Source organism: Maniola jurtina, chromosome 11 (genome assembly GCF_905333055.1).
Source record: "Maniola jurtina chromosome 11, ilManJurt1.1, whole genome shotgun sequence".
Classification (NCBI taxonomy): domain Eukaryota; kingdom Metazoa; phylum Arthropoda; class Insecta; order Lepidoptera; family Nymphalidae; genus Maniola; species Maniola jurtina.
Genome location: NC_060039.1, coordinates 14,011,323 through 14,083,411, shown reverse-complemented (window position 1 = coordinate 14,083,411; position 72,089 = coordinate 14,011,323). Strand labels below are relative to the sequence as shown.

The 72,089-nt window shown below is 37.8% G+C and overlaps 3 protein-coding genes across 4 annotated transcripts; all 3 read left to right on the top strand.

The window, feature by feature from the left end:
- The first annotated feature begins 3,230 nt into the window (after positions 1-3,230).
- Positions 3,231-9,621, top strand: LOC123869368 (ELAV-like protein 1). The gene has a single exon (XM_045912252.1). It carries the CDS (start codon positions 3,614-3,616, stop codon positions 4,697-4,699), a length of 1,086 nt encoding a protein of 361 aa, XP_045768208.1. The 5' UTR covers positions 3,231-3,613; the 3' UTR covers positions 4,700-9,621.
- Positions 9,622-11,766: 2,145 nt separating this feature from the next.
- On the top strand, positions 11,767-20,710 carry LOC123869470 (GRIP and coiled-coil domain-containing protein 1). 2 transcript variants are annotated; one of them, XM_045912393.1, is made up of 12 exons: positions 11,767-12,056; positions 12,908-13,000; positions 13,967-14,076; positions 14,501-14,646; positions 15,273-15,355; positions 15,975-16,147; positions 16,352-16,568; positions 17,087-17,475; positions 17,930-18,136; positions 18,468-18,577; positions 19,338-19,415; positions 20,336-20,710. In XM_045912393.1, exons 1-12 carry the CDS (start codon positions 11,972-11,974, stop codon positions 20,505-20,507), a joined length of 1,863 nt encoding a protein of 620 aa, XP_045768349.1. In that variant the 5' UTR covers positions 11,767-11,971; the 3' UTR covers positions 20,508-20,710. The 2 variants fall into 2 exon arrangements, with proteins under 2 accessions (XP_045768349.1, XP_045768348.1); XM_045912392.1 differs by having other exon boundaries at positions 17,084-17,475.
- Positions 20,711-30,126: 9,416 nt separating this feature from the next.
- Positions 30,127-49,108, top strand: LOC123869744. Its single transcript, XM_045912743.1, has 9 exons — positions 30,127-30,216; positions 30,697-32,003; positions 32,640-32,796; positions 37,483-37,626; positions 38,749-40,055; positions 40,692-40,848; positions 45,731-45,874; positions 46,997-48,303; positions 48,940-49,108. Exons 1-9 carry the CDS (start codon positions 30,127-30,129, stop codon positions 49,106-49,108), a joined length of 4,782 nt encoding a protein of 1,593 aa, XP_045768699.1.
- The last annotated feature ends 22,981 nt before the right edge of the window (positions 49,109-72,089 follow it).

Here is a 72,089-nt window from a genome sequence, read left to right as displayed (position 1 = left end):
AATGTTGATAACAAAGGATTTCGGTACATTTTGAGTGCATTGAGAACGCAAATTAAAGCATGTGATAGGTACACTATATGTCCGAAATGTTAGAAATGTGTGCCTGGGATTGTAGTACCTAACTGCTTAATTAACTACCTACCCTGGACCCCTCGGTAAAGTAACAATAATTAGTGATAATTTATATTTATAAGAAAAACATACGACTGCCCTAGCAAAATACGAAATAAAAATCATTCGGAAATGATGGCATACAATCGCCATACTGATTTTTTTTCTAGCGTTACTCGTGATGATGTAAGGATTCTAATTTCTAACGACAAGACGTTCCATACATTCTTGTTCAGGCATTTAGGAGTTATGCTGGAATAAAGAAACTCATACATACACAGTTCATGTATAGGTACTAGGTACTAGGTAGAGCTTGTCTATTTTGAAATGACGCACCCCACCACCGCAATTTACACTCACTACTACACAAAATTATGTAGTGGGGCGCGTCATTTCAAAATAGACAAGCTCTCTAATACAGGGTTTCCCAAACTATGGGTCGCGACCCACTGGTGGGTCGCGAGCGAATATTGAGTGGGCCCTGCCTATAGTACCAACCATCCGAGCCAGCGGCCGGGCGGCGGGCGACTGACGACTGACTTGACTGACGACGCGCGATCGGCGCGCGTGCTGAGGTTGAAGTTGATATCAAAACTGTAATGGCGAAACATAGGAAACAATTTCATTTTTCCCATTAAATTTATACAATTAAGTAATAAAAGATTGTATTAAAACAGTTTGTTATTCAAAAATTCCTTTATTAATATTGCTAACGCTTTAATTTCTTAGAGGTGGGTCCCGAGTTTGTAAACTTAAATCAGATGAGTCGTAGCCCAGTCAACTTTGGGAACCACTGCTCTAATAATATAAACCCTGAAAACAATACAATCCTTTTTGGACAGTCGTGTAAAAACAGTCAGTAACCAATCCAGCCACTCTGCCTGCTGCCACTCACGGCCGCATTGAGCCGTTGAGTGTCGTTGTAGTTGTAAGTACGCAAGTACACGAGCACCGAGAACGCACCGAAATCGACCCGCCCGTACCGTACAAAGCGAGGCGTATGCCACAAGACAAAGGCGAATGAAGTTCTTTTAAAACTTTATCATTCACTAGCCCTAGGCTCGCAAAGTCCGTGTGAACTGCACTCATTCTCAACTCACTCAAGAAACTCGGCGATTGCTCTTTTAAAAGATTTGTTATACAATATTACGCTATATATAAAGTAATTGAAGTCCCGCGCATTGCTGGAGCGAGCTGCACGTCAAATCCACACTCCTTTATCATTTACATAACCTTCAATTGTATAATATGCTTTTTTCAGCAGCATATTTTTAATAGATTTAGTGAACTTGTGTAAAGACAAATCCAAAATTGAATACCCGATAAAGGACCTGTACCATAAAAGATACGCTAAGAGTTTATAACTCGGACTCCGATCAAAAGCAGTGAGTCAGCTTCATTGTAAAGTAGAGAGTGCGACATCCGCTATGACACCGCTTAATATTTTGCGTCTCCGTCATCGTGGTTTCTAATATCTACGTAAGATAACTAGGTATAATATTATATTATTAATTACTATCTGATGCCCGCGATTTCGTTCCCGTGGATATAGGTTTTTAAAAATACCGTTGGAACTCATTGATTTTCCGAGATGAAAAATAGTCTATGTGTTAAACCAGGGTATGATCTATCTATCTCCTTTCAAAATTTCAGCCAAATCCAGCCAGTAGTTTTTGCGTGAAAAGTAACAAACATCCATACATACAATACAAACTTTCGCGTTTAATTAGGTAGTTATCATTAATACATACCTACCTACTGTGTGTGGGTTCACAGCCTCCTAAAGCGAACCACGAGGACTGATCAAATGGAAGAGGGCACCGTTGGATACCCTTGGGTGCCGTTGAATTTCGCCATCTTGGATTTCCTAACGGCAAATAAAAATTCTTTCAATCAGAATAAATCTTGCAAAAAAAATTCTGCTCATCAAGTAAACTTTGCTTCTCAAGTCCTCACCCTCCGAAATCCTCAATCTTCAGCTGTCACATATTTTCCTTTGAATGAATTTTTGTGTGTCAAATCAGTAAAAAATTGGACTAGAGACAGACAGACAGAGGGTCAGACAGACAACAAAGTGATCCTATGCGGGTTCCTTTTTTGTTTTTGACGTACGGAACCCCAAAAACTGACGGGAAGCGGCTGAGTGAAAAACGGTGAGGATAGTGTGATGGCGCTTAGGGAACGCTTATATGTACTCTAACAGTGGAAGTCTCAAATGCTGATGATATGTAGGTTCTGTTCATGATGAGCATAATGAACTTCATTACAGTCGGAAAAAAACACACAAGCAACGAGTTTTCTTACTAAAGGTATAATTTATTAATAAATTTATTTATACAATGTTCTCGTGGAAGTTAATTTGTGTGGGTAAAGTAATGTTGATCTTGTTTTGACTTCTGTAGACTTTTGACCATTTGACCTTTTTGAAAATGTTTAAATTCTCCCGCTTATTTTTGTACGAAACATTCATAATTTTATCACGACTGTTATAAAAATAAGTTTTTAATTATTATTTTCATGATACTTAAGACTTTAAAACTGATGGAAATTAATATTTTATATCAATGTTAAAGTTTTAACAAATTATTTTATATTAATATTCCAATACAACTCTTTCGTAAAAATTATAGTAGCTGTCTTTCTAAATGCATCATATATTTTTTGTTATATTGGCAAAATCAAAGTTGGTCAAGTTGTTACAACTGCTTAAGTGTTGCAACACGTATTACATTTACCAAAATAAAGGGACTTATATTCCTTTATTCCAATTCAAAATAAATCTAAGCAAACAATCTTAATCAAAGTGTACAATAATGTATCATCTAAGTCTAGCAAAGGAATTGCTGCAACTTTATGAAAATGAAGTACATTTTTTTTAATAAATATGCAAAAGGTCAAGAAAGATAAATATAACAATGATATATTTTAGAAATGATGATATAAATTATTATGATGATAATGATATGATTAATTGATAATATTAATACTCTGCCGGGTATTGTTTTATCATTCTAAAAGATTTTAATACTCAATTCTTCTATATATTTCATCACTTAAGTTTCGGTATAAAATTAACTTTTTAATCTTTTAAAACTTCTTGGGGGTTTGAACATTGTATTTGTGGCAACATTTAAAAAAAGAAAGTGAAGTGAAAGAAATGAATTTACGAGAATAGGTCGCAAGTCGCATAGATTTTTGGTTGATTTCCTTTTCACTTTACTTTAGTATTTTCTATTATATCTAATAAACTAACGTTTAATTGTGTTTCTGCTTGCGTTTTGATTCATCGGACTTGGCAAAGTACCACATACAACGGGATAAGTACGAGAGTGAACAGCATCTTATTGATTTTCTTTCCTCGCATATGCTTTCAACCAACGCGAGCTGAAGTTCGTATTACGTGTGACGGGTCTATGATCTTATTAAAGATTTAACTGTTTTGATACTCTAAAGTTAACTTCAGTGAAATTTTCCCGTAATTGGTGAAAACTAATCAGTAAAAATGATGGCCAATTCACTCGATGCCGTGAACGCAAATCAGCCTACGCAAAATGGTAGTAAGGTTCAACCATGCAATAATGAATCTAAGACTAATTTAATAGTCAACTACTTGCCTCAAACTATGACCCAGGAGGAGATACGATCGTTATTTTCCAGCGTGGGTGAAGTCGAGAGTTGCAAGTTAATAAGGGACAAGGTGACGGTGTTTCCAGATCACATCCTCAACGGCCAGAGCTTGGGGTACGCATTTGTGAACTATCACAAGACAGAGGACGCCGAAAAGGCAGTGAACACACTGAATGGCCTCCGATTACAGAATAAAATCATTAAAGTATCTTACGCCCGTCCCAGCTCTGACGCTATCAAAGGCGCCAATCTCTACGTATCCGGCCTCCCGAAGCACATGACACAGCAAGATTTGGAGAAGCTATTCAGTCCGTATGGCTCAATAATCAGTTCGCGCATCTTACATGAGAACATGAATGTTGGGCACCTCCTGCAAGGCGGGATGGAAGAGCAGGGACTTCAGGGCCCATCCAGAGGTGTTGCTTTCATTCGATACGACCAGAGAATCGAGGCGGAGACGGCAATACGTGAGTTGAACGGCACAATACCTCCGGGCGGCACAGGACCTATGACTGTCAAGTGTGCAAACAATCCAAGCAACCAAAACAAGGCTCTTCCGTCACTAGCAACCTACCTGGCAGCTCCACCTACAGTCCGACGGTTCTTAGGGCCCGCTGGTAAGGCACTTCTTGCTATTAACAAGGGTCTCCAGAGATACTCTCCGTTGGCCGATCCCATGGTACAAGGTGCTGCCCTTGGTGGCTCAGGTTGGTGTATCTTTGTTTACAATATTGGGGCTGACACAGAAGAGAGCGTTCTTTGGCAACTCTTCGGCCCATTTGGAGCCGTCCAGAGTGTTAAAATAATAAGAGATCCCACCACCAATAAATGTAAAGGCTACGGCTTTGTTACCATGACAAATTATGATGAGGCTGTGGTAGCTATCCAATCATTAAACGGCTACCAACTCAATGGACAAGTGCTGCAGGTCAGCTTCAAAACTAATAAGAGTAAATCCTAAACTCTGAAAGATTCTAGTCAATAAATTGTAGTTAATGCAAAATGTTGATCATTACTCTGTCATGGTTTGGCATCAGGTTGAATAATCATTGCATTGATAAGGTATAGTGATGCAAATCATGACATGACACCAATTTTTACCCAGTGTTCATAATAAAAGTACAAACCATTTCATCACAGATAAATTAACATCAAAACAAAACTAAAGGTATTATTTAAAGGACCCACAATACAAAATAATTATGAAATTCAAATACTTTGTTTCTTAACTTTCGTCTCCATGTCTAAAGTAATAAGCTAGATGTACTCAGACAATTTAATTGTAAGTCCATTGAAATAAAAGGGCTGTTTCCATTGAATTTAAATGGGTGTGTAAAAATATTTTGTACAAATAATGCAGTTGAATGGTCATATTGTGTGCCAGCATTTATAATATTAACAACATAAAAAGGTGTCAATATTAGTCCCATACTAATAATAATCCATGTTAATGTCCTGTAAAATTAAATATAGGTAAAAAAAAATTAAATAGTTTAAAAATAAGATCGATTTTGTACTAATAATAACTGTTTGGTACAGGCGACTTAGAAAATCATAATTACTAATTTAAAAAAATGTTATGTGAACCATTCAGTAATTTAATAAAGTATAATCCAAGATAATATAATATAGCTAAATGTATTTATCTAATTTGTAATCGTAATGATGTTTACAATTTGTAAGCATTGATTTTGTAATTCAAATCCTCTTTAAATATGACTTTTTCTTACACATTGACAACATTTTACTATTAAATAATACTAAATATTGCCAATCATGTAATCATAGAAAATAGAAATGAAAGTGGATCATTTCTTTCCATTACACAAGATTATTGTCCCTTTAAAATACTGATGATAGATCATTATCATGGAATAAAATAATAATATAATTCTATTTATTTTTACAATGACTTTCAGTGCAATATTAAAATTTTACTATAAGTAAAAAATATAAAAAGATATATTAAAAAGAACAGTGCAATTAATACATCTATTTATTCATGAGAAATGGTATTTCAAAAATAATACTTAAATATATAATATATATGTTATATCAAAATATTTTCTAAATGTACACCGAATGTGTTTGTAGTCTACCAAAGATGTCGAAAATGTGACTGATTTAACTTAATCACTCGTAAATTTTCTAAATAATTACATTATAACTTCCATAGTAACCTCTACATAACTTAAAAATACAATAAGGATCTATCATTATTAATTAACGACTAGTAATGATAAACAGGAGCTTGACTCGTGCACAAAATCATAATTAAGGTTTATATGAAAATTATTTATCTTAGAGCCATGTAATATAATATTCTTTGTAATCTAAAGTTAAATCACATTTTTTTTTTTACAAAAATAACCATCAATGGTTAGAATTATATTAGACAAAGCAATTTGACTTATCGAAAATTTCAAATCAAAATCATTAAGTTTAAGGACCATGACGTAAAGTTTTTATTGATCAACATTTTATAAAATAAAAAAAAAGTTTTATAATCTAATATGACGCACTCTATTGGCGGTTACATTAAATTTTGTAAGTTTGTGTTAGAAGTCAAGTTAAAAAAAATATTAGGAGGAGAACATCTCGAATTTTTGCTTGAAGCAATTATCTGTTATTCCTTCTAACTTGGGATGACTTCTAGATATTAGGAATCCCTGAATTAAAAACAGCTATTTCTAATGTTTATCAGTACATCGTAAGGCTTTTGTAGTGCATTGATGCAGAGCATAAAGGTCATCACACATTACACACACTCGATGCTGACTCCACTTGACTCAAGTCACAGAAAAGCATTTAAATGTGAGCTTTATATTGTGTCCTTTATGGTGGAATTTTCAATACTGACGTGTGTAATTGAATGGTCCACGTATCATACATTTCTTTCAATTAAATATTGAAAATTCAACTGTAAGAGACACTGTATAAAGCTTACATTCCCTTACTTTATTGTGAGTTGAGTCACAGTAGAGTCTGCATTGGATTTGTGTAATGTGCGATGACGTTAGGTCAGTAAATGACTGATGAAATGCAAAATTGACATGCGAATATTTATTATGTATATTTAACAATTTGACTTTAATGATATTGTCTCTCTAATTCATTTTGATTGTATAATCACTATTTATTACTACATTTAAGTAATGTATAATTAATAATTTATTATCGTATTAGTGAATAGTACTATTATAGATTTCTTTTGATGTTATAATAATTAATATATTGTATTAGTGTAAGTTCAAAATTAGTTCGGTATACAATCTGTATGTAACACCACCATTATGCTAGGTCCCCACGTGCGTACATGTGCGTTGGTTGCAAGTTTATTCAAGCTTTGAATTTGTGGGTGCAAATTGCAACACCATGCATTGCGATGTTCTATATGTAGCTTGCTCATCGAGAATGTATCTGCTTGGGGACTCTGCTTTAAACCTTTTCTTAGAGGACTTCTCTAAGCCTTACTCATTTATATTTAACACAAACTATTCATGTTTAGTAGTTGTTCTACATAGCTAAATTATTTCTAGATAAATGATAAACGCATATCATTGAAACGAACTCTTGAGGTCTGGAACTCTCATAATAAATGAATGGGGCTTGTATAATGCATTTCGTATTAAGTATTTTAATTTTTAAAGGTTAGCACACATCACTCATGTTGCTTATGCTGAGTTGTTGATCTCAGATATGTCTGGGAACAATTTACTGATGACTTGAGTAATATTATACTTATGGTGAATCTATTATGCAAGAAATAAACTAGCAAATGGCAATGTAACTGATGTGTGCAATTTAAAATATTATACTGATAAGGATAAATGTTTCATTAAGATAAAATAATAATAATTTATTTAAAGTACTTAACTTCATTGAACTAGTCAGTTATAATTTGCGCAACGTTAAATCTTTAAGTACCTTAAGTATTTAAATTTAAAAAAAGAACTGTGTTCTGTAATTTAAATGTAGTTTAGGATTTGGTTTAAAATTACGTTGGTGTGGTGTTTTAACATAAGTTAAAAAAATCTACGAGCACGCAGAAAGTAACAGTAACATATTATGGTGTGTACATAACTAGTCACAGATATACATATAAAATGATATATGTATCTCGCAATAGTATATGTTCGTTATATTTTGGGCGGTAGTTTCATATGAACCGGGTCCATAATTTTGCTTTTACAATTCATAAACCCATATTTAATTAAATTATTGTAACACAGATACTGACAGACAACGCATAGCTTAAACTGGTAAGTCTAGGAGCATGACATATTGTACAAGAGTTCATTATATAACGGTTACCTATGTAACTTCTATACAAAATTTCATGCTTCTAGACCTCACCAGTAAAGGCTGTGCATTGTCAGTCAGTCAGTCAGTTGTTTACCTCGCCTCAGAACGCGCGGGCAGAGCAGTTAGCAAAAAACTTAACATATTATGAGAAAAGGCACAGGCTAATTATTTAAATTTTTAATGCAGAATTAATTCATTATAAATAATGTAATTTTTTAAATGTAATAATGTAATGTAATGTAAAAATTCATTATAAGAATTAAGCGTTATATAAGTGTCATTACTTAATTTTAGCACGATTTTAAATCAAGAGGCATGAATCTCTTTAAAGTCGTATTTCCATCATCGTGATCATTATTAACTGATATACGCCCACTGCTGGACATAGGTCTCTGGTAGAGACTTGTACATGCTTCGGTCTTGTGCCGCTGGAACTGAGTGGTTCCCTGCGACTCGTTTGATGTCATCTGTCCACCTAGTGGCGGGGTCTTCCAACGCTACGTTTTCCGGTGCGAGGTCGCCATTCTAAACCCCCTATTGGGACCCCAACGTCTATACGTTTTTCAAACTATGTGCCCTGCTCATTGCCACTTCAACTTCGCAACCTATTGAGTTGTCTCATTGACTTTGGTTCTAATAAAAATCTGCTCATTTCTGACTTGATCACGTAGAAGAACTCTCCCCTTCGCCCGCTGAGCGACTGAGATTTTTATGAGGCCCATAGTTAGCGAGCAACTCTCTGATCCATCGAAACTGTATTAATTCAACTTTTGATTCAATGTTTCAATTATTCAGACACGTAATAGAACTTGTCGGAAGTACTTATTGGGATATTTATTAATAAATATTTACTTAAATTTCACAGCCCCAATTTTATTTAAATTTATTTAAATTATGTTGATACTTGCATATTTTATTATTACTCAGACGGTCTACCGTTCTGATTTCTAGGACCGAACTAAAAAGGTGTGCTAAAATAAATAAAAATTACCGCCCAAAATATGTTGAGCAACGAATTCAAAATAAGATAGCATAGTTAAGTGTTGTGTTGTCCCTGACTTGAAATCTACATGCTTTCAATTGAATGATCAAGCACAGTTACAGAAAGTTCACGCCAATGTTATCGCAGTCATCGACATTCCTACTAAACTAGTGGCCATTTTTGTGAAAGTGGTAACCATTTCTGTAAAAGTGGTGACCATTTCTGTGAAAATGGCCACGTTTTAGTGGCGAATACGTTGCAAACACACCTGTCCTATTTATTGTTTTGTTCTTAGTTTTTGTGCTATTTATTTGTGTTTAGTATAATTATCAGTTTACGACTAACATTATTGAATTTTAAGTGTTTATTTATCACTAACATTTATTAGCTTTTGTTTAATTTTTTTTTCCGGGCAGGTTTGGGTATTGTAAGGTTTGGCCTAGGACGTAGGTAGAATTGTAAGACAGAGTACAAAAACGCCGACAAAATGTTTTGAATGTTTGGCTTACATACATTAATCTTGAAAATGTCAACGAATGTAATCTGAGTAGGGCATAATGATATAGACATTAAATATCGACATTAGCAATAATGTACTAAAATAATCTTTTATTTAAAACCTCCGTATCTCAAGATTCTTAAGTCTACATTTCTTTTAGGCAAAGTAGTAAAATTATAACCGAACGACTCGCGCAATTTCAGCCCAATTTTTTTACCAAAAATCGATACTTATTCATTTTAGACAGCGTGAATCATAATCATCAGTATTATATTAAGCACGCAATCAGACAATCGGTGATCGATGTATGGAGTAACTTGGCGGCAGCTACGACTTTACAGGTCGAACTAACCGCGCTAAGATTAACATTCATTACAACTACAATCCAGTTCTGATCAAATCCTGGATCATTTTGTAAATAAATCCTACCAGGAATCGTCCTTGAAATATCCAATTGGGTGCGCTAGATGGACCAAAAGTCTTCCGTAGCAGTCGAGTGTCGCGGTTTTGGTGATTTTATCGATTGATCACAATTCACACGTCTTTGCTCTTAGATTATGTGAATGGACGTGTACCTACCTATAAAATTTTGATAAATAATAATCTACAGAGAAGCTAACTTTGTAACAGTCTCGATATACCTAATTACTCGTACCTTACCTAGTTACACAAAGAAAAGTTCCCTCAAAAGACTGTTTCGTCAACGCCCAGCCCAAACTAGAAAGCTAAAATTTTCAATAGAGATGCCCTTTGTTACGTAGACAAGTAGGTTCCTACCTAATAAGGTCGGATTTTTCGGAATTCCCACGGGATTAAGGAATAAAGAGGATTTATATTTTTGTCGAGTGACGCCCTCAGTGAAAACCCCTTCAAGTTTTGTGAAATTCAAAGGGTGTAAGTAAGTAGCAACTGAAATGCATAGCGCTGTATAGTTAACCACTGGTTAAGAGGTCCAATCACCGTCAACCCAATGCCGGCCCAACTGAACACTCCTCTCGAAATGAGAAAGGTATAGAATTCGGGCTATAGTAGGTACCTACACCACGCTGGTCAAGTGCGGATTACCTACCTACCGTACCGTACATGGGTAGGTAGTTAGATTGTAAACATAAGTCAAATAGGAAAGTGAATAAGTATGTTCGGTGGACCATTTTTACTAGGGACAAGTGTTGCGAAGGGTGAATGTAGCCGTCACCCTAATTTAAGGTCAATGAACCCAGCCTATGCTGCAATAGATAGAGGGTTGTCCAAATTGTGGATTTGAGTTTTTTGACCCACCCTACTCCCTAGCATTTAAAGAAAAGTAGGTCACATTTTGCATTAAAATATTTTCACCCGACTGCGATGATGCTCACAGGGAGAATCATGTGTATGACCTGTATGTGTGTTGATGTATGTCCGTTCGGATGTACCTACTCAACCAATGGCTCAACTGATTTTGATAAATGATATTATATGTAGTAACTAGGTACGTCATATTCATTTTGATGGTGCGAGTGTTACTGGGTAGGTGCCTAGTATATTTAATAAATTTAAGTTCATAAAAAGTCTAAATGGTGGACTTTATGCGCTATGTACGAGCTCAAAAAGATGCAGTGTAAAACGTAGTTAGGGTTTTTTGAATTTTTTTTACCTAATTACTTGTGTAGTATAGGTAGGTATAACCTAGGTATATTATTTCTGCAAAAAAAAAAAATCAATTAAGTGTGAGTCGGACTCGCACACAAAGGGTGCCATACTATCGTGGAAGAAATTTAAAAAAAAAACTAAATTTTCATGGCAGCCATTTCGAAATTTTTACTAGGTAAGTACTAGTTACCTAGTTAACTAATTGTTGTTTTAGCGGATATAGAAAAAGGTACACATTCTGTGAAAATTTCAACTCTCTATACCTATTAGGTACGGTTGATGAGCTACAGATACTAGGACGGACGGACAGACAGCAGAGGCGTAGTAATAGGGGATCGCTGGCACCATTCAGGTATAATATAAGGTCCTAAAAGGACAAAATATGACCACCGCTCGATAAAGTGTTAGAGCCAGATTTTAAATCAGTGATTAGCGCAATCGTTAAATTCATCATGTCATCCAATTTTTTTAATTTTATCAATAGATTGTCTATGGTATGCACCAGGCGCTGCATGAATTTCATTCTTGAAAAAAAAAACACTGCTCTATGGCATAGCATTAGTTGACACTGACAATGACAGCAAGGCTGTGGTCGTCAACGTCAAGTGTCAACTGTCAGATTATTTTAGCTATTTTGGACGTGTTTGTTGTTTTTGTGTTACAAAAAAATGTTTCGCCAGTAATTTCAGGAGAAAATAAACATGTGTTTTGTGTTTGAGGATACGACTTGTTAAATCATAAAACCTGCTTTAATAGTTATATACGTTTGTGTTATATAAAAGCTGTAAAAGTAGACCGTAATAATTGATCAAGTGAAGATGGAGTCTCTATCGAAACAAGAGCTAATTTCTACAATAACTAAACAAGCAGATCAAATCAAGCGTTACGAAGGACGCTTACGAGGTAAAGTAGTTATAGAAGTACTAAGTACATTAACTTGAATTCAGTAGGTATTACGAAATATTTGATGCCATATTGAGTGTCGTCTCAACTGAGCTCTTTCACTTCTGGACGTTAGTTATTATTCAAGGATCGCCATAGAACACTATCTATTGTCCAGTGGCTACCAGTGACTTGCTTAAGATCGTTCGTCCACCTACTGGGGGTCTTCCAATGCTGTGCTTTCTGGTGCAAGGTTGCCTGTAAGCGACTTGTGACCCTAACATATTCGACGACTTCAATGGTGTAATGGTACCTAGTTTGGGGATTTATAATTTCTAAATTGTCTCTGGTCTGGTCTGGTAGAAGGTTTCGGCCGTGACTACCACCATTTAGCGTTCCAGTACAATGCCGCGTATGAACAAATCAGGGATATGAGGTTTAATGCATTTGTCAAACCCCTTCTAAATTAGCCCGCTTAGACTGCACAATCACTAACTATCAGATAGTAGTCAAGGTCTAACTTGTATTTGAATTTAACAAAAATGGTGTGCCCTGCCTATTGCCATTTCAGCCTTGAAACTCTTTGAGCTGGTCACTCTGATTCTTTTATGGATGTCAGATCTTTATGAGAATGCTATATGAGGATGCAACTTTGTTTGCGTGGATATAGGTTTTTAAAAATCATATTGGAACTCTTTTGTGAAATAAAACATAGCCTATGTGTGCATCGGTATGCAAGCTGTCACTATTTCAAATTGCAGCCAAATCAGTTTAGTCATTGTGGTGTAAAAGAGTAACAAACATACACACATATAAACTTTTGTCTTTATAATATTATAGTAGTAACATTTTATTTGTTTGTTTATTTTCAGATGTTGTTGCAGCATATAAAGGCCTAGTCAAAGAAAAGGAGGCTTTAGAGATCAGTTTGAAGGCTTTAAATAAAACTGAGACTTCTGAAGATGGTAGGTAAACTTGTATTATAGCAAAATATTGCTTTATTATACAAGAGATGACTCTCACAACTTCATCTGTATGGATTTAGGGTTTTAAGTTCTCTCTTTCATTTTTCTGGAATGAAAAGTAGCCTGTGGCACTCTCCAGCTTTCAACTACATATATACATCCATGCAAAAAAATCATGTTGCCAGCAGCATGATTGAAAAACAAACATAGACACTTTTGCATTTATTATATTGTACAACACAACATAAAACAGCAATTTAGAAATCACTGTAGAATGATATGAAATTTAATGTGCCACTGGTTTGACTATACTCATTTGGAAGGCACTTAAAAAACAGTTATATTCAAAAGTTGGTATAAGTAATAGAAAATAGAGCAATTCAGATCAATATACAGAATGGTTTCAGAGAAAGTTCATATAAAATGATGTAGAAATTTATATAATGTATTCAATAAGAAAGTCACTTCAAAGTTTATAAATCAGTTCAGATATTAACACATTGGAATTGAATTAACATTTTAATGGCATTCTTTAAAATTAACTGGTTTTTTGTATAGAGACTTATGTAACTATTCTAAAGCCCAACAACTAACATGAAAGTTGGATCAATCTTTTAAAAATCAAATTTTTGTGATTGGCTGAATTTAATGCATCACTTGCTTTAACAGTGAAGGTTATCATCTTGAGAAAAAGTGTGTGTATGTGAGTTCTCCATAATGTTCTCAAAGGTGTGTGAAGTCTGTGTGAACAGTTGGTCAGCGTGGTAGACTATGGCCAAACCCTCATTCTAAGAGACCTGTGCTCAGTAGTGAGCCAGTGATGAATGATGATACATGGCTTATGCACTTTTTTGTCATACATTGGACATGTACACAAGCACTGTTTTCTTATGTAATCCTTTTACAATAAGGGCCTAGAAAGTTGAAATGTATGCTCTTAATTTTTAACTTTGATAAAAATTTCAGCCTCTCAAGATTCTGTAGCAGCTCTCACACTGTCACTGTCCACTTTGTCCGAGGAAAAGGCACGCATGGAAGAAGCTTTTCAGGCTGATAAGAAAGTTACAAGAGAAAAGGTGACAATAGTTTTTAGTAGGATAATTCTTTGATATAATTCCAAAATTCATTTCTTATGGCTCCTCAACACATTGGCCCTCAAATAAATCGTAAATTGCGCTCACGTCCTTCGAAGTTTGTACAAAAGTACATACAAAAGTTTGCCTTTAAAATTTGGGATACGCATGAATTTCTATAACAATAACTTGGGAGTGGAACATCCCCTGTCCGTTCGTCCGTCCGTCTGTCTGTCTGTCAGCGGGCTGTATAACGGTTTACGAGACACAGGCAGATGGTACAGGGTTAAAATTTTCACGGAATTTGTATTTTATTGCCACAAATAATAAAAAAATTCAAAATGCCTGCCATAAAAATGAAAAAAAATACCTGGGAACGGAATAGTCACCTTGTATAAAGTAATTCAGTATATTATAATATTTTCAGTATGAATCCATTCTGGCGCAAATGCGTGAAGAGACCAAGACACTAGTACAACAGCATCTTGCGGAGGTGAGCAACCTCAAGGCCAAGATATCCTACGAGATACAGGAGCGAGAGAACGAGAGGGCCAATCACGCTGCTATGTTGAAGTGAGATGCGTATATTTATGTCACTTTTCTTTTTATTGACATTACAGTCTTAAAGCGAAGCTTCTACAGCGAAGTTACACGCTCGGCCGCCTGGGAGGTAGAGAGGTGTGTTGTTATAGAAAAACTACTTATTACAGTTTATGAGATACTAGCTGACGCCTGCGACTTCGTCCGCGTGGATTTAGGTTTTTCGAAATCCCGTGGGAACTCTTTGGTTTTCCGGGATAAAAAGTAGCCTATGTGCTAATCCAGGATATTATCTATCTCCATTCCGAATTTCAGCCAAGTCCGTCTAGTAGTTTTTGCGTGAAGGAGTAACAAACATACACACACACACACACACACACACACACACACACACACACACACACACACACACACACACACACACACACACACACACATACAAACTTTCGCCTTTATAATATTAGTGTGATAGCCCACTGACAGACAGACAAACGTTCGGACAGCGTAGGCGTAGTAATAGGGTACCATTGAAACCTTAAAAGAATTAACAAAAGTTGTTCATATACTCGTATATGTAAGAAGGACTGTTTGGTGCTTAAAATAAATATATAATAAAGAAAAGTGCTGAATTTCGCATAATGATATAATTTATTTTTCAGAGAATTGCATATGAAGTTGAATTCAGAAAGGAAAAGCAAGGAAAAACTAGAAGACAAAGCAGTGCACAGCAGTGAGGCTCAGGGTGAGACTTATAATAATCTTAACAGACCAAAGGTTAATAATCTACAATAAAGTGAAATTATAATCATCATCATCATCAGCAGCAGCCTGTGGACGTCCACTGTTGGACAAAGGCCTTCCCTATAGAGCGCCACCACACCCAGTCCTCAGCCTTCCTCATCCAGCCACTTCCCGCCAGCCGCTTTATATCGTTGGTCGAAATTATAATAAACCCCACAAATTCACAGATAATTTATTATATGTAATACATTTAACTTAACTAATATATTTTTAATTACAACACTAATATTAATTTATAGATGTAACTATGTAGTAAATATGTGGTTGACCTAGTGGGTAGCACGTATAGTATTACTGTATTTATATAGTGAAATGTTATTTCTTTTATTTTACATTCGCTTTGGCTATTGTAGCCTAGTATAAGGCAATAACAACAAAAAGAAAAATTGATCAATATTCAAAACTAATTATCCTTTCTTTTAGTAACAATTTGCAAGTTATTGATGTGATTTAGCAAACTTATTATTTGGGAACACAAATCTTTAATTTGTTTGAATTTTCAAATTCACGCTTTTCAGATAGCACTAGTCTATAAATTAAAAAAAAAAGTTTATTTGCAGCATCTCAAACGGAATTAGAAAAACGAGTACGTGATCTCAACAGTTCTCTAGAAGCTTCTCAGAGAAGGTTACAGAGGGCTGAGGCGAGAACCGTCGAGACTCCCGCCTTACTCGTGCGATTGCAACAGAAGCTGGCCTTGTTGGAGCAATCGCACTCCATTGCTATACGAGAGGTAGGTTTGTTACTAACTAATATAATTTAATTTTTTTTTAGACGAAATCCTTGTTCCAAGAAAATCGTCAATCTTAACACTCTACATGATACTCTATCTCTTAATAAAGTCAAGATTAGTTCACGGCCTGAACCTTCAAAAGTTATCAGAAAGAGAGACACTTTGTATTTATAGTATTAATTATTATTGTGGATATATTTACAGGAACAAATAAAAGCGAAACGCGCGGAGGAATCAGCGCGTAAAATATGCGCGCGGCAAGAGGAGAGAGTCGCTTTACTAGAGGGCAGACTGGCAGAACTATCGCAGACTATTGGAGAGTACGATCTGAGGCGGCGTCGCGACCAGACGCTCATACAACAATTGCGTGACTCACTCAACGGACGTCTGATGGACAAGATTGCCAGCACTAGCAGCAATGGTGAGTGAACTTTGAAGTCTTATGTCCATAGACAAATACAAGTATGACAAAGTGTGATGACTGTCAAAACACATGCGACAAACACGGTACTGTAGTGTCCAGTGTTGTAGCATACAACAATTAAAACAAGACATTCGGGACATAATATGGTGAATAGTGTTGTATTGCTATAACAATTGGCGAAGAAATTGACCTAGTACAATCGGGGTGCTAACTTAGAGGCTGGACCTTGTTGTGTGGGCATAATCTCACAGATTACCTTGATTCCTGGATCCTTCTCTTTTGACATGAGATGTCGACACCACGCTGTTGTGTAGGGATCAAATCGTACGGCGTCGTTCAGGACAAATCTGATGGTGCGGTCAATACCTTGCATAGTTCTGTTTGTTACCATTGATGCCTACTTTGGAATTGTGAACTAAAAATAAATTGGTGAAGATATAGTTTCACCAGTAAAACTTCATATTATTCGAGATGCCCCTTCAAAAGAATAAGCAACTCTTATTTAATTTCAGAAGATGCTCAAAAAAGTGAGACTGACAACGAAAAGCTAGCTGACAGCGAATACCTACACACACTCATAGACAAAATACATATTCTGAAGAAAGAGTTAATCGCCGAAAATGACAAACTCGGCAACCCCATAGACATATCAACAGTTTTCAAACTAGATGGTTATGAAAACGTACATTCGAAATGTAGACAGGAGTTGGAAAATTTGAGAATAGAGTTTGAGAGTTATAAAGTACAAAATGCGAGAGTGAGAGAGAGTGGGGCGGAGGTGGAGAGTGAAATGGGGGATCTGAAGAGCGAGATAGCGATGCTGAAGGAGAAAATGGAGACCTACGTGCTTCTGTTGGAAGAGGAGAAACAGGATAAGGCTGACTCCTTGAGACTCCATGAAGAGGTGAGTTATTTACACCAGTCTAGTGTTTTTGAGGTTGACGTAGTAAAACAAGCACAAAATCTTTTAGGGTACTTCCTGGACATGAAAATTGAGGCTCAATACGCATTTTAAAATCATTATAAGGTTGATTAAGTAATTTTTCGAAAAAAATTACTGATTTCCAAGTATAACGAGCCCCATAATTGAAATTTTACGTGAGTTGAATGTCCTATGTTCCCAAATCCCAACTCCTAAACTAATGTATTCAAAAATCTTGAAATTACTATTCAAAACCACTTGTAAAGTTTATTTCAGTAAAAAATCTTTCAATTGCTATTGTAGAAACTGTATGGTGAGAGAAAAAGACACACACAACAATATTTCGTTTCTGATCTTATACGCATGTTCGGATTTTTAACGCGCACTTGACCAGATTTTTTCCCAAACTTTCAAGAAATTAAACCTTTTTTTGCAGAAACTGAGAACCGAAAAGGAGTACCACAAAGAGATAGTATCGGATCTGAAGACTCGGATACTGAGCTTGGAGAAGCAAGTGCAGACTCAGCGCGACAGATACGCGACTCTGCTGGAAGAGACGGACAACTATATCCGCGCCAGAAACGATCGCTCGCGGAAAATCAGCACTGAAGACGGTCGGCCAGAGGGCCATGGGATGTTGAACGTGAGTAGTTTTGCCGAACCATGACCTTATGCGCAGTGGCTGATGAATTGACCTCTTTGGTTGCACGATGCGTGGTGTCTACATATGCGCACTTTTCGAAAATCGACCTTTCGCTTCGCGTGAAACGGTCTAGACGTTGAACTTGAGTAGTTTTTACCTAAGAACTCTACAGCTGCGGCTTTCGGTGAAAATTTCAAACCTCTACCTATTACGGTTTATGAGATACCGCCCGCTGACAGACACAGAGGGACGGATAGCAGGGGCTTAGTAATAGCATCCCGTTGGTATCTTACGGGTACGGAACCCTGAAAAGTAAAAATTTATTTTTTAGGATGGTTCAGCTCCGCCGCATATGCTACACTATGCGCACGAATTGGCCAGGAAAGATCTAGACATCACACAGCTGAGACGAGAAAAGCATATTCTAGAAGGACACTATAGGTACAATTATACTTCTTTTTCGTCTGACTTCTGAACTATACTTTTCTTCTTGCTTTTTACGTGCACTATAGCATAGCACCAGTAATTTTAGACCTGCCATTTTATTTTAGTTCTAAATTCTATTGATAAAGGCTAATTTTTAGGTTCTGTAAAGGAAAAAAAGAACCCTTATAGGATCATTTTGCTGTCTGCCTATCTGTCTGTCTGTCTGTCTGTCCGTCTGTCCGTCCGTCCGTCTGTCTGTCGTGGCTGTCAAGAAAACCTACAGAGTACTTAAATTTGGCAGGTAGGTAGGTCTTATAGCACAAGAAAAGGGACAAAACCGAAATCCGTGAACTTGTGGTTATATCACAAATAAAAAAAATGAAAATGTATTCATGAAATTATGTGTATTTTACTGAAAAAATAAAAGTAACGCTCTGACAATCATAGTTTTTTTTAAATATTAGCAATAAACTTCTACAAACAAAGTTAGTTTTGCGATTCGTTAACAAACGTGATTCTTGCCGTTTCACTTCTTCTGTAATACGGAACCCATGGTGCGCGAGTCCGACTCGCGCTTGGCATGTTTTATTGCTTTCCACCCGACTTTTGAATTATTGAAAAAAACATTTTATATTTGTCTTAAGCTCCAAAAAATCACTTCGATCCTTTGCTCCGTTGCGGCTTGCAAGACAAACGAATAAACAAATACAATACATATACAAACAATACTTTTGCAAATTTTGCTATATTAATAGAATTTTACTTTTCGTTTCAGAGACTGTCAACGTGAGGCGACGATAGAAAAGGAACGCTTCAAAGAAGTTATAAGAACTCTCAAGGAAGAGATTGACAGGTAATTACTTGTTACTCACTTTTGCCTGCGACTTCACCTGTATGGATTTAGGTTCTTAAAACATGTGGCAACTCTGGATTTCCAGTATAAATACAATCTATGTCTGTTTCCTGGATGCAAGCTATACCAAGTAGAATATCCCCACAACTTTGTTCCCATGGATTTAGATGTTAAATCCCGTGGAAACTCTTGGATTTTCCGGGATAAAAAACAGGCTCTCCTTTTCCGGGATGTTAGCTATCTCGGAATTTAGATATATCAAATTTCATCAAAATCGGTTAAAACTACGGGCCATGATAAAAAAATAGACAGACAGACACATTTTCGCTTTTAGTATAACTTTATCATAAGTCTCCTCGGGAAAGTACGTTTGCGTAAAAAGCATACCTTACCGCTGACTAAAACCGAATGTACAACAATGAATTACAGACCTTATTGCTTGATGTTAACATTTTGAACACAAGTGACAAGAAAGACAAAGACTCGTGCTATCTCGCTCATAATTCGCGCGTACAAAACATGGCGCGTAGGCAACAACCAATAACGGACGGACGCGTGCTATGATTGGCTGAAACATTTTCGCGCCATCCAAAATTAAGATTTCTGCGGGACTTCGTCTGTGTTGGTGTTGGCTGGCGGGCGTGCTCTGCCTTTTTGGAGTGTTTTTTTTTTGTTAAAACTGACTGGAAAGCGCTCTAAGGGGGTGCCGTGCGTGTGTCGGCGAGCGCCGGCACAGACGGGGTCCATACTTGTATAGTTTAACTAACTTGTTACAAATAACTACAAACTTGACATTGGCTAATCTTTGTAAAGCCAGACGAGAGAGAAAAAAAAAGATTTCTGCGCAGGTATACTGGCGTAACTTATAAAAATGGTATACTGTAAAATGCATTTAATATTTTTTTTTATTTAAATTCCAGATTAAGAAGAATACAGTCTCGTGAAGGTGCCAATTTGGAATATCTCAAAAATGTCGTGATGGCGTATCTCATGTCTACGGACTATTCGGGAAGAAAACACATGCTCAACGCTATAGCTGCCGTGTTGCACTTCACCAATAATGAAAGGAAAATGGTCTTTAACACGCTGTGAATAAAGATCTTAATAGCTTGAATGTTTTCTCTTACAAATTGTTCTACTTTAGATCAATAATTAGAAGAAAATGATCTTTAATATGCTAGAATTAGAGAACATATTTGCCTGAACGTTTTATGCTACATGAAACGTTTGGAAGCGTTCATGGAACATATGCACAGATTATTATGTATATCTAATAACAAAAATAAAGTGAATATAGCCTAATTTAAAATGGTTGATTCACACATTCCTTTTGTAAATATTTATTATAATTAAATTGTTTTACATATTAAATTCTGTATTTCATTTTATATTAATTCCAATCAAAAAGTGCATAATATTCTTTCAAGATTTTGATGGTTACAGGGATATCTTGCATTCTGCGGACGGAAAATAGGTATATTATGCTACTTTTTGTCCCAGAAAATGAGAAAGTTTCCACGGAATTAAAAAAAAATCTAATTCCATGCCGACGAAGTCATGGGTATCATCGGTTTGTTTCAAAGATAGCTTGTATCCTGCAATGGATATAGGCCACTTTTTATCCCGGAAAATTTGCGAGTTTTATAATTGGGATTTTAAAAAACCGGCCAAGTGCAGGGTTCCGTACTCGGGTATTTTTTCCAACATTTTGCACTATAAATCAAAAACTATTATGCATAAAAATAAATAAAAATCTGTTTTAGAATGTATAGGTAAAGCCCTTTCATATGATACCCCACTTGGTATATTTATCTTACGTTGAAAATTGAAACATATCTTATTTGTTTTTTAAATGATGTGACTACAAATTCGCGGTTTTCAGATTTATTCCTGTACTTGTGCTATAAGACCTACCTACCTGCCAAATTTCATGATAAGTAACCCACAGGTTTTCTTGACAGATACGACAAACGGAGAGACAGACAGACAGACAACAGAGTTCCGTTTTTCCTTTTGAGGTACGGAACCCATAAAATAGAGTAAGCCTTCTTCTCAGACAAAATGTAGGTACAAAATATCACTTAGTAAGCAAGGAAGGTTGTAAGTAATATTAAATTTAAGTTCAGAATTGATACTGTCGCCCCGACCGCGACTGAGGCATGGAAAATGGCTCATCTATCATTGCCGACTTCGAAGGTGACTTACATGTAGGGTGACCAGCTACAATACAATAGAGGGAAATGACCGTCTTTACATAGGAAGTCGGTTTGCGGTCTTAACCGCTCATTCAGATGACTGTACCTACGCTAAACCGATTAACTGACATCAGTCAAAAAAAAAAAGAAAAGTAAAACGGTATACGATAGGTACAGAACTTTGTCTTATTATACGACTGCCCAAAACAGAGTAATGTTTCAGGGTTTATGTATGTGAATGCTTGAACAGATTTAGACGTAGGTGCCTGTAATCGCCTAGCTAGTAATTAGTTTTTTTATAAGGCACTTTTGTCCCAGTGGCAGCGCCAAAAATGCATGCAGGCCTACACAGAGGACTGTCATGACACCAATAACGACAAGTGTAAATTAATTTGTAACACCCCCGACAAGTGAAGGTTACAGTAACTAGAAAAGAGCTGATAACTTTCAAACGGCTGAACTGATTTTCTTGTATTATAGCTAAGAACACTCTCGATCAAGCCACCTTTCGTACAAAAAAAACTAAATTAAAATCGGTTCATTAGTTTAGGAGCTACGATGCCACAGACAGATACACAGATACACACGTCAAACTTATAACACCCCTCTTTTTGGGTCGGGGGTTAAAAAGGTGGTTGTTTAGTGCATTGTTATAGCGTTGTCACCCCACACGAAGTGTAGGTATGTCGTGGTACGCGATCGTATTGATTGTCTCAACTCTTTAGTCGCCAGTCGCGCTAATGGAGTCGCTTGATTGATGTCGCTGTACACATTGTTGCGGGCGTTCACTTCATTACAAACTGGCTTTGTTAGCTAAATTCAGTTTAGAACTGACTTATGTACCTACTAGCTGATGCCCGCGACTTCATTCCCGTGGATAAAGGTTTTTGAAAATTCCGTGAGAACTCATTGATTTTCCGCTATGAAAAGTAGCCTATGTAATCCAGGGATATAATCTATCTCAATTCCAAATTTCAGCCAAATCTTTCCAGTAGTTTTTGCGTGAAAGAATGACAAACATCCATACATATTACACCATTATTATTATCCATAGGTACACACGAACTTTCGCGTTTATAATATTAACTAGAGGATGCTCGCGACTTCGTCTGCGTGGATCTAGATTTTTATAGATCCCGTGGGGACTGTTTCATTTTCCGGGATAAAAAGTTGCCTATTTCGATAACAGGGACGCAACATATCTACTTCGGTACCAAATTTTATACAAATCGGTCAAGGGGATGGGACTTTAGAAATCCCGTGGAAACTCTTTGATTTTCCGGGATGAAAAGTAGCCTATGTCCGTCCCTGGGATATAAGCTAGCCCTGTACCAAATTTCGTCAGAATCGGTTTTACTGTTGGGCCATGAAAAGGTAGCAGACAGACAGACAGACAGACAGACAGACAAACAGACAGACAGACAGATAGACAGACAGACAGAAAGACACACTTTCGCATTTATAATATTAAAAGTATGGATTAGGTAGGAAGTAGGATCTATCTAAAACAAAATATGATAAAGGGAAACAACGTGATTCGTGAGGTAAGCTGCGTGTCTGAGAGTTTTTCATAATGGTCTCAAACATGTGTGAAGTCTGGTAATCCGCACTTGGCCAGCGTGGTCGACAGGTCTTTTGGAGGCTACAATACCTAAATCAATCAAAAAGCTTCACAGTATTGTATGATGTTTTTTTGAGAGTAGTAATAAGAAAATATTAGAAGCCTCAAAGTAAATAGTTAATAAGCAACTCCTAGGTAAGCGCGCCCTATCTTAGGCTACCTACATCATCACCTTTTTGGTGGGATTGCAAGAAGAAAGCTTACAAAATTTAATATTATCATAGACGGTGTGTAGACGTTTCTTTGAGATAGTTAACATAAGTCATAGTATTAAGCAATAAAGATGATTAACTAAATCCATACTAATAATATTATAAATGCGAAAGTGTGTCTATCTGTCTCTCTGTCTGTATGTCTGCTACCTTTTCACGGTCCAACAGTGTAACCGATTCTGACGAAATTTGGTAAAGGGACTTATATCCCGGGGAGGGGCATAGGCTACTTTTTATCCCGGAAAATCAAAGAGTTCCCGCGGGATTCCTAAAAACCCAACCGCTTAACCGATTTGTATGAAATTTGGTACCGAGGTAGCTTGCATCCCTGTGATTGACATAGGTATTTTATCCCGGAAAATCAAACAGTTCCCACGGAACTGCTAAATCCACGCGGACGAAGTCGCGGACATCCTCTAGTAATAAAATAAATGAATTAGTATATCCAAAAGAAGATGAATAGGCATATTCTAGGTAGGCATCTATTTGGCGTGATTGTGATAAAGCACAAGCAAAAAAAAACTTACAAAGTTTAGTATGGCCGGGCGGCGGCCGGTGTGTTAGACGTTTTTTGGAGAGTAGCGAATCGATACCGCAACACGTGTCGCGGAATCTTGGCAAGCGACGATTTAATTACAGCCGTCTGGCGGACCGCAAACATCCTGCGGGCGTTTGGCACACGAGCCTCGTTACGAAAAAACCTATCAAATTGTCCCCTGTAATTGGAAACTAGAATTTGCTGGCTATGTGTTTATTACAATTGCGGGCTCGCAGCTTTTTCTAGCTTTCCCTTATTGCAAGTTACAACTAAGTTAGTACTAAGTAGGTAATACCTACTTACTCAATAAAGCCTACGAATTACAACTAAGTTAGTACTAAGCAGATATACTTAATCATTCCTAGCCTACGAATTGTAGGTAGTGCCTTGGATACTACAGATAATAATTCGTCGCAAAACTGTGATATTTCTTTTCTCTGGTGATTCAAAAAAATGTTTATTAATAACACACTTAATGAAATGTGAACATTTTACACCAAACTTTTGACCGGACTTTTTGGTTCGTGTTATTATCATCATCATCATTATCAACCGATAGATATGTCTGATTATCTGCTAGACATATTATGAAGGTCTCTTGTAGTTGATGTCTGCCCATCCAGTGGAGGGCACTCGAGTTCATATTCATAGTCCATATACTAATATTATTAGATTAAGCTTTATGAAAGTCTAATAATAGCTGCACCCAAATCTTCACGAATTAATTTATGATTGGGGCAAACAATTCTAGTTTCTAGAACCAGATCTATAAATGTCTTTTTTAAAAATCTTGGCAAGATCTCAGCATTTTAAGCAACTTATACCTATCTAGATTTAGACTAAGAACATTTGCATGCTATGCTATGCCACTTTCAATAGTTTATGAAAACCAGACTATCCAAGCAGGCGCTCTGAATGCAAACTGCTCGTCCAGCTTCCGTATTAAGACGTTTTCCGTAGACACGTCCGTATCGTTTCTTTAAGTTTTCATTTCAATTCGGCAGGTTTTTCCTTCGTTGCCCCAGCGGTAAGCGACGAATATTTCTTTTCTACTAAATTGGCGAGCATAGAGTTATGTTTACGTACCTACTTAACCCGGCAGGCGGCGCTACCTGGTAAAAAAAACCGGCCAAGTGCGAGTCAGACTCGCGCACCGAGGGTCCCGGACTCGGGCATTTTTTCCAATATTTTGCACGATAAATCAAAAACTATTATGCATAAAAATAAATAAAAATATGTTTTGAAATGTACAGGTAAAGCCCTTTCATATTATGACACCCCGCTTGGTATAGTTATCTTACTTTGAAAATTGAAACACATTTAAATTCTTTATAAAAAATGTAACCACAAATTCACGGTTTTCAGAATTATTCCTTTAGGTACTTGTGTTATAAGACCTACCTACCTACCAAATTTCGGTCGGTCAACGGGAAGTACCCTATAGGTTTTCTTGACAGACACGAAGGACGGACGGACAGACAGACAGACAGACAACAAAGTGATCCTAAAAGGATTCCATTATTCCTTTTGAGGTACGGAACCCTAAAAAAGTAATTAGGACCTTATGTTCAAGAATTGTCGTGGTCGCCACCACGAGGTGGCGACCACGACATTCTTGAACATAACGCCACATCAAAGGCGTCGGATCTCTATAATATTATAATACCTCTCTTTAGGTATATGGTACCTTGAGTGCAAACTTAAAACCGCGTTGGCTAGACGCCGACCGCCGACGTCGCCGGCGTGAAATGGCAGAACATTTTTCACCGGCCGTGTACTGATGACAGTACATTCATCCTGCCATTGTCCCAATGTGTTCTGGCACGGCGGAGGAATATCAAATTTGGATAACCTGAGTATTGCATGTTTTATTTTATCCGACCATGATAAAACACTTCTGTGTTACTTTCGGCAAGTAACTTTTGTGAAAGAAATTCAAAATTATTTTGTCCGTATTATGGTAGACCAGGACTTGTACATATCCTTGTAGCGCTTGTAGATAAGCGCTATAGTCTTATTAGGTGAGTGGGAGGTCCCGGGTTCAATTTCCAACAGGGGTTAGGGATTTTATAATTTCTAAATATCTGGTCTGGTGTGGTTGAAGGCTTCGGCCGTGGCTAGTTACCACTCTACCGGCAAAGCCGTGCCGTTCAGTGGTTTAGAGTTCCGATACGATGCCGTGTAGAGACCAAAGGTGTATGGGTTTAATGAAAACTAACATACCCTTTCCAGGTTAGCTCGCTTCCATCTTAAGATGCATCATGTTTTACTACCGTGAAAACGTGGACACTGACAGTTGGCCTCGTCCACAAACTAAACTCGCTATGGAGCGAACTATGTTGGGTACCCCTCAGGGATAAAATCCGGAACGAGGAAATTCGCAGAAGAACAAAAAGGAACCGACATAGGAGAAAGGATTAGCAAGCTGAAGTGGCTATGGGCAAGTCATTTCTGTCATAGAACCGCCGGCCGATGGGGGATGTGTTTTGGAGTGGAGACCGCGTACCTTCAAGCACAGTGTGGGACGACCTCCAGCCCACTGGACTGATGGCCTAAAGAAGGTGACGGGGAGCGGGTGGATGAGGAAGGCGGAGGACCGTGTTTGGTGGCGCTCTCTTGGAAAGGCCTATGTCCAGCAATGGACGCATACAGGCTTATGGATTGGATTGGATGGATTAGAAGAATGTTCAAGGTAACATATTAAGTATCTATAGTAGGTATATTGTGTCGCAGATGAATTGTTTAATTAGCTGTTTTATAAAACCGTCCGTCGGTAGGTAGGTACCTAAGTATTATTTAACGTAAAGTAATAACAATTTAGCGGAACTTTGTTAGCTCTTATAGCTGTTTTACATAACAGAGCTGTTTTTTTAATACGTGGTGGTTTTCTAAAACAACTGATTATACAATCCAACTACGACATTAGTAAAAAACCGGCCAAGTGCGAGTCGGACGTCGCGTCGCTCTTTTAGAGTTCCGTACATAATTATGTTTTAGGTCACAGCTTACTACTTACTTCAGGGTTATAACTCATTTCGTCTATGAGCTAGATACCTGTGACACGCGGACAGAAAGACAGATAGCAGAGTGACATTGATAGAGCTCCGTTTAGCCCTTTGGCTACGGAACCCTAAAAATAAGTAGATTCGTAAATTACACGTGTAAAATAAATAACCTTTTAAAACTTATTAATCAGCAAAGAACGGATTTTTTACGCTACGTTATATTTGAACGCTACATAATAAGTTATTATTTATCAATAGCTTGGTAAATAGTTAATATACAGTGAAATACATTGACATGCTTAGTCTATAGATTATTTTTAGGGTTCCCTACCTCAAAACTAAAAAAGGAACCTTTATAGGATCGCTTTGTTGTCTGTGTGTCTGCCAAGAAAACCTATAGGGTACAAATTTTTTTTTTTAAACCAGTTCACGAAAAATTAATCATAGATGCCGCAGTCCGTCATTAACAGCGCCTCAGACCTTTTTCATCGAAAACTAGATGATTCAGGGTTTTTTCAAGGACAATATCGTAGCGATGTGAGCAGATAATTTCAAGGAAATTACGGTTCTAGGTAGGCAAAGTGTTTATTGTATGTGTGGTGCGTTTAAAATACATATTTATAACTTTTACAAAAGGTTTTAAATCAAGTGATTGCTCCCCTCAGCGTTTTACGAAAATAGACATCAGAGTTATCTTTCAGGCATGATTCAACCATTATAAAGTACCAAAATATTTTATTTTAAAGTTGTTTTCAACTGAGTTCACAGTCTTCTTGTGTGCAACCCGACCTATATTTAGGTATTATGAAAACAAGTGTAAATTAAAAATTTATAACACCCCCGACAAGTGAAGGTTACAAGAACCTAGAAAAGAGCTGATAACTATTTTAAACGGCTGAACCATTTTTTTCGGATTATAGCTGAGAACACTCTCGATCAAGCCACCTTTCAAACAAAAAAAACTAAATTAAAATCGGTTCATTCGTTTAGGCGCTACGATGCCACAGACAGATACACAGATACACACGTCAAACTTATAACACCCCTCTTTTTGGGTCGGGGGTTTAATAATCTATACTTACAATAGAATTGTAACTGGAAGATTTCTGTAGGTAATTACAATAAATATTTTTAAAAATTCAATTAAAATTTATTTGTTTTATATCTAGGACAGAATGTTATGTTACGTCTAATCTTATCTTACGTTATTGACTCTAACACCGGTTCGGAATGAAGATTCTAGTGAGAAGAGCCGACAAGAAATATGTTCTTTAGTCCATTAATTAGAATAAACCCACCTGTACAAAGCCGGGGTGGGCCAGCTAGTCATACATCCGTATTATAAATGCGAAAGTGTGCCTGTCCGTCCGTCCGTCCGTCCGTCTGTCTGTCTGCTAGATTTTCACAGTCCAACAGTTTAACCTAGTTTGATTAAATTTGGTACAGAGTTAGCTTATATCCCGGGGAAGGACATAGGCTACTTTTTATCCCGGTCAATCAAAGACCCTTAAACACGCAATTCTTAAATGCTCATATTTTGTTTATCCGATTTACTTGAAAGGTAGCTTGCATTCTGGAATCTGACATAGGTAATTTTTATCCCAGAAAATCAGAGTTCCTACGGGATTTTTAAAAAACCTAAATCCAGGCGGACGAAGTCGCGGGCATCACCTAGTCATTAATATATTAATACACTTATAGCAACAGCTATTAGGTTTTTTTAGGTATAATTTTATTATGACAGCTGAAGAATTACCGGTAACAAAGTAGGTATAAAAGGAATGAAAAAGCGACCTTCGCTATCCACTCGTTTTTGTACAGACGTGCGAAAATGTATTCGCACGCAGTTTTATTTATATTAACATTATTTGGAGTCGTCTGGGTAAATACTTATCGTAATTTCAATTGTTTTCATCATCTTGATCAACCCATCGTTGCCGTCTCACTACAGAGCACGGGTCACCTCTCAGAATGAGGGGTTTGGGCAAAGTCTACGACGCTGGTCAAGTGCGGATTGGTAGACTTTCCACATCTTTGAGAATTTTAACTCAGATAACTCACTCTCTCAGGCATGCAGGTTTCTTCACGATGTTTTCCTTCACTCTTAAGAGGGCTCTCTCCGTCACTCGCTTCATACAAACGTAGTTCCAATTTCATTTGAATATTAAGCAACCAAAGTCCATGAAATTTTGTAGACATATTCTAGATTCTAGCGCGTTTCAACCACTAGCATATCACCTACCATCGCTTTTATTCTAAAGTTTTTTTTTCAATGGTTTTACAGAAAATGAATTTGATTTTGAATCTAAAACAATAATTAAAAAAACCGGCCAAGTGCGAGTCAGACACGCGCATTGAGGGCTCCGTCCGGAAAAAATACCCGAGTACGGAACCCTCGGTGCGCGAGCCCGACTCGCATTTGGCCAGTTTTTCTTTTGAGGTACGGAACCTTGTAAATATAAAATTAATTATTAAAACAATATTCCAGAACAATGTATCCAGTATTATAGTGCCTGTGGAACAGGGATTGTTGGAAGGAGAACAAAAATGGACAGTTACGGGAGATACATCGTTTTATTCTTTTAAAGGCATCCCGTACGCAGCGCCGCCTACTGGAGAAAAGAGGTTCAAGGTATAATTATTATTCAAACCAGAATAATTTTGATGATTTAGGAGTAATCTCGAGACCGGAAATGTCTGGATCGTCCACAAGTTTATTATTAGCTTTTAAAATTAGTTCTTTAAAGCCAATTAAGGTGACGCATTCCGGTGCTTTCTTCATACAAACGTAGGAGGGTGATCACTAAATTATTTGGTATAATCCGCTCAAAGCTAAGTAGTATATATCTCGTCTATTTGTATCATCATTATCTAGGTTTATTGATATATAAAACATTGAAAAAAACATTTGTAAGTTGATTTGGTAAACTTAAAAGGGACTAGGGATCCAAACGCGCCTTTCTTTGTAAAGAGCGCACAGACACACAGAGAGACCGATACACAAAAATTAGGGAAAACGATGATGTTGAGTGTTAACTTAGCCATAGATTAGAAAGAGAAACGCAAACGCCGCGTCGAAACTAGGCAATTTTGATAACAGTTTTCTTTCTTTTTTCGTATAAGTAGTAGATACATCAGGAATGCGAGGACGCTCAGATATTGCTAATATAGGGGGGGCCTGTAACGCGAAACGGAACGTGCGTCGTCGCGTCATGTCACCGCTCTCAGGTGTATGTCCGTCAACAACTATCTATGGCTAAGTTAACACTCAACATCATCGTTTTCCCTAATTTTTGTGTATCGGGCCAGACCCAAAAAGACGGGTGTTAAAAGTTTGACGTGTGTATCTGTGCATCTGTCTATGGCATCGTACCGCCTAAACTAATGAACCGATTTTAATTTTTTTTGTTATAAATTTGACGTGTGTATCAGTGTACCTGATTATCTGTGTATCTGTCTTAAACTAATGAACCGATTTTAATTTAGTTTTTTTTGTTTGAAGGGTGGCTTGATCGAGAGTGTTCTTAGCTATAATCCAAGAAAATCGGTTCAGCCATTTGAAAGTTACTAACCTTCACTTGTCGGGGTGTTATAAATTTTTAATTTACTCTTGTTATTATAATCAAACGACCATTATTGTGGCCGTCTAGATACTTCATAAAACATACCTACAAATTATACAATTCTCATGTCGGAAAAACTATTTGCAGGCTCCTGAACCTCCACTGCCGTGGGATGGTGTACGTAATGCTACGGTACATGGAAACGTTTGTCCTCAATTTAGCATTCTCCTTAATACATACATACCTGGTAGCGAAGATTGTCTGTTCCTAAATGTTTACACACCATTATTACCGCCGACCTCTCTGTTACCGGTCATGTTTTTTATTCACGGAGGCGGTTACGCATTCGGTTCTGGCGATGATGATTACAGCGGACCAGATTTTCTAATGCCATACGGTGTGGTTCTGGTGACGATAAATTATAGACTTGACTATCTCGGGTTCATGTGCTTAGATAGTGAAGAAGTGCCCGGAAATGCGGGTATGAAAGATCAAGTGGCCGCGCTAAGATGGGTACAAAGGAATATAGAAAACTTTGGTGGAGATCCGAACAAGGTGACCATCTTTGGGGAAAGCGCGGGATCTTCTTCAGTGACTCTACAAGCACTGTCACCGATGTCGAAGGGGCTGTTCCATAGAGTCATAGGAACGAGTGGAGTGCCAATAACCGATTTCACGATTGCGTTTGAACAAAGACGAAGGGCCTTTGCACTCGGTAAAAAGCTTGGCTGCGAGACCACGGATCCTTCAGAGCTCTTAAAATGTCTGCAAACCGTGTCCGTCGAACAACTGATCAAAACCGAAGTTACTATTTTAGCAGCGGAAGAGTACATTCAGACTTCGAACAGAGTTCGCTTCACTGTGCCAGTCGTGGAAAAAGATTTTGGTCAAGAAAGATTTTTGACAGAACCACCCCTTACTTCAGTTAAGAAAGGACGGAATGAAGTGGACATGTTACTAGGGTTCAATTCTAACGAGGGAATAGTAATAACGCTTTTTGAAAACACGTCTTTTATCGCAGATTATGATAAATTCCCAGAAGTTTTAGCGCCAAGAGATATGCTCTATCTAACAACGCATGAAGTCCAATTGGAAATAGCAGATGCTATAAGACAATACTACACTGGATCACCTTCGAAGTCTCTAAATACCATACCGTTGTTTGCAAAATATACTACGGATCTTTTTATTATACCCGTCCTTAGATACACAATGCATTTAACCAAGGCGAAAGGGAACGGTGACGTGTATTTGTTCCAATTTTCAAGTGTGTCTGAACGGAATGTTATAAGTCAAGGAGGCGCGAAATATGGATTAACAGGAGTGGCACACAGTGATGACCTCATGTATATGTTTTACTCAAATGCTATCAACCTACCCATCGATAAGAATTCCACTTCCTACAAAATGATACAACAGCTGTGTTCCTTGCTCACTAACTTCGCGAAATTCGGGTAATTATGTTTTGTTTTATAGCAATACTGAGTTAGTAAAATCACTCCGATGACCTGATTTATGAAGATTAGCTCATAAACATCTGCACTTCTAGAACTTATATTTTCACGCAACAAATAATAGGTTCTGTGATGGTGGACGATGTTACTCTATTTCCGTCAAATATGAACCGATTTCGTCAATTTTACTTCGACGCAGACTATACTTGTCTATGTTCAATCCTTCTTTGTGTTAAAAATTGATTGGTGTCGGTACATATCTACTTAGAATTTTGTGGGCTGTTGTTCTGATGTCGTTGGTTGAGAACATTGATGTTAGAAGCGCCATGGAGTGTTCTGTGGCTGAGAATGATGATGCTGACAATTTCTGTTGTAAGTTTATCCTAACATCCTAATCCTACTAATATTATAAATGTGAAAGTGTGGATGTTTGGATGTTGGATCATTGTTACTCAATCACGCAAAAACTACTGGACGGATTTGGCTGGGAATGGAGATAGATTATACCCTGGATTAACACATAGGCTACTTTTTATCCCGAAAAATCAAAGCGTTCCCGCGGGATTTTGAAAAACCTTAATCCACGCGGACGAAATCGCGGGCATCAACTAGTATTTCAATAAATTATATTTTCAGGAATCCTACCCCAGCTGATTCATCGCTCGGCGTGACCTGGCCGCCATACGATCACAGTTCCAAAGCATACTTGGACGTCGGAGAGGGTTTGACACTTTTATCCAAACCAAGGGCATCTGCAGTAGAATTCTGGAAGAACATTTATAAACTAGCAGGACTAAAATTTTAATATCAATTAGGTCGGATATGCTTTAGACTTAACCTAGATGACCGTTATTTATCTGTAACCGATATTTACCCAACAACATCCGTTTTAGATAGTGAGAAGTGGTACTCGTATCTGTTTCCTTTGATCCGTCAAAAACTGACGACGAGAAATGAGTCGACGAGAGTTAAGCTGAGATCTATAGGGCGTACTTTAACTTTACTTAGACTTAAGACACTGTTGAAACGAGACAGTGCTATATCAGTGGCATAAAGTTTCGTTTCAACTGAAACTAGTATGAGCAAAGACAAAGTGCGCACTATAGATTTTAGCCTTAGACATGCGAACTCCGTTTATTGGATTAGTCAGCAGTCAGATTTAACATTTTGTCAGTTGTTTGTTAATTTTAATAATTGTTATGTTCGCTTAGGTATCAATACAAAATGTGACGACTTCAATTTCTACATACACAAAAGTAGCTGATCGTCGCGGTCAATACCTAAGCAGTACACTTATATTTTGATGTGGATATATATATTTAATTTTTTCTATTTTGACAGTGGAACCCAAACCTTCAGAAGTCTGTCTGTGCGATCGATACATTATAACTTTACATATATTAATTACTTTATACATCGATACCTTACGAGCTGTTATCGTAAAAGATTTTGATGAAACCAGTTTTAAGGTTTTAGGGCTACTGAAATAAATGGATCTATTTATTAATTGAATTATTATTACCATCACGCCATTAAAAAAAATTAAGTAGCAGACTGATGCATTAAGCGTCTTCATATTAGGTGACAAAGACTCTGCAGAAACACTCTGCAGGTAACGAGTCACCATTTTTTGAAGCGCGCGTATAGGTGCTCTCTCCCTGGTGCAGTTGTAAGCGTTGTCAAAATTCAAAATATGTTTATTCAATTAGACTTTTACAAGTTCTATTGAATCGTCAAAAGCATCTACCACTGGTTCGGAATGCCTGTGGTCTTATTAATGAGAGGTCACGGGTTCGAATTCCGGCAGGGGTTTTATAATTTCTAAATCTTTGGTCTGGTCTGGTGGGAGGCTTCGGCCGTGGCTAATTACCACCCTAATGGCAAAGCCGTACCGCCAAGCGGTTTAGCGTTCCGGTGCGATGCCGTGTAGAAACTAAAGGGGTATGGGTTTAGTAAAAACTTCCATACTTCTTCCAGGTTAGTTTGCTTCCATCTTTGACTGCATCATCACTTACCACCACGTGAGATTGCGGTCAAGGGCTAACTTGTATCTGAAAACAAATCATAAAATTTCCTTCATCACCAGTTACGCTGTGGGATACGCCTCTAAGGGCAGACTTGTATCAGATTAAAAAAAAGGTGTCAAAACCTTGCTATCTATGTAAGTATTCTGTCATTATGAGTAGGTCGCTTCGGCCAGGAAACTCGGAAGTCTACTTAAGGCCCGTAGAAGTCCATCCGGATGTTTCAAAATCCCAAAAGGATAGAGCATAAAGAGGACTTTTTCTCCAGGCGAGGCCTCGGGCGGTTGCTAATAACTTTTATTTTTTCCGTCTAAGGTTTATATGTCACGTTCCGCCGATCCCGTTTAGGGGTTAGGCGCGAATCGTAATCGTGCCGAGTGCGCCATCCCATAAACAACAATCATACTGTGCTGCGTAAATTTTCATTTGCTCCCACTGATATACGAAACACTAAGGATACACAGTTGCGTAGTAATGAACAGTTGGATTCACGAAAAAATATTTGACTTCGAATCGTGCACAGTGGGTGATTTATTTATTGTTTGGTAGTATGAATTGCGATGGTGGAGGTGTCTAAGCCGCGCGGTTGTATCGTCAGTCAACGTTTGGAATTCCGAGCACAAGAAAAATACCGTATCTAGGCACCTTTTTTTCCAAATAATGAAATAGCGTTCAAACAAGCAGGCGAGTCATCTGATGTTAAGTGATTACCGCCGCACATGAACATTTGCAGCACCAGACCTACCGCGGCCGATGCGTTACCTTCCTTTCAGGAGTTTGTTGTACCTAAGCGCAGATGCATCCCCTCCACTGTCGTTCAGATGTCTTTTTACCTGACGCCAACAAAAAAAGACTTGTTTGTTTTTAATTTGTGTGATGTGTAGTGTGTACCTCTTTCTCAGTCTCATATCTGTTTGATAGCGCTTATCTCAAAAAATCATCATCATCATCATCTCAATCTATCACCGGCTCACGACTGAGCACAGGTTTTTTTCACAATGAAAAGCTGAAGTAGAGTGGATTTCCAGACTTCAGACACCTTTGAAAACGTTAGTTATTTCTTCATCATCAATCAAGTGAAATTAAAACGTGTGTAGGTCCTAACCACTAGGCTATCTTCACAAGCACCTTTATGTGACATAATACTGAAGACTGATATTTTCTTTATTGAATGTCTTGGGAATTGTATATCATCGTTTACAGCACAGCCCATACATCATAACGGCATTGAACTGTGAAATATTTTTACCGACGCTAAGCCCCCAACTTGTCGGCCATTTTGTCGGCTTAGCGCGGGAAAGAACAAGAAATGCGAATTGTAAATAAACAGCTATTTATCGTCATAACGTTAAACTTAAGCCGATTGTTCTTGTTGGAAATAAAACACATTATTTCTTGTTAGACATTCTCCTTTTTCTTGTTGCTTTTTATAGTTTTTAAAAGCTTTTTATATTAGTTGGCCTGGTTCATAATAATTTATGTTGTCATTCGACGGATTTAATAAATAAATTTGATAAAGTCTAAGGTTGGGTACAGGTGGTGCAAAAATGAGTGAACGACCCGATGGTTGTCAAAGGACTGACTTTTATTTCATGTCACATTGGTATACGTTAATGTGCTTTTAAACTATTGTTACACTGTACACCTCGCATGGGGTGGTAAAAAAATTAATAATGTTCTATTACATAATTTTTTTCTTAATAGCTAATATAAAATACAAAAACATTTTTTTTTAAATCGTAGGGAAACAATATATTGGTGGAAAGAAAAAAATTGTGTCCCAGGCTCCGCCCAAGGGTTCTGTCCTAAAAGCTCTGTTTGCTGACGCGGCGTTTCTCCGCCTTCATCCCGCACCTCCTTTTTTTGTTCCAGTCATATTTTAATCCTTTCTTATACACGCGCATTTAAGTTCTCATGACCTTTTTTTCTCCATGCACATGTGGTAGCAATTTTATACCTTGTTCTATTGCACTTATAGAAATTTCTAAATTAAAATTGACGGCTTTTATCTAATTTATGACGGACCCTAACGCAATTTATTTTTGGAGAAATTTATTTTTGCCCTTTTGTTTTTTTATTTCCTTTTCTACAAATACTCAGAAACTTAAACTAGTTTATTTCTTTTCATATGGTCGTTTTGTTTCTAAGAGCAAAGCTTCGAATTTCCGATGGTCTTAAAATCGTTGATGAACGGCATGACCATCTCAATACAGGCTGATGGATTCGATTGGATGGATTGGAAGAATGTTGAAGGTGACATATTATTGCCGCAGATGAATTGTTTAATTAGCTGTTTTATAAACCGTGTTCGGTAGGTAAGTATTATTTAACGTAAAGTAATAACAATGTAGCGGAACTTTGTTAGCTGTTATAGCTGTTTTACATAACAGAGCTGTTTTTTTAATACGTGGTGGTTTTCTAAAACAACTGATTATACAATCCAACTACGACATTAGTAAAAAACCGGCCAAGTGCGAGTCGGACGTCGCGTCACTCTTTTCCGTAGAGTTCCGTACATAATAATTATGTTTTAGGTCACAGCTCACTACTTACTTCAGGGTTATAACTCATTTCGTCTATGAGCTAGATACCTGTGACACGCGGACAGAAAGACAGATAGCAGAGTGACATTAATAGAGCTCCGTTTTGCCCTTTGGGTACGGAACCCTAAAAATAAGTAGATTCGTAAATTACACGTGTAAAATAAATAACCTTTTAGAATATATTATTTATTTTTCGAGCCTCAATAGCTCAACCGGTAATTTTCCTTAGAGACCTTCGCTATCTACTCGTTTTTGTACAGACGTGCGAAAATGTGTTCGCACGCAGTTTTATTTCTATTAACATTATTTGGAGTCGTCTGGGTAAATACTTATCGTAATTTCAATTGTTTTCATCATCATGATCAATCCATCGCCGGCTTACTACAGAGCATGGCAGAATGTGGGGTTTGGGCATAGTCTATCACGCTGGCCAAGTGCGGATTGGCAGACTTTCCACACCTTTGAGAATTTTAACTCAGATAACTCACTCTCTCAGGCATGCAGGTTTCCTCACGATGTTTTCCTTCACTCTTAAAAGAAAGTGATGTTTTAGTGCTTATAAGTAAAACACACATACATCCGAAAGTTAGAGGTACGTGTCCGGGATCGAACCCCCGACCTCCTGAATAGGAGGCGGGCGTTTCAACCACTAGCATATCACCTACCATCGCTTTTATTCTATTGTTTTTATTTCAGTGGTTTTACTGAAAATTAATTTGGTTTTGAATCTAAAACAATAATTAAAAAAAATCTGCCAAGTGCGAGTCAGACACGCGCATCGAGGGCTCCGTCCGGAAAAAATACCCAAGTGCGGAACCCTCGGGTCGCGAGCCCGACTCGCACTTGGCCAGTTTTTCTTTTGAGGTACGGAACCTTGTAAATATAAAATTAATTATTAAAACAATATTCCAGAACAATGTATCCAGTATTATAGTGCCTGTGGAACAGGGATTGTTGGAAGGAGAACAAAAATGGACAGTTACGGGAGATACATCGTTTTATTCTTTTAAAGGCATCCCGTACGCAGCGCCGCCTACTGGAGAAAAGAGGTTTAAGGTATAATTATTATTCAATCAATACATATAATAAAATTGTAGAAAAGTGGTGTCTGTATAATGGAAATGTATAAAAAAAAGTAGCAGGGGTTGTTATTATATCGATGCCGAATCCGAAATTGTAATTAATTTTTTTTTTGTCTGTTTGTCTGTTTGTCTGTGAGTTTGGTGCACGCTAATATCAGAAACGGCTTATTCGATTTAGATACGGTTTTCACTAATATATTGTAGTAAGCTTCACTTAACATTTAGTGTTTATTTCATGTCAATCGGTTCATAAATAAAAAAGTTATGTCAATTTAAAGAATCACGGCGAACATTTTTAACGTACAGAGTATATGCTGCCCGAAAAGTCACTATTCCACGCAAACGAAGTCGCGGGCACAGGCTAGTCCAGAATATTTTTGATGATTGAGGAGTAATCTCGAGAGCGGAAATGTCTGGACCGTCCACAAAGTTATTATTAACTTTTAAAATTAGTTCTTTAAGCCAATTAAGGTGACATATTCCGGTGCTTTCTTCATACAAACGTAGGAGGGTGATCACTACATTATTTGGTATAATCCGCTCCAAGCTAAGTAGTATATGTCTCGTCTATTTGTATCATCATTATCTAGGTTTATTGATATATAAAACATTGAAAAAATATTGATTTTAAAATTATGAGCCTCGAAAGATTCCTATTTTAACATTAAAGGGACAACTTTACTTCATGAAATAGGCTCCCGAAGCATACCTACGAGGCTGTATAGAGAGAAGAGGGTAAGTGGCGAGCGAAGCAAGCTGCTGACCACTGTAGCGATCCGAGGGTAGAGAAGGCGAGCGAAACGAAGGGGCGACGGAGTATTCTGGCCTAGCTCATTAAAAAAAACGATCAGTTAGTCTGCTAAAAGTTAATAACTTTAAATAATAGGATATTTCTTTTCATAAAATGACAATGAACAATAATTTCAATATTTGTTCCAAAAAGCAAATTTTAAGTTTCCATTTTTAATGGAATAAATTTTCTTGTGGCCCTATATATTTTTATTATAATCAAAGGATCATTATTGTGGCCGTCTAGACACTTCATAAAACATACCTACAAATTATACAATTCTCATGTCGGAAAAACTATTTGCAGGCTCCTGAACCTCCACTGCCGTGGGATGGTGTACGTAATGCTACGGTACATGGAAACGTTTGTCCTCAATTTAGCATTCTCCTTAATACATACATACCTGGCAGCGAAGATTGTCTGTTCGTAAATGTTTACACACCATCATTACCGCCGACCTCTCTGTTACCGGTCATGTTTTTTATTCACGGAGGCGGTTACTCATTCGGTTCTGGCGATGATGATTACAGCGGACCAGATTTTCTAATGCCATACGGTGTGGTTCTGGTGACGATAAATTATAGACTTGACTATCTCGGGTTCATGTGCTTAGATAGTGAAGAAGTGCCCGGAAATGCGGGTATGAAAGATCAAGTGGCCGCGCTAAGATGGGTACAAAGGAATATAGAAAACTTTGGTGGAGATCCGAACAAGGTGACCATCTTTGGGGAAAGCGCGGGATCTTCTTCAGTGACTCTACAAGCACTGTCACCGATGTCGAAGGGGCTGTTCCATAGAGTCATAGGAACGAGTGGAGTGCCAATAACCGATTTCACGATTGCGTTTGAACAAAGACGAAGGGCCTTTGCACTCGGTAAAAAGCTTGGCTGCGAGACCACGGATCCTTCAGAGCTCTTAAAATGTCTACAAACCGTGTCCGTCGAACAACTGATCAAAACCGAAGTTACTATTTTAGCAGCGGAAGAGTACATTCAGACTTCGAACAGAGGTCGCTTCACTGTGCCAGTCGTGGAAAAAGATTTTGGTCAAGAAAGATTTTTGACAGAACCACCCCTTACTTCAGTTAAGAAAGGACGGAATGAAGTGGACATGTTACTAGGGTTCAATTCTAACGAGGGAATAGTAATAACGCTTTTTGAAAACACGTCTTTTATCGCAGATTATGATAAATTCCCAGAAGTTTTAGCGCCAAGAGATATGCTCTATCTAACAACGCATGAAGTCCAATTGGAAATAGCAGATGCTATAAGACAATACTACACTGGATCACCTTCGAAGTCTCTAAATACCATACCGTTGTTTGCAAAATATACTACGGATCTTTTTATTATACCCGTCCTTAGATACACAATGCATTTAACCAAGGCGAAAGGGAACGGTGACGTGTATTTGTTCCAATTTTCAAGTGTGTCTGAACGGAATGTTATAAGTCAAGGAGGCGCGAAATATGGATTAACAGGAGTGGCACACAGTGATGACCTCATGTATATGTTTTACTCAAATGCTATCAACCTACCCATCGATAAGAATTCCACTTCCTACAAAATGATACAACAGCTGTGTTCCTTGCTCACTAACTTCGCGAAATTCGGGTAATTATGTTTTGTTTTATAGCAATACTGAGTTAGTAAAATCACTCCGATGACCTGATTTATGAAGATTAGCTCATAAACATCTGCACTTCTAGAACTTATATTTTCACGCAACAAATAATAGGTTCTGTGATGGTGGACGATGTTACTCTATTTCCGTCAAATATGAACCGATTTCGTCAATTTTACTTCGACGCAGACTATACTTGTCTATGTTCAATCCTTCTTTGTGTTAAAAATTGATTGGTGTCGGTACATATCTACTTAGAATTTTGTGGGCTGTTGTTCTGATGTCGTTGGTTGAGAACATTGATGTTAGAAGCGCCATGGAGTGTTCTGTGGCTGAGAATGATGATGCTGACAATTTCTGTTGTAAGTTTATCCTAACATCCTAATCCTACTAATATTATAAATGTGAAAGTGTGGATGTTTGGATGTTGGATCATTGTTACTCAATCACGCAAAAACTACTGGACGGATTTGGCTGGGAATGGAGATAGATTATACCCTGGATTAACACATAGGCTACTTTTTATCCCGGAAAATCAAAGCGTTCCCGCGGGATTTTGAAAAACCTTAATCCACGCGGACGAAGTCGCGGGCATCAACTAGTATTTCAATAAATTATATTTTCAGGAATCCTACCCCAGCTGATTCATCGCTCGGCGTGACCTGGCCGCCATACGATCACAGTTCCAAAGCATACTTGGACGTCGGAGAGGGTTTGACACTTTTATCCAAACCAAGGGCATCTGCAGTAGAATTCTGGAAGAACATTTATAAACTAGCAGGACTAAAATTTTAATATCAATTAGGTCGGATATGCTTTAGACTTAACCTAGATGACCGTTATTTATCGGTAACCGATATTTAATAAATAAATAAATAAACTTTTATTTCAGGCCATTAGACCCATAATTGTGTTAGTATGACAAATACCTTAAAACTATGTTAGTAGGTACTTATTTCTAGCTTAACAACTAATTCTATAACTAAAACTATAACTAAAAAGCCCAAGGGAGCCTCTTGGCGCCTATGTGCGCACCCCCCCAGCACCTCCAGAGAGAGAGAGAGAGAGAGAGAGATTTACCCAACAACATCCGTTTTAGATAGTGAGAAGTGGTACTCGTATCTGTTTCCTTTGATCCGTCAAAAACTGACGACGAGAAATGAGTCGACGAGAGTTAAGCTGAGATCTATAGGGCGTACTTTAACTTTAGACTTAAGACACTGTTGAAACGAGACAGTGCTATATCAGTGGCATAAAGTTTCGTTTCAACTGAAACTAGTATGAGCAAAGACAAAGTGCGCACTATAGATTTTAGCCTTAGACAAGCGAACTCCGTTTATTGGATTAGTCAGTAGTCAGATTTAACATTTTGCAAGTTGTTTGTTAATTTTAATAATTGTTATGTTCGCTTAGGTATCAATACAAAATGTGACGACTTCAATTTCTACATACACAAAAGTAGCTGATCGTCGCGGTCAATACCTAAGCAGTACACTTATATTTTGATGTGAATATATATATTAAATTTTTTCTATTTTGACAGTGGAACCCAAACCTTCAGAAGTCTGTCTGTGCGATCGATACATTATAACTTTACATATATTAATTACTTTATACATCGATACCTTACGAGCTGTTATCGTAAAAGATTTTGATGAAACCAGTTTTAAGGTTTTAGGGGTACTGAAATAAATGGATCTATTTATTAATTGAATTATTATTACCATCCCGCCATTAAAAAAAAAATTAAGTAGCAGACTGATGCATTAAGCGTCTTCATATTAGGTGACAACGACTCTGCAGGTAACGAGTCACCATTTTTTGAAGCGCGCGTATAGGTGCTCTCTCCCTGGCGCATGGCAGTGGTAAGCGTTGTCAAAATTCAAAATATGTTTAATCAATTAGACTTTTACAAGTTCTTTTGAATCGTCAAAAGTATCTACCACTGGTTCGGAATGCCTGTGGTCTTATTAATGAGAGGTCACGGGTTCGAATTCCGGCAGGGATTTTATAATTTCTAAATCTTTGGTCTGGTCTGGTGGGAGGCTTCGGCCGTGGCTAATTACCACCCTAATGGCAAAGCCCTACCGCCAAGCGGTTTAGCGTTCCGGTGCGATGCCTTGTAGAAACTAAAGGGGTATGGGTTTAGTAAAAACTACCATACTTCTTCCAGGTTGGTTTGCTTCCATCTTTGACTGCATCATCACTTACCACCACGTGAGATTGCGGTCAAGAGCTAACTTGTATCTGAAAAAAAATTATAAAATTTCCTTCATCACCAGTTACGCTGTGGGATACGCCTCTAAGGGCAGACTTGTATCAGATTAAAAAAAAGGTGTCAAAACCTTGCTATCTATGTAAGTATTCTGTCATTATGAGTAGGTCGCTTCGGCCAGGAAACTCGGAAGTCTACTTAAGGCCCGTAGAAGTCCATCCGGATGTTTCAAAATCCCAAAAGGATAGAGCATAAAGAGGACTTTTTCTCCAGGCGAGGCCTCGGGCGGTTGCTAATAACTTTTATTTTTTCCGTCTAAGGTTTATATGTCACGTTCCGCCGATCCCGTTTAGGGGTTAGGCGCGAATCGTAATCGTGCCGAGTGCGCCATCCCATAAACAACAATCATACTGTGCTGCGTAAATTTTCATTTGCTCCCACTGATATACGAAACACTAAGGATACACAGTTGCGTAGTAATGAACAGTTGGATTCACGAAAAAATATTTGACTTCGAATCGTGCACAGTGGGTGATTTATTTATTGTTTGGTAGTATGAATTGCGATGGTGGAGGTGTCTAAGCCGCGCGGTTGTATCGTCAGTCAACGTTTGGAATTCCGAGCACAAGAAAAATACCGTATCTAGGCACCTTTTTTTCCAAATAATGAAATAGCGTTCAAACAAGCAGGCGAGTCATCTGATGTTAAGTGATTACCGCCGCACATGAACATTTGCAGCACCAGACCTACCGCGGCCGATGCGTTACCTTCCTTTCAGGAGTTTGTTGTACCTAAGCGCAGATGCATCCCCTCCACTGTCGTTCAGATGTCTTTTTACCTGACGCCAACAAAAAAAGACTTGTTTGTTTTTAATTTGTGTGATGTGTAGTGTGTACCTCTTTCTCAGTCTCATATCTGTTTGATAGCGCTTATCTCAAAAAATCATCATCATCATCATCTCAATCTATCACCGGCTCACGACTGAGCACAGGTTTTTTTCACAATGAAAAGCTGAAGTAGAGTGGATTTCCAGACTTCAGACACCTTTGAAAACGTTAGTTATTTCTTCATCATCAATCAAGTGAAATTAAAACGTGTGTAGGTCCTAACCACTAGGCTATCTTCACAAGCACCTTTATGTGACATAATACTGAAGACTGATATTTTCTTTATTGAATGTCTTGGGAATTGTATATCATCGTTTACAGCACAGCCCATACATCATAACGGCATTGAACTGTGAAATATTTTTACCGACGCTAAGCCCCCAACTTGTCGGCCATTTTGTCGGCTTAGCGCGGGAAAGAACAAGAAATGCGAATTGTAAATAAACAGCTATTTATCGTCATAACGTTAAACTTAAGCCGATTGTTCTTGTTGGAAATAAAACACATTATTTCTTGTTAGACATTCTCCTTTTTCTTGTTGCTTTTTATAGTTTTTAAAAGCTTTTTATATTAGTTGGCCTGGTTCATAATAATTTATGTTGTCATTCGACGGATTTTTTGATAAAGTCTAAGGTTGGGTACAGGTGGTGCAAAAATGAGTGAACGACCCGATGGTTGTCAAAGGACTGACTTTTATTTCATGTCACATTGGTATACGTTAATGTGCTTTTAAACTATTGTTACACTGTACACCTCGCATGGGGTGGTAAAAAAATTAATAATGTTCTATTACATAATTTTTTTCTTAATAGCTAATATAAAATACAAAAACATTTTTTTTTAAATCGTAGGGAAACAATATATTGGTGGAAAGAAAAAAATTGTGTCCCAGGCTCCGCCCAAGGGTTCTGTCCTAAAAGCTCTGTTTGCTGACGCGGCGTTTCTCCGCCTTCATCCCGCACCTCCTTTTTTTGTTCCAGTCATATTTTAATCCTTTCTTATACACGCGCATTTAAGTTCTCATGACCTTTTTTTCTCCATGCACATGTGGTAGCAATTTTATACCTTGTTCTATTGCACTTATAGAAATTTCTAAATTAAAATTGACGGCTTTTATCTAATTTATGACGGACCCTAACGCAATTTATTTTTGGAGAAATTTATTTTTGCCCTTTTGTTTTTTTATTTCCTTTTCTACAAATACTCAGAAACTTAAACTAGTTTATTTCTTTTCATATGGTCGTTTTGTTTCTAAGAGCAAAGCTTCGAATTTCCGATGGTCTTAAAATCGTTGATGAACGGCATGACCATCTCAATACAGGCTGATGGATTCGATTGGATGGATTGGAAGAATGTTGAAGGTGACATATTATTGCCGCAGATGAATTGTTTAATTAGCTGTTTTATAAACCGTGTTCGGTAGGTAAGTATTATTTAACGTAAAGTAATAACAATGTAGCGGAACTTTGTTAGCTGTTATAGCTGTTTTACATAACAGAGCTGTTTTTTTAATACGTGGTGGTTTTCTAAAACAACTGATTATACAATCCAACTACGACATTAGTAAAAAACCGGCCAAGTGCGAGTCGGACGTCGCGTCACTCTTTTCCGTAGAGTTCCGTACATAATAATTATGTTTTAGGTCACAGCTCACTACTTACTTCAGGGTTATAACTCATTTCGTCTATGAGCTAGATACCTGTGACACGCGGACAGAAAGACAGATAGCAGAGTGACATTAATAGAGCTCCGTTTTGCCCTTTGGGTACGGAACCCTAAAAATAAGTAGATTCGTAAATTACACGTGTAAAATAAATAACCTTTTAGAATATATTATTTATTTTTCGAGCCTCAATAGCTCAACCGGTAATTTTCCTTAGAGACCTTCGCTATCTACTCGTTTTTGTACAGACGTGCGAAAATGTGTTCGCACGCAGTTTTATTTCTATTAACATTATTTGGAGTCGTCTGGGTAAATACTTATCGTAATTTCAATTGTTTTCATCATCATGATCAATCCATCGCCGGCTTACTACAGAGCATGGCAGAATGTGGGGTTTGGGCATAGTCTATCACGCTGGCCAAGTGCGGATTGGCAGACTTTCCACACCTTTGAGAATTTTAACTCAGATAACTCACTCTCTCAGGCATGCAGGTTTCCTCACGATGTTTTCCTTCACTCTTAAAAGAAAGTGATGTTTTAGTGCTTATAAGTAAAACACACATACATCCGAAAGTTAGAGGTACGTGTCCGGGATCGAACCCCCGACCTCCTGAATAGGAGGCGGGCGTTTCAACCACTAGCATATCACCTACCATCGCTTTTATTCTATTGTTTTTATTTCAGTGGTTTTACTGAAAATTAATTTGGTTTTGAATCTAAAACAATAATTAAAAAAAATCTGCCAAGTGCGAGTCAGACACGCGCATCGAGGGCTCCGTCCGGAAAAAATACCCAAGTGCGGAACCCTCGGGTCGCGAGCCCGACTCGCACTTGGCCAGTTTTTCTTTTGAGGTACGGAACCTTGTAAATATAAAATTAATTATTAAAACAATATTCCAGAACAATGTATCCAGTATTATAGTGCCTGTGGAACAGGGATTGTTGGAAGGAGAACAAAAATGGACAGTTACGGGAGATACATCGTTTTATTCTTTTAAAGGCATCCCGTACGCAGCGCCGCCTACTGGAGAAAAGAGGTTTAAGGTATAATTATTATTCAATCAATACATATAATAAAATTGTAGAAAAGTGGTGTCTGTATAATGGAAATGTATAAAAAAAAGTAGCAGGGGTTGTTATTATATCGATGCCGAATCCGAAATTGTAATTAATTTTTTTTTTGTCTGTTTGTCTGTTTGTCTGTGAGTTTGGTGCACGCTAATATCAGAAACGGCTTATTCGATTTAGATACGGTTTTCACTAATATATTGTAGTAAGCTTCACTTAACATTTAGTGTTTATTTCATGTCAATCGGTTCATAAATAAAAAAGTTATGTCAATTTAAAGAATCACGGCGAACATTTTTAACGTACAGAGTATATGCTGCCCGAAAAGTCACTATTCCACGCAAACGAAGTCGCGGGCACAGGCTAGTCCAGAATATTTTTGATGATTGAGGAGTAATCTCGAGAGCGGAAATGTCTGGACCGTCCACAAAGTTATTATTAACTTTTAAAATTAGTTCTTTAAGCCAATTAAGGTGACATATTCCGGTGCTTTCTTCATACAAACGTAGGAGGGTGATCACTACATTATTTGGTATAATCCGCTCCAAGCTAAGTAGTATATGTCTCGTCTATTTGTATCATCATTATCTAGGTTTATTGATATATAAAACATTGAAAAAATATTGATTTTAAAATTATGAGCCTCGAAAGATTCCTATTTTAACATTAAAGGGACAACTTTACTTCATGAAATAGGCTCCCGAAGCATACCTACGAGGCTGTATAGAGAGAAGAGGGTAAGTGGCGAGCGAAGCAAGCTGCTGACCACTGTAGCGATCCGAGGGTAGAGAAGGCGAGCGAAACGAAGGGGCGACGGAGTATTCTGGCCTAGCTCATTAAAAAAAACGATCAGTTAGTCTGCTAAAAGTTAATAACTTTAAATAATAGGATATTTCTTTTCATAAAATGACAATGAACAATAATTTCAATATTTGTTCCAAAAAGCAAATTTTAAGTTTCCATTTTTAATGGAATAAATTTTCTTGTGGCCCTATATATTTTTATTATAATCAAAGGATCATTATTGTGGCCGTCTAGACACTTCATAAAACATACCTACAAATTATACAATTCTCATGTCGGAAAAACTATTTGCAGGCTCCTGAACCTCCACTGCCGTGGGATGGTGTACGTAATGCTACGGTACATGGAAACGTTTGTCCTCAATTTAGCATTCTCCTTAATACATACATACCTGGCAGCGAAGATTGTCTGTTCGTAAATGTTTACACACCATCATTACCGCCGACCTCTCTGTTACCGGTCATGTTTTTTATTCACGGAGGCGGTTACGCATTCGGTTCTGGCGATGATGATTACAGCGCACCGGATTTTCTAATGCCATACGGTGTGGTTCTGGTGACGATAAATTATAGACTTGACTATCTCGGGTTCATGTGCTTAGATAGTGAAGAAGTGCCCGGAAATGCGGGTATGAAAGATCAAGTGGCCGCGCTAAGATGGGTACAAAGGAATATAGAAAACTTTGGTGGAGATCCGAACAAGGTGACCATCTTTGGGGAAAGCGCGGGATCTTCTTCAGTGACTCTACAAGCACTGTCACCGATGTCGAAGGGGCTGTTCCATAGAGTCATAGGAACGAGTGGAGTGCCAATAACCGATTTCACGATTGCGTTTGAACAAAGACGAAGGGCCTTTGCACTCGGTAAAAAGCTTGGCTGCGAGACCACGGATCCTTCAGAGCTCTTAAAATGTCTACAAACCGTGTCCGTCGAACAACTGATCAAAACCGAAGTTACTATTTTAGCAGCGGAAGAGTACATTCAGACTTCGAACAGAGGTCGCTTCACTGTGCCAGTCGTGGAAAAAGATTTTGGTCAAGAAAGATTTTTGACAGAACCACCCCTTACTTCAGTTAAGAAAGGACGGAATGAAGTGGACATGTTACTAGGGTTCAATTCTAACGAGGGAATAGTAATAACGCTTTTTGAAAACACGTCTTTTATCGCAGATTATGATAAATTCCCAGAAGTTTTAGCGCCAAGAGATATGCTCTATCTAACAACGCATGAAGTCCAATTGGAAATAGCAGATGCTATAAGACAATACTACACTGGATCACCTTCGAAGTCTCTAAATACCATACCGTTGTTTGCAAAATATAATACGGATCTTTTTATTATACCCGTAATTAGATACACAACGCATTTAACCAAGGCGAAAGGGAACGGTGATGTGTATTTGTTCCAATTTTCAAGTGTGTCTGAACGGAATGTTATAAGTCAAGGAGGCGCGAAATATGGATTAACAGGAGTGGCACACAGTGATGACCTCATGTATATGTTTTACTCAAATGCTATCAACCTACCCATCGATAAGAATTCCACTTCCTACAAAATGATACAACAGCTGTGTTCCTTGCTCACTAACTTCGCGAAATTCGGGTAATTATGTTTTGTTTTATAGCAATACTGAGTTAGTAAAATCACTCCGATGACCTGATTTATGAAGATTAGCTCATAAACATCTGCACTTCTAGAACTTATATTTTCACGCAACAAATAATAGGTTCTGTGATGGTGGACGATGTTACTCTATTTCCGTCAAATATGAACCGATTTCGTCAATTTTACTTCGACGCAGACTATACTTGTCTATGTTCAATCCTTCTTTGTGTTAAAAATTGATTGGTGTCGGTACATATCTACTTAGAATTTTGTGGGCTGTTGTTCTGATGTCGTTGGTTGAGAACATTGATGTTAGAAGCGCCATAGAGTGTTCTGTGGCTGAGAATGATGATGATGACAATTTCTGTTGTAAGTTTATCCTAACATCCTAATCCTACTAATATTATAAATGTGAAAGTGTGGATGTTTGGATGTTGGATCATTGTTACTCAATCACGCAAAAACTACTGGACGGATTTGGCTGGGAATGGAGATAGATTATACCCTGGATTAACACATAGGCTACTTTTTATCCCGGAAAATCAAAGCGTTCCCGCGGGATTTTGAAAAACCTTAATCCACGCGGACGAAATCGCGGGCATCAACTAGTATTTCAATAAATTATATTTTCAGGAATCCTACCCCAGCTGATTCATCGCTCGGCGTGACCTGGCCGCCATACGATCACAGTTCCAAAGCATACTTGGACGTCGGAGAGGGTTTGACACTTTTATCCAAACCAAGGGCATCTGCAGTAGAATTCTGGAAGACCATTTATAAACTAGCAGGACTAAAATTTTAATATCAATTAGGTCGGATATGCTTTAGACTTAACCTAGATGACCGTTATTTATCGGTAACCGATATTTAATAAATAAATAAATAAACTTTTATTTCAGGCCATTAGACCCATAATTGTGTTAGTATGACAAATACCTTAAAACTATGTTAGTAGGTACTTATTTCTAGCTTAACAACTAATTCTATAACTAAAACTATAACTAAAAAGCCCGAGGGAGCCTCTTGGCGCCTATGTGCGCACCCCCCCAGCACCTCCAGAGAGAGAGAGAGAGAGAGAGAGATTTACCCAACAACATCCGTTTTAGGGCCAATTTCACCGACAAAACTAAACGCGATTAGTTCACGCTAAACTCAGTTTACGCACATAACTGAGTTTAAGGCCATAGTTTGCATTTCACCGACGTCAATTAAACGCAGTTAAAGCTAAACGCGGTTTAAATTCTAAACCCCCAATTTTCGACGTTTAGCTCAGTTAAACCGAGTTTAGAGAGCTGTCAAGCGTCGAGCGTCATTATTATCAATATGAAAAGAGCATTGGCATTAGTTTTTGATGATAGTGATGCTGATGTAATATGTTGTTCGTCGTCCAAGATGGATACTAGAAAGAGAAGAAGCACTTCGACTCTTCACGCTTTTCAGCCAATGAAGCCGCGTTGGTTTTTTTTATTTTCGACAATGTTGAAGTGTCTTTCGACGACTTCAGCAAGAGCCAATTTTTCGCTGGCGGCAAAAGTGGTGTCTCTTTTTCTTTTTGACATAACTAGTAGCAAAGTAAAAACAACAACAACTAACAATACAAAATAACCACAAAATTAATAAAACAAAATACTATAACAAAAAACTTATATTGATATCAATTTCAAATACTTAAATAATAAAAACTTTAAAAAGAAACACAATGACAGACACCATACAAACACCGACCAGAAAAGAAAAAGAACAAAGAGCAGGTATAGCACAATGACAATGCGCTTTGTTCTTGCAACTAAAACTTAGTTTTACTAAACGCGATTAGTATAGAGCTGGTGAAATCGGTTTGACTTAGGGCCAATTTCACCGACAAAACTAAACGCGATTAGTTCACGCTAAACTCAGTTTACGCACATAACTGAGTTTAAGGCCATAGTTTGCATTTCACCGACGTCAATTAAACGCAGTTAAAGCTAAACGCGGTTTAAATTCTAAACCCCCAATTTTCGACGTTTAGCTCAGTTAAACCGAGTTTAGAGAGCTGTCAAGCGTCGAGCGTCATTATTATCAATATGAAAAGAGCATTGGCATTAGTTTTTGATGATAGTGATGCTGATGTAATATGTTGTTCGTCGTCCAAGATGGATACTAGAAAGAGAAGAAGCACTTCGACTCTTCACGCTTTTCAGCCAATGAAGCCGCGTTGGTTTTTTTTATTTTCGACAATGTTGAAGTGTCTTTCGACGACTTCAGCAAGAGCCAATTTTTCGCTGGCGGCAAAAGTGGTGTCTCTTTTTCTTTTTGACATAACTAGTAGCAAAGTAAAAACAACAACAACTAACAATACAAAATAACCACAAAATTAATAAAACAAAATACTATAACAAAAAACTTATATTGATATCAATTTCAAATACTTAAATAATAAAAACTTTAAAAAGAAACACAATGACAGACACCATACAAACACCGACCAGAAAAGAAAAAGAACAAAGAGCAGGTATAGCACAATGACAATGCGCTTTGTTCTTGCAACTAAAACTTAGTTTTACTAAACGCGATTAGTATAGAGCTGGTGAAATCGGTTTGACTTAAACTGAGTTCAAATTGTTTGTTTAAACTCAGTTAAGCTAAACTAAGTTTTATTAAACTAGGTTTCTGTAGCGAATGGTGAAATCCGCCCTTAAACTGAGTTCAAATTGTTTGTTTAAACTCAGTTAAGCTAAACTAAGTTTTATTAAACTAGGTTTCTGTAGCGAATGGTGAAATCCGCCCTTAGATAGTGAGAAGTGGTACTCGTATCTGTTTCCTTTGATCCGTCAAAAACTGACGACGAGAAATGAGTCGACGAGAGTTAAGCTGAGATCTATAGGGCGTACTTTAACTTTACTTAGACTTAAGACACTGTTGAAACGAGACAGTGCTATATCAGTGGCATAAAGTTTCGTTTCAACTGAAACTAGTATGAGCAAAGACAAAGTGCGCACTATAGATTTTAGTCTTAGACATGCGAACTCCGTTTATTGGATTAGTCAGTAGTCAGATTTAACATTTTGCCAGTTGTTTGTTAATTTTAATAATTGTTATGTTCGCTTAGGTATCAATACAAAATGCGACGACTTCAATTTCTACATACACAAAAGTAGCTGATCGTCGCGGTCAATACCTAAGCAGTACACTTATATTTTGATGTGGATATATATATTTAATTTTTTCTATTTTGACAGTGGAACCCAAACCTTCAGAAGTCTGTCTGTGCGATCGATACATTATAACTTTACATATATTAATTACTTTATACATCGATACCTTACGAGCTGTTATCGTAAATAAAAGATTTTGATGAAACCAGTTTTAAGGTTTTAGGGCTACTGAAATAAATGGATCTATTTATTAATTGAATTATTATTACCATCCCGCCATTTTATCCAATAAACAAAATTTTAGTAGCAGACTGATGCATTAGCGTTTTCTTATTAAGTAGGTGACAATAACTCTGCAGGCAACGAGTTACCATTTTTTGAAGCGCGCGTATAGGTGCTCTCTCCCTGGCGCAGTGGTAAGCGTTGTCAAAATTCAAAATATTTTTATTCAATTAGACTTTTACAAGTTCTTTTGAATCGTCAAAAGCATCTACCACTGGTTCGGAATGCCTGTGGTCTTATTAATGAGAGGTCACGGGGTCGAATTCCGGCAGGGGTTTAATAATTTCTAAATCTTTGGTCTAGTCTGGTGGGAGGCTTCGGCCGCGGCTAATTACCGTCCTAATAGCAAAGCCCTACCGCCAAGCGGTTTAGCGTTCCGGTGCGATGCCGTGTAGAAACTAAAGGGAATGGGTTTAGTAAAAACTACTATACTTCTTCCAGGTTAGTTTGCTTCCATCTTTGACTGCATCATCACTTACCACCACGTGAGATTGCGGTCAAGGGCTAACTGGTATCTGAAAACAAATCATAAAATTTCCTTCATCACCAGTTACGCTGTGGGATACGCCTCTAAGGGCGGACTTGTATCAGATTAAAAAAAAAGGTGTCAAAACCTTGCTATCTATGTAAGTATTCTGTGTCACTATGAGTACGTCGCTTCGGTCAGGAAACTCGGAAGTCTACTTAAGGCTCGTAGAAGTTTATCCGGATGTTTCAAAATCCCAAAAGGATAGATATAGATAGATATATATAGATAGATAGATATATATAGATATATAGAGGATAGATATAGATAGAGAGAATAAAGAGGACTTTTTCTCCAGGCGAGGCCTCGGGCGGTTGCTAATAACTTATGTTTTTTCCGTCTAAGGTTTATATGTCACGTTCCGCGGATCCCGTTTAGGGGTTAGGCGCGAATCGTAATCGTGCCGAGTGCGCCATCCCATAAACAACAATCATACTGTGCTGCGTAAATTTTCATTTGCTCCCACTGATATACGAAACACTAAGGATACACAGTTGCGTAGTAATGAACAGTTGGATTCACGAAAAAATATTTGACTTCGAATCGTGCACAGTGGGTGATTTATTTATTGTTTGGTAGTATGAATTGCGATGGTGGAGGTGTCTAAGCCGCGCGGTTGTATCGTCAGTCAACGTTTGGATTTCCGAGCACAAGAAAAATACCGTATCTAGGCACCTTTTTTCCAAATAATGAAATAGCGTTCAAACAAGCAGGCGGGTCATCTGACATTAAGTGATTACCGCTGCACATGAACATTTGCAGCACCAGAGGTAAAGCGGCCGATGCGTTACCTTCCTTTCAGGAGTTTGTTGTACCTAAGCGCAGATGCATCCCCTCCCCTGTCGTTCAGATGTCTTTTTACCTGACGCCAACAAAAAAGACTTGTTTGTTTTTAATTTGTGTGATGTGTACCTCTTTCTCAGTCTCATATCTGTTTGATAGCGCTTATCTCAAAAAATCATCATCATCATCATCATCATCTCAATCTATCACCAGGTTTTTTTTCACAATGAAAAGCTGAAGTAGAGTGGATTTCCAGACTTCAGACACCTTTGAGAACGTTAGTTATTTTTTCATCATCAATCAAGTGAAATTAAAACGTGCGTAGGTCCGAAAAGTTAGAGATAGCTCTGAAACCGAATTCTTAACCACTAGGCTACCTTCACAAGCACCTATCTGTGACATAACACTGAAGACTGGTATTTTCTTTATTGAATGTCTTGGGAATTGTATATCATCGTTTACAGCACAGCCCATACATCATAACGGCATTGAACTGTGAAATATTTTTACCGACGCTAAGCCCCCAACTTGTCGGCCATTTTGTCGGCTTAGCGCGGGAAAGAACAAGAAATGCGAATTGTAAATAAACAGCTATTTATCGTCATAACGTTAAACTTAAGCCGATTGTTCTTGTTGGAAATAAAACACATTATTTCTTGTTAGACATTCTCCTTTTTCTTGTTGCTTTTTATAGTTTTTAAAAGCTTTTTATATTAGTTGGCCTTGTTCATAATTTATGTTGTCATTCGACGGATTAAAAAGTAAATTGATAAAGTGGTAACTGATTTTTCGGCTGATTTTTTTGCAGTTTGGATGACAATATGGATGGATGCTTTAATTTGTTATTGTGAAATGGTGTTGATAAAAAGAATACCCGGCTGAGATTGTCGTGGGCTAGTCTGGAAAGCTTCCTGACGCGTTTGGGACCTTCATAGCTTTAGTTTTATGTGAACGTAATTAGAATAGAATAGATTTTTATTCAAATAAACTTTTATAAATGCTTTTGAATCGCCAAAATAATTTACCACTGGTTCGGAATGCCGTTTCTACCGAGAAGAACCGGCAAGAAACGCGGCGGTTGCCCTTTTCAATTGTTCAATTTACAATGATATTCCATACTATACAAGTAATTGCAGCCCCGCGCATTGCTGGAGAAATTAATTACCACTGTGACATACTACGGCAAGAATATCATCTTTAGGTACCCATAGCGGACCCACTACCAAGCAATACGCGTCTCCTCTCAGAACAAAAAGGCTTTAGACCATAGTCCATCACTCTGGTCAAGTGCGGAACCTTTGAGAACGTTGTGAAATATTCTCAGGCTTGCAGGTTTCCTCACGATGTCTTCCTTCGCAGGTAAAATGACTAGAATGTAATTTTCAGCGATAACAGAATCGTAAAATGAAGTCTGCAGTGAACGTTCCGATACATTGTATGTTACTAAAGCAATTCTACTGTTTCATATAACGCATAGATATTATATCCAGCAACTAAGTTGCGAACTTATTTTACAACAATGCTATTATTCATTTATTTATTTATTGTTATTCATGAATCCCGAAGGAAATCTTTGCAAACAATGTAGGTACCTATTTCCTACCTATGATAAATGTTCTGCTTCTCAGCGTCTTATTTCTCATTGCTGAGGGTTGATTTCTTGCCATTATTTTCGTGGTTTCCGTAAAAATGTAGAGTTTCACGTCAATAGGTATACTGTCTACAAAACTTTATTGAGTTTGATTGGTTTATATTCAATTATGTACCTACTTAAATTCAAAATGTTTTTTTAAAATGAGTATTTAGACACTTACTAGTTACAACCCGTTCCGTGTGCCTTTTCAATAAAATAAAGTACAAGTGTAAATTAAAAATTTATAACACCCCCGACAAGTGAAGGTTACAGTAACTAGAAAACAGCTGATAACTTTCACACAGCTGAACCGATTTTCTTGTATTATAGCTAAGAACACTCTCGATCAAGCCACCTTTCAAATAAAAAAAAACTTAATTAAAATCGGTTCATTAGTTTAAGACAGATACACAGATAATCAGGTACACTGATACACACGTCAAACTTATAACACCCCTCTTTTTGGGTCGGGGGTTAATAAAGCGACCACAATGAACAACTTTCGACTGTCAAAAATCGCTTTACTTTTTAATGCTTAAACTTTTTAATATAATTTAATCTCTGTATGTAAGCTGATATAAAATAAGCGCATCGTTCGCTAGCGCTTTACGACTAATAACTGGTTTAATAACTTCGTCAGTAAAACGTTTTTATGTTTAACGAGATACCATAATATTGCGCGTACGTAGCGTAGCACTTACAAAATAAGATCTTTAGAATGGAGACACTCAAAGAGACCCTATATTTCAAAATGTTATGATTTGTGGAATTCCGTATCTCCAGAGAAAAAATTGGTTGTCTGTAAAGTCGGTTTACTGACGATAGTTGAACGTGACAACAAAGGCCGATTGTGCTTCTTTGTCGCTCGTTGCGCGCTCTCGCTTGCACTTCAAGCCTTACATGGAACGCCTCAGAGCGAGGTAACGCCGCATGAGTCATGTTTTTTCGTGCGTGCAGCCGGCTCTATCGAATTATAAGACGTTGTCACGTCAAAAAATAACCGTTATAGGATCATTTAGTTGCCTGTCTCTCCAGACCCTTCAAGGCAGTCAAAATCTATAAGGAACTTCCTGTCGACCTAGAATCATGAAATTGGCAGGAGGTGGACTGAAATCCGTAAGGTCGAAGGTTCAAACCTCACTAGGGTGGGTATACTGCTAGCAGTCCTACCACAAGCTTTATGGTACGTTTCCACTGAAGCAAAGCGGAGCGGAGACGTGATAAATAGATTCAATTAGGTTATAATCAGATGACGTGATAACTTCCCTCTAACTGCCCAAAAAAGGAGTTTATTGTTTTCAGCGTTCATATTGTATGTATGTATGTGCGTGAGTTTATTCTACCATAACTTCAAAATGCGTAGACAGATTTTGATTTATGGAGTAGCGTTAGAATCCTTACATCATCCTAAGTGACAATGGTTGGAAATTTTTAACCCCCGACCCAAAAATAGGGGTGTTATAAATTTGACGTGTGTATCTGTGTATGTGGCATCGTAGCTCTTAAACTAATGAACCGATTTTAATTTAGTTTTTTTGTTGGAAAGGTGGCTTGATCGAAAGTGTTCTTAGCTATAATCCAAGAAAATCGGTTCAGCCATTTAAAAGTTATCAGCTCTTTTCTAGTTTTCTTGTAGAAAAGAAGGTTAGATAACCGTTAGGTTCATAATATTATGTCAATTGACAAATGTCAAGCTGTCAAGATGGACGTTGCCTAGATACATAATTGTTTATTTGAAAATGATGTTTTGGAAAACTCAGATACTTTGGATCGTAGGCGTGGAATAGTCCAAAGAGTATGTAATCACTGGTAATCACTATGGAATAGTCCAAGAAAATAGGTTCAGCCGTTTGAAAGTTATCAGCTCTTTTCTTGTTACTGTAACCTTCACTTGTCGGGGGTGTTATAAATTTTTAATTTACACATTTACACTTGTTAATTTTTGTAATTACGACTTGTTAATATAGGTGTTTAGATCTTCATCAGACGATACAAAATCGATTCGAGTTCCAGCAGTAGGGGAGGCGAGTTAGTAGTCGCGGCAGCGCGCCGTAACGTATATACATTATAGCCTCACTTGGGACAGTTTAAGAATTCGTGCCAAGAGACGTGAATTGCGAACCTTTCAGGTACGGATTATTTTGGCTCCCGATCAAACTTATGAACGGCGTTTCCTCTTCTGGTTTTTTGAATGGCCAAACTTAAATGCATTCTATTAAAGCCCCGTCGACGTTGGCCGGTGTCTGCAAACTTGCCAAAAATTGGGTGATTCCCGTTTCTACGCTTGTTACTTTTAAATCTTCCTGTGACATTTATAGCGGAGGCTTTATCTTTCGCTCCCTAAATAATCTTTCACATTTTTTTATAGTTAGATTTTTTAGAGTTACGTAATAAAACTTGGAACCCTTATTTTCGTTTGCATCCCGGTGACGGATAGGTATAGACTACTTTTTATCCCGGAAGATCAGAGTTCCCTCGGGATTAACGGGATTTCTTCATTCCTCATACGCATGGCTAAGGTTTGGAATACTCTTCCGCGATCTGTGTTTTCTACCAATTATAATCCGGGTATCTTTAAAACAAGAGTGAACAGGCACCTTCTAGGTAAACGCGTCCCATCTTAGACCACATCATCACTTTCCATCAGGTGTGATTGTGGTCAAGCGCTTACCTATAGTGAATAAAAAAAAAAAAAAGATTACCAAAAGACCAAAATCCACATTGGAGGTCGCGTGCATCATCTGGTACCTAGAAGCAAAAATATATTTAGAAACCACAAAATAAACAGTTATAGGTATACTCAAAATACTTTTTATCTCCTGCACCCGTCACACGAAAAATTAGTTCACCAACTTTTAACGGCAACAAAATTTGTTGCCAAAAACTTCATGCTTTATTTCACCAACATATAAAAGTGGAAAACACATTATTACCTCTCACAAGTTTAACTTTTCTGGCAAAATAACACAAAGCTGCGCCATATATCATGTGATATCCAGCGTCATGTATTTCACATTTAAATCTCACCTAGCTGGTCACGGAGTGGTTGTAAATCGTCATATTGTCCGTGTGGCGATCTTCCAAAATTTTTCAGCACAATTTCAGGGTACTGTCGGAAATGTTTTTGATGGTTATTATATTTTTATCTATTGTGCATGCCCTTCTCGCCCACCCACCCTTTAAATTTTTTTAATCTAACCGCTACTAGTACAATAATTTATTTTATTAAGATATAGGATAGCCCTTGGCTGCAATCTCACCTGGTGATAAGTGATGATGCAGTCTAAGATGGAAGCGGGCTAACCTGGAAGGGGTATGGCAGTTTTCATTATGCCATACTTACTTCTTGCGAATTACGAAAGTGTGTATAAGTGTGTATTTTTACATGACTGCCCAAAAAATGGAGTGTAATTTATTTAAAAACAAAAAATAGCGTGTAAACGAGCAGGCAGGTCACCTGATGTTAAGTGATTATCACCGCCCATGAACACTTTCAGTACCAGAGGAACTTCCGATGTGTTGCCGTGTAATGTTTTCAGGATTCTTTATTCCACCACAACTTCTTAATGCCTGAACAGATTGAATGTATGGGTTATCGTTAGACCCCTTACATCATATCGAGTGGCTATAATTTTTTTCAAAAAATTATCAATAAGATGTCGTTTAGGATAAATTATAGCAAATCATTTACCTCCGGTTACCACCCATGGGATTTTTAAGAGCCTATATCGATTATCAATATACTTTCAGATATCTTTCGTAAGGCTTATAACAGAACCAGTCGCTAAAATGGTGTTACGCTTATCTTTCAGTACTTTTATTTTTTCCAACTCTACCTTCCAACATCAGAACGATGAAAGAGTCATTTAAGATTTTGCGGTCTTGATTGATTGCTCTAAGAATGATTTCAATGCTTGTTGTTGGTATTCCCCAAGAAATATAAGTACCTACGTGGTTTTTTCAAAATCTATGAACTGTGATTTATCCGGGACAAAAAGTAGCCTATTTTACTCTCTAGCTAGGTCTTATATTCAAAAAGTCACGTTCAAAGCCAATTCACACCAAGTGCGCACACGTGACACGCGCGTAGTGACGCGCGTAAACCCCTAACCCACCGGGTTACGCATACGTCCACGCTTTACGCAAGCGGTGTGCCATGTTTCATACAGTTCCATACATAACAACGCAATGGTACGCGCTACGTCTACGCTTACGCAGCCTGTGTGAACGAGCTATAATCCGTTGCTCCGTTGTGACAAGGACAAACCAAACAAACAAACTTTCGCATTTATAATATGTTTTATGTATCTATTTATATATATGTGGGTTGTGATATAGTACAATCTTGTGTAAGATAATACACAAGATATACATTTACGGGAGGTCGGTATTCGGTAATTCGGTCGTAAACAGGAACCCCGCAATAAACATCAGCATACATTGTCAGTCACATACATTTTATTGCTCATGAAACATGAGACATACCTACTTTAACTATGTTACAGAGTAGCAATATTTTATACCCCTGTCTATCTGTGGTGTGGTGTGGTGGTGGTGTGGTATGGTGTGGTGTGGCTGTGGTGTGGTGGTGGTATGGTGTGGTGTGGTGTGGTGTGATGTGGTGTGGTGTGGCTTAGAGTCGAGATCCCTTTAAAAAAATATAAATAGCGAGCAAGCAGGTCTCTTGATATGAACATTGGCAGCATCAGAGGAACCGCCAATGCATTGCCAGCCTTCTTAAGTTTGCACAATATTAATTAAATTGGTTTACATACCAAGTAATTGATTCATATACGAGTTTTAAAAAAGCTTGAAAGATTACTTGGGATCTTATTTTAGGTGCAAACAAATAATCCAATATTTTAATCTCTTAGTACTCACATAAGCTGTTAGGTATAAAAAAGCGTAATGTCGGTTTTGCTCCAGTTTACGGCCAATAACTGGTTTAATAACGTTTTTTTATGATTATCGAACGGCCCATCCCTTCGCGAGGGTGGTTATGCTTCTACAAATACCAATCTCGCGAAATGAGGCCTTAAAACGGTATTTGATGTCTTACTTACAATCAAGAAATAGGGTTGATATGGATCGTATACAATACAATGTATATTGTAAGGGCAGTGGTAGATTATTTTGACGATTCAAAAGCATTTGTAAAAGTTTAATTAAATAAAAATGTTTTGAATTTGAATTTGATATTATAACGGCCGTATTCACAATCCCAGTTCCACCAATCAGATCATTGTAAATTGACGTGATACAGTAATGATTGGTGGAACCGACACTGTGCGTTCGAGCGTACTATGAGACCTCATTGTAACGTTTGTGAATACGGGTGTAAGTGTTTTAAAACTAACAGTTGCACACAAAGTCAGCGTTGAGCGTTCTCCCGTGTAATTTTCGTGCGCATCTTTTTTAGGGTTCCGTATCCAAAGGGGTAAAAACGGAGTCCTATTAATGTCACTCAGCTGTCTGTCTGTCCGCATGTCACAGGTTCCTAGTTCGTAAACGAAATGAGTTACAAACCTGAAACTTTGGTGTTTACCAAAAAAAAAAAAATTCTCACCCTAGCATGTGGGGTAGGTATCATTGTTTAGAACTCGTTGACTAGAGTTCGAATATATTTTTGTTTTATTTTTATTTAAAAAAATAAGGAAATGGAGGGGCGCCTTTGTCAGTTGTAGACCAATTTTGTGACGGGGGCTATCTCAAAAACTAAACTAGTTGGGAATATGAAATTTCAGTATATTATGAACCATTGGTATACTGTTTTTAAAAAACAAATACTGAAAACAAGGATTTATAAAATAAACTATTTTATAAATCCTTGTTTTCAGTATTTGTTTTTGACTGTGACCAAATCAGACGAATTTTTTTTGGTGTTTTCTTTCACGATTTATTACGATATTCTAGTTCGGAAAAAGGAACATTTCTTACACCCAAAAATGATTTTCATATTTATGTCCGGAACTCTACAAGAGTGAGGCCTGAATCTTCTCCTAGTTTAAATAAAAGGAACATACTAGAACCAAGTAAGTAATTTATTTAATTTAAACTCGAATAAAAGGGGTTATTACTCTTTTTAATTTATTCTTATTAGCCATTAGTATCGCGTACCGGTTAGCGGCCAACTTTAATTAAATATAGCCGTTAAAAATATTTATACGCCGTCGGCTTTTGCATTTTTATGGGATTTGGAGAGAGCGTCCTCTGTACCCTGCCTCTACGCCGGGTAAGAAGAAGCGGAATAATTAAAAGGTGTTTTAAATTTTATAATTAACCTTTTTGAAAACGTTGTACTGCAAACCGAAACTTTCCTTTGTAATTGAAACTCAATTAAAATTCTTCAAAACGAATTTTAAATTTTTTCAAAATTCATTTTTAGGATTAACCCCATACTCTTTTCAAAATTTAGGCTACCTCCTAAACATGAAAAGCATAAGTTGGGATAGCATAAGAATGGCTAATGTCAGACATGCCAATACTGGCACTTGGCAGCATGGTGGACTATGGGTCAAAGCTCAAAACCTTCTCATGATGGCTATGGAATCCTACCTCATGCATTTTTGGCATTTTTAATATTTTTCGGTTGAGTTAATTAAAACCAAGCAGACAACCACCGTTTATAGATTTTCCGCGTATCATTGCCAAGTAATGCAGCTCATCAGGATGCACAGATTATCTCCACAGCGGTGTATAAAACTATTTGGCAAGGGTTCCGTGCGCCGGCAATCGCGCGAGAACAGGCGACGTTGCGTAACAAACAAACAAACTGAATTAAAACGCTGCTCGCCTGCGGTTATTGCGCCGTTTTCCACATCCTATATTATACAAGTCCTTGAGTTGATTTGAGACCTTTAAGATTGGGAAAATCGTATCTATATCTGGAGTACAGGCACTATACGGACTCTTACAAACAATCATGATGGAAAACTTGGTTGTAGACAGAAGTCGTGGCTACGCAATTGGCGTTACCGGGAATCTCTATACTCTATCCTCGGAAAGAAGTTAGTATAGGGCTCTCTCTGTTAAGTAATTCCATATAAATGACAAGGATAAAAAACTCAGTGGGTCTTAAACATTTTAAGCCACCAACAAATTGAAAACGGAACTATGTTTTCTAAATGCGCTTCCTCCGCGCGCGCGCGAACATAGAGGCACTTAGGCGACGAACGTGGTCGTCGAGGCTCTCTATGCGCAGGTTAGGCGTACGAAGCGTAGCTCTGGCGATGGTGTGGAGCGCCAGCGACTGCTGCGCTCGCAGTGACTTTCAGTCCGTTTCGTTGCGCGTTGTGTTGTTTCGGATTGACTAAGTATGCTGCGTAGGCGCTACTGGCCGCTACGTCACCGGATGGGTTGGCGAGCGCGAAGCTCCGCCTGGGGATGAGCCCTAGGGCTCGAAGAGACGCACCGCACACTTAATTGAATAGAATAGAATAGAATAGAATAAAATTTATTCGTTGAAACAACACATAAACATAGTATTACAAATAATGACGCTTATACAAAACTAAAAAAAAAAAAAAAAAATATAAACCCTAAAATATAAAACTTAAAAACTAACTTAACTTAAACAGTGTATTATGTATGTATTATGTGTCGTGCCAACGAAAGGGCCCTATTAATTGACCTGGGACCAGAGACGAGGCGGGCAGGGGTGATGCGGTACAACGCCATACTCCATGCCGGAGCGACAACGCAGTGCCCGTATGGCACTCAATACTGAAATCCACAGCGGCGCGGCGCCGTAACGCACCGGAAATGAATCTCAGACTTAAGCCTTAGTTTAGCAAACTATGTATACTACTACTACTAGCCAGCCTTTGATAATTAAGGATTGAATGCAGAAAAAACTCTGAATTAAAACGCTGGCTGTGGTAGCGCTACTAATACCTGATTATTCTATTAAAAGACATTTCCCATGTTATGCATGCGAGCTGTAAAACAATTTAGCAAGTTGAGCAAAACAAATCCAGATGAAACCATTTGGCAAACCTTCCGGCAAGCGGCCGCAATCTCACCCAAACACATTTACCGACACTGAAATAAGCGTGTACACACTGTTGAATAGTTTAGTTTTCAAATTGTTTTGGGACTTGGCAGCGGGTTTACAAAATAAACGACGGAAACGTCATTTAGCATTTGCTGAGTGCAAAAAGATTCGGCCTGACTGACTGACTAATCCTCCCATTGTTTCCACGCAATTTGTCGTCAAAATTATTGTATAATATTGTATTAATTTGTTATTATAATTGTTGTATATTGTATAATAGTACAATAAATAGCCTAGGGCTAAAGGGTGTCCATTTTCCTATATTATGTGCTACACGGGAAGCTTCTATATCGTTCCTTCATTCAGCTTCATCCGGTCGTTTCTTTTTGCTAACGAAAAAATAAGCGTCGAAATAAGAACTTGGCTCGTTTTGCTTTTGAGCTATATTTTATAGTAAACTCTTCTTAGCGCAGTGATGTACTTATAAATAATAATAAATATTTAACTCTTGAAGGCGAATAGACTTTACCTAATGGCTATCAAATTGCGCGCCTCATTAAACCTTAACGAATGAAAAGTATAATCATTAAAAATATTCCCCCTAACATTTTTCTGCTTTCATTACTAATTGTGGAAACGTAGAGTTGTACTGAGGACTTGTAATAGTTACGTTAATTAAAATAAAAGGGATGAAAGTTTCGAATATCAGACATCAAAATGGGATTAAAAATTTACTTTAGCATATTTCTGTACTTATTATTCCAGAATTATTATCAATGAATACTGAGAACCACACTAACCAAGTGTGGACCGGCACTTGGCAGCCTGCACACACCATTGAGAATATGATATTTTTTTTAGACTTTAAAGCGGTAATTTATTTACTTAAAACACACCTATCTCCGAAAAGACGGAGATATGCGCTCAGGATCGAATTCGGCGGCATAATGCAACGCGAAAATATAAACTGAATTAAAATGCCGCCCGATATCGAATCCACGATCTCCCAAATAGAACGCTGACATCTTAAGGTGCCCACGCACTTCAACTGAACTGCAGCGGAACTGCGCGTCGCGTCAGCACCCCGCACGATATCCTCTCCAGCCGCGCCGCGCGGCAGTGACGTACGCGCGTCGCGGCTGGAGAGAATATCGTGCGGGGCGCTGACGCGACGCACAGTTCAGCTGCAGTTCAGTTCAAGTGCGTGGGAACCTTTAATTAAAAGCCACTATCTATCTATCTATCTAGGCTATCACTACTACTTTTTGAGTGTAATCAGTAAACGTATTGATTAGTGTGCGGTGTAATACAACATTCTTCCCAAACGAGCCTTTGACGGAGCAATTTGGCAAGCTCGCGGGATAATCCGCGGCGAACACATTCGGCGGCATTATGCAACGAACGCGCAAACACAAACTGAATTAAAATGCCACCCGCGACCGGGTGCAAATGACTGGGCTGTATCCAAATTTTCACTTGGTTTTGGTAACAAACGGACTCTAAAGATTTCGTTTGTTATTAGGTACTTGAGTAATTAATTAATTTACTCGAATTTTCATGTGTTTTTTTTTCTAATTTTGAAACCAATTTTGACAAATTTGGTACAGCACTTGCATCCCAGGGATGGAAACAGGCTACTTTTTCCACGGGATTTTGTGAAGCTCAAGTTTGACCAGTAATTTTGACAAAATTTGGTACAGGGATCTCTTGCATACCAGGGACGGCCACTGTTTATTCCGGCAAAGAGTTCCATGGGATTTGTAAAAATGTATAATTCTTATTAATAAGTTGCTAAAACTTAAAAGTAGTTACAAGAGTTACTAAAAATAAAAAAAACAGCAAGAAAATAATTTCGAACGCTAAAAGTGCTATACATTACACTGAACAAACATTTACCTGTTCCAATTCCAAGCCACTATTAAAAGCTTACACAGTACAAAGTATTAAGCAGTAAATTTTTATAACAATAAAGCGAGCAGAAATTGGAAAGCGGCGCGGCGCTCGAATTGTCGACTAGTCATAATGCCACGCCGAATTCTGGTAAAAACCAGTAAAAACTGCCACTTTACAGCAATTCCACTAATAGCAGTTTAAACTTCAACAAATAGTTCGTAGCATTACGTTTTATATGGGCGGGGGTATTGCCAAACCGTTCGATACGGCGCGACGCTGAAAATGGGTTGAATCGAAAAAGTTTTACTTTGGGTTTAGCAACATAATTAAGTTAAACCAGCAAAATGACAACTGGCGATATGAAGGAAGTAATGTTGTAAGTTTTTAAAATGGAAAAATCTCCAACCATAGCGCCAAACTGCAACACATTAAGTATACTAATATTTTGTGTGCTGGGAGAAAGAAATCGCGAATCCAGATTTGCGAATCAAACCGAATCAAACTTTGTTACCCTGCCGGATTTCAGTCAGGGCTTCTCAATAGACAACGCAGATTATTATTATAGCACAAAAGCGTGTACGAAAACACTGTGAACTCTCTATTTGTTCGAATTTTATAGAAGTAGCAAACACTAAATGAAAGCTATTGAAACCGTACTGTCATTGTACCGTTTTGACCGAAATCACAAACTGTCCACTTAATTTCAGCACAGTTTTAGGCTGTTTTCTTAAGAACGAGTTAAGATTTGTATTCAGTGGGCTCAATCCTTCATGTCATGTTATCCTTGTAATTCTTTATGACCGCAAACTCGCCAACAAACTGTTGTGAAATTTGGCCAGATAGATATAAACTATAATCATAATTATCCACTTGCTTGTACACAGAATAAATAAATACCAAAAATCCAGACAAAAAAATAAATAACAAAAGTGTAATTAAAGTAGGTACGCGGCAGGAAATATTGCACATCGAACTTTTGTAAGAGATTTCGGCTTTGTGGAGCGTTGTCTCTGTCACTCATTTGTTTGACGTTTTGTCGGTCTCAACGATAGAGACAACGCTCTACGAAATTGTTATCTCATTCGTTCAACTCATAATATGTTCGATGTGCAATATTTTCAGCCGGGTACTGTACACCATTTAGTTCACCAGCTCCTCAAATTGTCGAACGTCATCGCAATACTCCCCAACCGTTTCGGAATGCTTGGCTCGCATCGCGGCAAGTTTGGTGCGCTAAGTTTTTGTGACAAGCTAACTCTGTAACGCCTGAGTGTAAGGGCCTGCGCACACGAGGGACTTTTGTGCGCGAAGGACAGAAATCTTCGAAATGTCCGCCGAGAACTTGCCACGGAGCGGTCAAACAAACTCGGAAGCAAAAAAACTCTTGAGCGCTCAGACAGAACTAAAATCCATGCGTTGACGCGCCTTAGAACGGTAGTTCTATTTTTTTTCAAGGACTCCCCTGTAATTTCTGCTCTGCTGATGTCCTCGGCTATTTGGCAGACTTTTTGCTTGAATTCACTTTTTTTTAATTTCATAATTTTTAGTGGCCCCGCTGTATTAAAATATGCTATACTTGGTTATAAACCTTCCGTTTACTAAGCTGTTCCATTTATCGCTCGCAATTTACTCTTATCCATTGTGGAGTTCTGCTCTCCAATACTTAAGATATTCATTAGATTTTCACTAAAATAGGACTACTTTAAAAGCCTACCAAACAAAAAAAGAATTATAAAAATCGGTTCATATTTGGCGGAATAATCGCGTAACGAACGTACAAAAAAATAAAAAAAACACACAGTCGAATTGAAAACCTCCTTCTTTATCGAAAGTCGGTTAAAAAGTACCCCGAAGACTGTCCCTCGTCTGTGAAGGCCTTAAGTTACACTACCGCGACACTTGTACCGCGTTCGAATGTAGTTTCGCAGCTTATGCAGGTTTATTATTAACTAGTCAAGTTCGCGGCTTCGCGCGCGTTAGCACGACTTAGCGGGTGCGGGCTAAGTTTGCCTGCGTGTGGCATAATTCAAGAATGTTGTGGATTAATAAGGAACGTGGAGTTAAAGCGTGTTAACATCAAATAAGATCAGGAAATTATATTATTACTGGTTTAAAGTTCAAGAAATTTGAAATTTTGCATACAAGTAGGTTTTCTTTGTCTCCACTAATATATAACATTCAGAAATACCATCCATACGAAGCTAAGGTGGGTCACCTAATCACACTAATATTATAAAGGAGAAAGTTTGTATGTGTGTGTGTGTGTGTGTATGTTTGTTGCTCCTTCACGCAAAATCTACTGGACGGATTGGGCTGAAATTTAGAATGGAGATAGATTATAGCCTGGATTAGCACATAGGCTACTTTTTATCCCGGAAAATCAAAGAGTTCCCACGGGAATTTTAAAAACCTACATCCACGCGAACGAAGTCGCGGGTATCAGCTAGTTAAGTATATAGGTATGCGTCAAACTTTTCAAAGCGTTATAATGAGTAGACTCAAACAATTCCCAAGGAAGCGTTAATAGCTTTACATCTTACGTTGCACTTCCCAATACCGCTTAGTCACGCACGAGCGATAAATTACAAGCGAAAAGAAGCAAGCGAAGCGAGAAAAGTTATCAGGTGAGCGCGTCATTATGAGCGAACTTCGGAACGAGCGATGTAGATATTCAAATTGTGTTCCAATATTTTGTTCATGTTCCTTGGATATGGAAATTCGAGTTTGAATGAAGTGTCGAAGTTTACTTGAGTTGTGAAGCTAAAGTTGCAATAGGTGGGAACATAGGGTAGATAGATAGATAGATAGAAACACTTTATTGCACACAAAAAACACATGTAAAGGATCACAACACAGAAAGAAGAAAACAGAAAAACAATTGTGTGCAAAGGCGGCCTTATTGCTTGGAGCAATCTCTACCAGGCAACCTTTGCTGAATATGGTAGATGTATGGGTTCCAAGGTGAGCTGGAATACATGCGGAGCAAGACCGTGTCGTGTGGACTGTGGAAGTCTCTACAAGATACAAGGGACCGATTTTTGGAAAGAAGCATGCTTTACGGAAGTCCATCATATACTAAAACCTAGAGCATAATCCGCCAAAACAGATAATTCTGTAAGGTACATCGAGCAGCATGTTATAAGCACGTCCCGCCATCCCACTACTAAAGAAGTAGGACAATCAAGCATTGGACAGTACACGACACTAACATCACTATTTTCTAAAGACACCCTCAAGTACATTTCACAACGTAGGAGTCACCTTTCACAAAGCACAATTTATTTATTGTAAAGTCACCATTTAAAAAATAAACATTAGTATTTAGTGAGTTATCCTGGATACTAGTTTCCTTGAGACTGTTAATGAATTCAAAACTGTTAATAAAATATATTTTTATACCCAGAGATAAATATTATATAGGATGTAATTCTACCGTGACCTTGTTCCAATTTCTTTGGTAACTGTAGGCTGTAGGGGTTTTCTTGGGATAATGCGATGGGTTCATAGATCCTTCCGCATACAAGTTACAACCCGACTAAGAGTAGATATGGGATTCGACTTTTATGTTAGTGCAGATATATAGAATAACCGGAACCGACAGCTTAACTTGCGTCCGAGGCATGGATGAAACCAGAACACCCAATTCGGATCTCCAAAATCGTTCAACCATCCAGTTATCTGCTCAGGACAACGTCGCTTAACCAGTTCAATAGACTGATATGCACTGACGCAACTAGGCCACACACCCTTCAACAATCAAGTACATATTTACTTTCTATGAATATACCTCGGCACGGCAGAAATTGCACCCTGTATTTATCTTAGAACCTACTAGTGATGGACTATTTCGTAAGTAGCATGTGAAAAATCACATAAAAAGTCTTCACAATGTATTACTACCTACTTAATAAGTACCTTACTTAAAGATGGTAGGTAAGCTAGGTAGGTAGCTTGTGGAAAAATTGCGACACAAAATATTACATGTAATACCGCTTTAAACTGTGTGAAAAATTTAAATGTGAGAAATTAACCCAAAGGCGAGCGAAATTTATCAGGTCAATTTAGATATTCTAATCTTCCGTGAAAAACCACCTATCACTATTCACTACAGCACTATTGATCTTGATCATAATACAATTCCTAGTTAAATCAATGTAGCAAATGTTTGTGAGTGCCAAAATTGAAAAATCACTGTGAAGAAAAAATAATTTCACCTAATTAAAATGATTTAAAAGTAGCATTAATGCCCATCTCTAGTAGGTACCTACTTTCCAATACTGCCTAGTCACGCATCGCCGATAAATTACGTGAGAAAATAACCCAAAGGCGAGCGAAGTTATCAGGTGAGGGCCCGTAATGAGAGAACTTCGGGTGACCAATTTAGATATTCAAATTGTGTTCATACTTTATCGATATTTCGCGACTATGAATAAACGCCCGAGCATACCTAAAGGTGCCTAAAGTGTGTGAAATAATGTATTGTTACGGTCTCTGGAAGTACCTTGGAGATGTTTATCGGTGATATAAAGAAGAAAAGGTTCAAAAATGTATTAAGAGTACTTATAAGTTATGAGGAGTACTGCAGCCGGCGTTTTTAGTGTTAACTAGCTGATGCCCGCGAGTTCGTTCGCGTGGATGTAGGTTTTTTAAAATTCCCGTGGGAACTCTTTGATTTTCCGGGATAAAAAGTAGCCTATGTGCTAATCCAGGGTATAATCTGTCTCCATTCTAAGTTTCAGCCCAATCCGTCCAGTAGTTTTTGCGTGAAGGAGTAACAAACATACACACACACACACACACACACACACACACACACATACAAACTTTCGCCTTTATAATATTAGTGTGATAGTGTGATTTAAAATTCATCATCATTTCAACCCATGGGTTTGGCTGGCCCATTACTGAGCACCGGTCTCCTTTCAGATTGAGAAGGCCATAGCGATGACAACCTCGTATCGGATAGTGCAGTGTTGAAAGACCACCTCTAGGTGGACAGAAGACATCAAATGAGTCGTAGGGAGCCACTGGATACAGGCGCTGCAAGACCGTGGTATGTAGTCCCTACAAGTCCAGCTGTGGACATCTATTGATTGATGATGGTGATGGGAAGGGAAACTATACAAGTATGGACCTCGTCTGTGCCAGCGCTCGCCGCCATACGCGCGGCGCCCCTTTAGAACGCTTCCCAGTTTTCACACCAGTGAAACACAAAAACTGGCCATTTTTATCAAAAAAACACTCCAAAAAAGCACCGCTAGCAAAGCAAACGCCACCACAGACGAAGTCCATGATGATTATAGTCTAGTAGTTACAGTTTTTAGAAGGGGTCCGGGGTTCGATCTCAGTAACTTTTCGAAGCTATACCTGTTTTATGCAATCAAAATAAACTATCACTTGAAATATTGTAAGAAAACTTGCATGCTTGGATGCTGGCAGTTCTCCATAAATAATATTCTTAAAGGCGTGTGGTCTGCCAATCCGCACTTGGCTAACGTGATTGACATTCTAAGAAAAAAAAACCGGCCATGTGAGAGTTAGACCCCCGCACCGAGGGTTCCGTACTTGGGTAATTTTTTTCGACATTGTGCACGATTAATCAAAAACTATTAGGCATGTATAAAAATAAATAAAAAATATTAGATGTACAGGTAAATCCCTTTCATATGATACATCACTTGGTATGGTTATCTTACTTTGAAAATTGAAACACATTTTAATTTTTTTAATGATGTAACCACAAATTCACGGTTTTCGGATTTATTCCTTTACTTGTGCTAACTACCTGCCAAATTTCATGATTCTAGGTCAACGGGAAGTACCCTATAAGACGGACAGAGAGACAGACAAACAACAAAGTGATTGTATAAAGGTTCTGTTTTTCCTTTTGAGGTATGGATTCCTAAAAACAGTTCTCAGTAGTGGACCGGCGATGGATTGACATGATGATCATTATTTTCATCTTGGATTATTACTTAGGCATGGTCAGACCGAAGTTAGAAGTTCGTTTCTCAAATGTTCATAAAACGGAATTGCTTGTAAAACATTTTAATGCAAATGCCCCAATTAATTGAGGGGGTGAAGTTTTACAGGCCTCCTTCACGGCGTACAGTTTTACGATTTACGGCTGGTTTATATTATTCCAGTTGCTGGACCCAGTAAGTTTATTCCAGTGCTAGCTGGAATAGATAGCATCGCCTATTCATAATCTAACGACACATGCATCAGTTTGTGTGCATTACTGCTAGAATTTTTCAAAAGCCATATCAAACTTTGCCCTCCCCCTTCCTTATCCACTCGCTTTCTTCCATCTTCTAGAGGTTGTCAATCTATCAAGCTGGAAGCTTCCTAAGCTTTTTTTAATTTATAAGAAATACTTTGTCTCGTACGTTTTTTTCCTTTTAACCTAAATCCTAAAAGGATCCGCAAATTCTTTCAAAATAAATATACCATGACTAATATTCCTCTAGGTATACACTTTATATTTAAGCTTTTGCAAGGATTTAGTACGACAAAATTGTACCTAGTAGTAGGGTTTGAACTTTCGATTTTTGAATTTCATTTTGTTTTAGCGCAATTTTACCTAGTTTTATGGCTTTAAACACTAGTCGCAACCCCTAGTATGTCAGTTATTTACGTTGCAAACACTTGACTATAATTTATGTGTATTGGAACGGAAGATTTTACATGACATTAGGATGCCAAAAACTAGAATATTATGAGATTTTTTGCATTCAATGCATTGTAATAGAATCAAAACGTCATTGGATCACCCCGCTGGATTAGATCGCTGGACTGGAACGCTACTAGTATAATGTGAACCGGCAATTATGTTTTATGCCCTCTTTATGATTCCGTTGCTCCTACAACGGCTTCATTATCGTGATGGTTATTTGCTTTCGTGTTTCAATGTTTGGGGAGAGTGTATGAAAAATGTTTCATTTAAATTGATATTGTGTTCAGAATTTTGTAAGTAGGGATCTTTTTCCAACGTTCAAGTTAACGTTGATTTTACCGGAGTTAATTATAAGGGCGGGCTTACATAGAACCGTGTAAGACTGAATTTGTTTCAACGGTGAAGGAAAACATTGCGAGAAAACCTGCAAGCTTGAGAATTCTCTATAATGTTCTTACCTTTTATTATAGAGAATTATGTGAAGTATGTCTATACTCACCGAGTTAGCATGGTAGATTATGGCCAATCTACCACGCTGAATCTCTCATTCTGAGAGGAGACCCGTGCTCTAGTAAGCCGGTGATGCATTGATAATGATGAGCTTAAGATATTGAGGTTTCGATCTCACCTGAATAAAATTCTAGCTTCAAATGGAGTAAAATAAAATAGTATGTACTCGTAGAGATCGTTGAAAACGGGTATATTTTTTGCTACGAATTCTCCCTCTACGCCGTAGCAGCTCTCCTTACTTGTCAGTTATGCTCGTAACAATCGTGTGTAGACTGTAGGGGCTGGGAAGTGATGGCACGCTTCAAGTTATCACTTTAGAACCCATCTTGAATTTTTCTTGAAATAAGATGTAG

Bases quoted from the DNA above. Each gene is read 5' to 3' on its own strand.
- LOC123869470 (XM_045912392.1), top strand. From the start codon at position 11,972: ATGGAGTCTCTATCGAAACAAGAGCTAATTTCTACAATAACTAAACAA. The intron at 12,057-12,907 runs GTAAAGTAGTTA...GTTTATTTTCAG, and splicing joins TTACGAAGGACGCTTACGAG to ATGTTGTTGCAGCATATAAA. The intron at 16,569-17,083 runs GTGAGTGAACTT...ATTTAATTTCAG, and splicing joins TGCCAGCACTAGCAGCAATG to AAGATGCTCAAAAAAGTGAG.
- LOC123869368 (XM_045912252.1), top strand. From the start codon at position 3,614: ATGATGGCCAATTCACTCGATGCCGTGAACGCAAATCAGCCTACGCAA.
- LOC123869744 (XM_045912743.1), top strand. From the start codon at position 30,127: ATGCGAGGACGCTCAGATATTGCTAATATAGGGGGGGCCTGTAACGCG. The intron at 40,056-40,691 runs GTAATTATGTTT...TTATATTTTCAG, and splicing joins ACTAACTTCGCGAAATTCGG to GAATCCTACCCCAGCTGATT. The intron at 40,849-45,730 runs CTAAAATTTTAA...ACAATATTCCAG, and splicing joins ACATTTATAAACTAGCAGGA to AACAATGTATCCAGTATTAT.